Source organism: Cricetulus griseus, assembly GCF_003668045.3.
Source record: "Cricetulus griseus strain 17A/GY chromosome 1 unlocalized genomic scaffold, alternate assembly CriGri-PICRH-1.0 chr1_1, whole genome shotgun sequence".
Classification (NCBI taxonomy): domain Eukaryota; kingdom Metazoa; phylum Chordata; class Mammalia; order Rodentia; family Cricetidae; genus Cricetulus; species Cricetulus griseus.
The window spans coordinates 150085939-150158027 of record NW_023276807.1 but is presented as its reverse complement, the minus strand read 5'-3'; positions in this window follow the sequence as shown (position 1 = coordinate 150158027).

Genomic DNA, 72089 nt, shown 5'->3' with positions numbered 1-72089 from the left:
AGGGGGAGCTCATGGCTCCCAGACTGATAGATGGGAAAGAAGTAGAGGACTGATCCAGACCCCCTGAATGTGTGTGTCAGGTAGGAGGCCCCGGCAATCTTTGGGGCCTCTGGTAGTAGATCAGTATTTATCCCTAGCATGTGAATGGACTTTGGGAGCCCAGTCCATATAGAGGTATATTCTCTCAGCCTAGACACCTGGGGTAAGTCCTAGGCCCTGACCCAAAGGGTATGACAGATTTTGAAGATCCCCCAAAGAAGGCCTCACCCTCCCTGGGGAGCAAAAAGGGGATGTGATGGAAGTTAGCTGTGGGGGGTCAGGGGAGAAGGGGAGGGATAGGGAACTGGGATTGGTGTGTAAAACAAGCTTGTTTCTAATTTAAATAAAAACCAGGTGTTTGTAGGTGTGAGTTAATATCAGGGTTTTCAATTCTATTCCATTGGTCTACCTGTCTACTTTTGTGCCATACCATGCTGTTTTCAGGACTATGGCTCTATAATAGAGCTTGAAGTCAGAGATGGTGATGCCTCTGGAAGTTCATTTATTATATAGTTTTGTTTTGGCTATCCTGGGCTTTTTGTTTTTCCATATGAAGTTGAGTAGTGTTCTTTTAAGGTCTGTGAAGAATTGTGTTGGAATTTTGATGGGGATTGCATTGAAGCTGTAGATTGCTTTTGGCAAGATTGCCTTGTTTACTTTGTTGATCTGACCTATCCAAGAGCATAGGAGAGTGTTCCATTTTCTGGTATCTTCTTTAATTTCTTTCTAGAAAAATAAAAAATAAAAATAAAAGCTGAACGGCCAACAATGACGGAATAGTTATAGGCAGAACTTCCAGGCAGGGAGGGTAAGTAGAAGGAATTTAGGTTTAAGGAAGAAAAAAAAAAAGCCAGACGTGACAAAGACAATAGGGTCATATAGCCAGACACTGAGTAAGCAGAATGAAAGAAATTGATCCAGTCTAAAAAAGAAACAGAGCTCACACAATGGTGATCCCAGCACTAAGGAAGTAGAGATAGGAAGGTTTTTGGCTGTACGGAGAGATGACTATAAGGTGAGAGGAGATAGTAGTTCATTGTGGCCTGAGTAGCAGTGCAGTCAGAGGCAGTCAGTCTAAAGCAGTCTTAGGAAGCAATAAATCTGATGATGCAGTCTAAGGATATAATCTGAAGACAGAATCACCCCTTTGGTTTGAGCATTTGTAGAGGCAAGAACTCTCTAGTGGCTGGCAACTCTGCTTCTCTGATTCTCAGCATCAATCCCTGATAGCTGATTCTGAATTTTTATTATTAAGACCACTTAAAATTCGTTCTACAGTAGATGAGTAGAAATAGGTTAAATTACGTTAAAAGAGTTAGTGGGACAATCCTAAGCTGAGGCCAATCATTCATAATTAATAGTAAGTCTATGTGTCTTTAATTGGGAAGCCAGTTGGTGGCCCAAAGAAAATTCCATCTAAACTGTCTCTCAACAAATGTTTCACTAGGGATTTAATACTTCATGCAGTTTAGGTTAAACTCTACAGGCTACAGTCATTACATCATTAATTAATTAAGTCCTCAGGTTCACTATCAAAAACTGAGATTGGTATATCCAGTGTTTTATTGTTTTTGCTAGAAGCCATGGTTGATGGTGCAGCCCCATTCACCTCCACAGAATTTTGCACCCTGTACCACTTGACTATTAGAGAAAAGAGTGACTACTTGTGAGGAAAAACAAACAAACAAAACAAAAACAAAAACAGAAAACAACTATAGATAACTGCTGCTGCTTTGGTGAAGAAACAATTACCAGATGGACACAGGTCAAGTTTTTAGAGCAACCTTATTTTTTATTTCCATTTTATTTATTTATTTTATTTCATTTTACATTAAAACCACAGTTCTCCCTCCTCCCTCCTCCCACCCCCCTCATCCCTCCAGCCCAACCCTAGTCCACTCCTACTCAAGGGTAAAGGCTCCCATAAGGAGTCAACATAGTCAGGCACAATAGATGGGAGCAGGGTCAGGCCCCTCTTCTATGCTTTGAGACTGAGCAGGTCATTCCACCATAGGGAATGGACTCCAACATGCCCTTTCAGTTTTATTAACTGCCTTCTTTATCTTTTGCATAGATAGCTTGACTTGTTGGTTCTCTGTATCTACTACTTTATATCCATTGACTAGATTTCATTAAGTGTATAATATATTGCCTGCCCTTAACAAGCAGTAATTAATAAAAACATAAGATGTGTTGCTTTAAATAAAGTGACATATGAATGGCCTTTGGTATTAAAGCCTGCCTAACTTGAAGAAAGCTGGTCCTCCCGTTTTGATGTAGTCTGTAGGTAGAAGCAAAGTAGCCAAGAAGCCTATAAGCTTTGTTTCCTATTTAAAAACAAACCACAATAGAAAACAAACAAGGGAAAAAAAAAGAAGCAGTCTGATTTGCTGACTCTGTGGATTTGTCTTAGCATATGAGTGGTATGCTGTGTTTTGGAGAACAAACGCAACCTGGAACAAAGGTAGTCTCCTGCTTTATTATTGCATGACAAATGGAGATTTATTTGACAGATTGTAATCAGGGTGGTCACCTCCTCCTGGCACTGATGCTGAGGCTGGAGGATGACATTTCATTAAATCGGTATGCAGGTGAATTGTCAGCACTTATTTTGCTTGTATGTTCTGCAGCTTTCAGCACTATTGATCATGAAATTTTAATATAATGCTTGGAACAAACGCCTGCATTTCAAGAGCACCTTAGAGTGATTGAGGTCTCAGCTGCCCCCAAGAGCACAGTCTGTGGAATTTTGTGCATAATTTTTCCTTCCTTCCTTCCCTTCATTTATGTCACTCCTATTATTTTTCTTACCTAATTTTTTTTTCCTTTTTCCTCCTAAGGTTGAGGGGTGGTGCAGCCCAGAATGCCAGTGACTAAGAGGAAGACTCAATTCATCTAGATAAACAGTATTTTCAAAACTCATTTGCAAAGTTGCTGAAATGACATAATTTCTATCTAATCAACAGCATTTCATATATAAGAATATTAGTACACCAAGCTACTTTTTCTTGGTTACTTATAACTTTGTAACACTGTTAATAATCAAATTTCTTATAATTTAGCACAAAAATGACTACAATGCTATATATCGCCTATGTGACTTTATAATTAGTACTTAATTTCCATCAAACAGAAAAGGATTTTAATCCATCTTAATTTGGGATAGTTCAAAGATTTATTTCAACATTGGCCAAAAAGTGACACCTTGTTCTTTAACAGCCTGAGACTTCTTTTCTTTTTTATCCCTCCTCCTTTCACACAGATGTAGCAGAGAACCATTGTTTGTCTTTGCTTGCATTGGTCTTGCAATGAGATTGAAATCTGTTCAGTACATTGATTTTTTTCTGAACAACTTGATTACTTCAGTTTCCTTTTAGCTGGCTGCTTTTCAGTTGCTATATCAAACTGTAATATGTACCCCCTAAAGGCTGGTGGTCTGCAACCACGCACTGGGGAAAGAAAACCATCTTACGTCCTTTTATGCAGTGTTACAGAAGGAGTTTATTAGGTCCCATGACTTCTTTTTTTTTTTTTTTTTCCCTTTTCACAGCCTCTTTCCCTTTAAGAAAAGTTAAGGAAAATAATGTTATAGAAAAGCATTTTTAAAACTTTTTCAAAATAGTTCTGAAGCACTTTACAAAAAAACCTCATTTTCACCCATACCCCAACCCACAGAAATAGGATGGGGAGGGAAAGATGTCATTTCATTTCATGAGTTAGTTAACTTGGTTATAGAGATTAACCTATAACCAATCTGTAACTGTCATGGATATATAAAATGATTCAAGGTTGCACAGTGACTACTCATAAAATGAATTGCTCCAAAGTAGCAGAATTTGTCAGAAGCCATGGAGTATTCAAATCTTTATTTAACATGCATAAGTAAGAGGATGAAAAAAAGGGAAATAATTTGCATATCTTAGACAAAATTGATATGTACTGTTTCTTTAAAATAATACATTTAATTATGTGATTATAAAAGTTAAAATAAATGGCAATGAAATTAAAAATAAATATTATAAAATATTTTAATTTTATGTAAAGAGTGACTAATACCCCATACTTTCTACAGATTGCTCTTGAAGAAAAACATTGACCTATGTTTCAATAACCCAAAGTCCAAAATTATACATTAAATACAAGAAAATAAACATGCTTCAAATATAAAAATTAACAATATTTAGATCACAGAAATTTATTTGCTTACTATTTATTTATTTATTTATTTATTTATTTATTTATTTATTTATTTTCATGACAGGGTTTTTCTGTGTAACAGCTCTGGCTGTCCTGGAATTATCTTGGTAGACCAGTCTGGCCTTGAATTCACATAGATCCACCTGTCTCTGCCTCCCAAGTTCTGGGATTAAAGGTATGTGCCACCACTGTCCTTCTTGATCACAGAAGTTTTTTTAAAAGGCAATATATTTAATTTATAAAGTTTGGAAAGTAGAAAAGTACAAAATTCTGATGTACAGAAGTTTGGATTTAGAAATATACATTAAAGAAAAAAGGAGTTTCTGTTATTTATTTATTTATTTAAATTATCAATTTTATAACTAATTTGAAGTCAAATTGTTCTAACCTAAACTAACTCAACATCAAACTGTGACTTTAAATGAATATGGTGGTTTATAGACATTCATTTATGCCCATTTGGCTCATTTATAGTTAGCAGAAATATTCAAGTTACACAACAAAAACTAATAATTAAATGTCATCATTATTGTCAAAGACATTGCAGGATGACAATAAAATCTATGCTGTTAACATGATAGTATGTTTCTAAGCGTATTGCCTTCCTAAACAATAAACAGTGCTATGTTGTAAATATATTGTATTAATGGTTTACATGAAGAAATATGTATTTTTTTCAGTAATACCAGTGGAATCATTCATAGACATTTGCAGGTCTTTTTCACGTATATATTCGCCAAATAAAAATTGAATACTCTGTTATAAGAATGATTTTAAATACTATACAAATACTTCTTTTTTGATCTAAAATATCATTAGGAGTCCTTTTATTGATATAAATGTTTTTTTTTATCATTTATTTTTATTTAAATTAAAATAAGCTTGCTTCACATGTAAATCCCAGCTCCCTCACTCTCCCGTCATCCCCCACCCACACCAGCCCCCGCAAACCCCTACCGATCCCCTCTCCTCTCCCCAGGGAGGGTGAGGCCCCCCATGGGGGATCTCTATAGTCTATCATATCATCCAAAGTAGTGCCTAGGCCCTCCCCCATGTGTCCAGACTGAGAGAGCATCCCTCTATGTGGAATGGGCTCCCAAAGTCCATTCGTGTGCCAGAGATATATACTGATCCATTATCAGAGGCCCCATATATTGCCAACGCCTCCTCACTGACACCCGCAGTCAAGGGGTCTGGATCAGTCCCATGCTGGCCTCTCAGGCATCAGTCTGGGGTCCCTGAGCTCCCCCTGGTTTAGGTCAGGTCAAACAAATACTTCTTAAATAGCCCACAGTTAAAAGAAAAATAGATAAGAAAGACATAATTAATTTATCCTTTATTTCCTACAGTATTTTTGCTTTCTGAAAGTGCCTATTTTCAAGTATTTACTAATAAAATAGTATGCTTAATAAAATAAATGACATGTGACAGTGATAATAAATGCACTGTATCATATGTTCTTGTACTGGCTAGTTTTTAGGTTAGTCTGACGTAGATTAGAGTCATTTTAAAAGAGCAAATCTCAATTGAGAAAATATTCTCATCTGATTGGCCTGTAGAAAAACCTGTGCATCATCTTGATTGATGATTGACATAGGTGGACCCATCACACACGGGAAGCTTCCAGCCATAGGTGGGTGGTCCTGGATAATATAAGATATATAAGCACAGGCCAAGCAAACACTGGAGAACAAGCCAGTAGCAACAATGTTCTATGGTTTCTGTTTCAGCTGCTGCCTCCAGGTTCCTGCCTTACTTGAATTCCTGGCCTGATTTCCATAATGTTGGATGGCTACTTAGAAGTGTGAGAAAAAAAAAAAAAAGAAACTCTTCACTTCGAAAAATGTGTTAGTAGAAGTGTTTTATCATAGCAACAGAAACCCTAAGTAAGACAAACCCTTAAAATGGTTATCACACATTTTTAACAGCAGGCATTTTTATAGGACAGGATGTGAAGTTTAGTGAGTGAGCCCTGAAGATACATATACAAGTAACATTATACAGGCTGAGAAGTTTGCATTTAGAAATATACATTAAAGAAAAAAGGAGAAAAAAGAGGCCATGAATAAAAAGAGACAAAGGAGGGGTTTGTGGGAGAGTTTTGAAGGAGGAAGGGGAAGAACAGAATGGTATAATTATTTTACAGTCTCACAAAAATAAAAAAGTACTAATAAAACCCAGATATAATATATTTTAAATATCTACTGGAGTAAAAGAGCCGAAATTTCAGGAATGAGATCAAGAAAGTCATTATTTTACTACTGAGAAACATGTTAGGGTGTAAATTTATCTTTTTGTGTATAGTTAAATGTTTTGACACATTACATATTATAAAAATATCTAATTGAAACATTTTGTGACAAATCCAAAACATGTTGTCAGTTCTCATAGTCTAATACTTATTAATGCTTGAAATGCATTGTATGAAAATAATCATCAAGTTTAAATTATAACATAAAAGAATATGATTCTTTTTCATTTGCTGACAAGGTGTAAGAACATGATAAAACTCAGTTACTGAGAAGGTCATACTTAGAAAATTTTAATTTCATTCATCTGTATGTATTATATATTTCAGGCATATTACACATTTCATGAACATTATATATTTTCTGCATATATAAAATACATTTTGATAATACAAATCCCCTCAAACTTCGAACAAAATCCTCTACATCTCCCTCCAAATTTTATATATAATTGTTTCCCTTTATAAACCAATTTGTGTTTCCTATAAGTGCACAGATAAATTGACATTCACTATAACATTCACAATCTATGAGAGGCCGCATCTCTGCAGTTTTTCTTACAGAGAAGACTTCAATTTACAATATCCCTCAACTAAGGATAAAGCCAGAAAGTATTTTTAACATTCCACAATGTTTATAATTAATCTCATACTAGATTTACACAAATAATTACTTTGATCTATTATTGCATTCAAGTTCAATCCTCAGGTAGTTTAGTCTATATTGGTTCTCTCTTTTCATGTGTATTAACTATTATGTACAGACAAAAACTTTGCCAACTTTTTGGAGCGACTAGTATAAGCCAAATACTGATTTCATAAATTCTAGTCTAAATTACCTACAGTCAGCTCAAATGGCAAAATTTCTTTTGAATGCCTTCTTTGTGATTTCTTCCTTACTTCCATTTCAATATATATGTCCTGGTCACCTTAGTTCATTTTTGTGTATCAAAAATTTATAGACACAAACATACTACCAAATATAGCAAATATAATCTTTAAAAAAGAAATTTAAAAATCACCTAAGATTGCAGAAAAATGAAAGCACTGCATCAAAATGAAACTTAATTAAGGCATCCCTAGGAAGAAAGTTGTTGGAACTAAGTCCCTACTTCAAATATTTGAGAGATTTGAATTGAGTAACTTAATTCTACAGATGAAAGCATAGAAAAATGAGAACAAACAACACCAAAACCCAACAAATTTTAAGCTATACCAAAATTAGGAGGAAAATTTATGCAAGAGAAATGAAAAATAAAAAAATAATGAATCAATTAAACATGTAGTTGGATTTTTGAAAAGATTAACAAGATTGACTAGCCTATAGTCAAATAAACCAAGAGAGAGAAAACCTAATTTAATAAAACTAAATATGAAAAAGAATGCGTTGTACCATATACTGAAGAAATTCATAGAAGCATAATGGCATAATTAGAAATTTTATTTTCTACTAATCTAGAAGAAATGGATGGATTTCTAGTTGGATATTACTTACTGAAGTTCAATAATGATGAAATAAAAATTGAAACAGATCCACTAACATTAACAAGATATTACAAGTAATTTAAATTCTTCTGACCAAAAAAAAAAAAAAAGTACCAAGGCCAGAATTCTACCAGACTTTCAAGGAACTACCACCATTACTCCTCCTCATATTTTATAGATCTTTTCATGGATCTCTTACAAATTAATATTCAAAGCAGATGAAGCTCCAATAACAAAAATTTCAGTTATAGGTCATTTCTATAACATGGAAGATCCTAATAACAGAGGAAAATTATGAAATATTTGGTAATTTATTTAAAGTAGAAAACCATAAAAATCATCTACCGTGATGAAGTAGGATTCAATCCATTGAAATAGATATGGATGAATTGTTCACTATACTTAAGTCAATACATTCAATCCACCAAATAAATAGAAACAATGGCAGAAACTAGATGGTCATCTCTTTAAATGCATAAAATGCACATCTGTTTGTGTATATCCTTTCATGATAAAGGTCTTAGGAACACATATTAATATAACAAAGGCAATACAACAAGCCCACAGTCAAGATAATCTACAATGTAAAAACTAGAAGCATCTGAGCTAAATTCAGAAACAAGAGAAGGGTGTATATTCTCTATAGTCCTGTTCAATATTGTACTGATGCCTTGGGTAGATCAATAAGAAAGAGAAAAATGGCATGCTAACAGGAAAGAAACATGTCAAAATACCCGTATTTGCAGATTATTTCATTCTTTTATAAAAGATCATACAGACTCTAATGGAAAAATCTTGCAGCTTTCATCAAACTGTTCGCATACAAACAACACCAAAAAATCAGTAGCCTTTCTACTTGCCAAGGAAAAACCTAGAATTGAAGAAACCACAGGAAATAATCCATTTACAATACTCTCAAAGGAATATCATGGAATATATCTGAACAAGGAAGTGAAGGACTTGTTTAATGAAAACTTTAAAATGGTGAAGAAAGAAGTTGAAGAAAATGTGGGAACCAGGCCTTGTAGGGCTTGAGTTGAATCCAGCCTAGTTGTCTGGTTTATACCTTAGAGGGGAGTGTGGATTTAGAAAGGGCAGGTAAAGACTCTAAGAAAGAGACAGAGACACATGATAGAGTCAGAAGGGCAATCCAGTGAACACTGAATGCCCCAAGTTTATTCTTCAACATTTGTATGTACCCAAACCAAATGGGGGACAAGCCAGAAGACTTCTATTATTACATATAAGGAGGAAACATACTTTCTCCCCTTAATCATCAAAGCATTTGGTAACCACACCTGTTATAAGGCCTTGAGGGTCAAGAGTAAACACACCTGAGCCCAAGTCTGTTGTTATTTAGATAACACATCCTACAGTTGCCAAGCCTTAGACCTTTAGATCTTTTGACTTACTGAGGACAGTTTTGAGCTCTGTAACCTTGAGGCAAGATAAAGCAGAGTCATCTTTATGGACCCCAACAAGAAGATATCAGAAGATGGACAATCCTTCTATCATCAGAATTAGTTATATTAAATAATGTCAAAATGGTCATCCTTCCAAAAGCAATTTACAGGTTCAATATGAGCCACATCAAATTCCTTAAGTAATTCTTCAGAGATATTTTTTTAAAGTCAACCTGTAAAAGCACAGAAACACCAGAGACCCATAGTATGCCAAAAAAAAAAAATGCTGAACACTAAAACCACTGCTATAAGTATTACCAGCCACAATTTTAAGTTATACTGTAATGTTATAGCAATAAAGTCAGTCTGGTATTGACCATAAATAGATACACTGAGCAGTGGAATCAAATTGAGAGTACAAATAGCAGTGGCCTGATTTCCGACAAAGAAATTGATTATATACTTTGGAGAAAAAGCAACTTCTTCAACAAATGGTACTGTTGTGGGTGGAGTACTTTACACAAGAAAACTGAAACTAAATTCCTGTCTTTCGCACTGTTGGAACACACACACACACACACACACACACACACACACACACAGAGAGAGAGAGAGAGAGAGAGAGAGAGAGAGAGAGAGAGAGAGAGAGAGAACACAAACCAAAAAACTTGAATATGAATGGATCAGGGAACTAAACATAAGGTCTGATATGCTGCATGCAAAAGAGGAAGAAGTAGGCAGTGCACTTCAACTTACAAGAATGGGAAAGTACTTTCTGAACATGTATGCAGCATAGGCATGTCAAGACCAACAAGTGACTTTGTAAAACTGAAACGCTTCTCTGGATCAAAGGACACCATCATTCTATTGAAGAAGAAGCTTAGAGAATGTGAAAATATCTTTACCAATGAGATGAAAATAAAAGACATAAACACCAATAAATAAACAACCTAGTTGGCTCATTGAATAAAATTGAGTTTTCAGCATGGGGAATGGGTTCAGAGAACCAGCTTGAACACCAGGGACAGGTCCTGATTCAACTGTTAGGAGCACCACAAATAGACCAAGCTATACAAGTGTCACATTCATGCAGAGGGCCTAGGTTGGTCCCATGCAGGCTCCCTGGCTGTTGGTACAGAGTATGTGAGCTCCCAGCAGCTCAGTTTAGCTGTCTCTGTAAGATCCTCCTTCATGAACCTGACTATCCACCCCCCCCACACACCCACTTGTACAATCCTTCTCCCTCTCTTCAACAGTAATTCTGGAGCTTGGCCCAGGTTTGGCTGTGGATCACTGCATCTACTCTCATCAGTTATTGGATTAAGGTTCTCTGATGAGGAGTGGATGTGGAGTGGGGAGAAGGGAGACTAGAGGAAGTGAGAGAAGAGTAGGGAGGGGAAACTGTGATGTGTTTAATTAAAAATGAAAAAAGAATAAAATACCAAATGGTTGTATAATAGAAAAATATAAAAAGTTCTCAAAGGAACAAATAAAAATTGCTATAATAAAAATAATGTTTAAAACTGTTCAACATCCATATCTATCAAGGAAATACAAACTGTGACTGCTTTTGGATTCCAACTTCCCCAAACCAGAATATCTAAAATGAATAAGAAATAAGATGGTGGTATGGCTTTGGGGGAAAGAGAACACTTACTCAACTGTAGTTGTGTATGCAATCTAATGTGGTCATTATACAACTCAGTGGGGAGAATTCTGTAATCCATATATAACATTACTAGGCATACAGCAGGACTAAATCCTAAAACAGAAATATTGCTTTTCTATATTCATTGCTCTTTTATTCACTGTAGCCAAAAAGGAAATAGTCTAGATATCTATCATCTGATGAATTAAGAAAATAAATGTGGTTCATTTATACAATAGGATATTATTTGGCTCAAAAAATGAATTTATGAAGCTTTCCAGTAAATAGATATATTTGGACATAATCATCTATGTGAGGTAACTAAGACCCAGAACAAACAAACACAACATATTTTAGCATAACAGTCTTGCCAGTAAACCTGTAATGGTGGCCACACTCCTTTGGGCATGGCTTCAGGGAGACCAAAAAGGAAAGAGGGAAGCTTGAGGCATGGCTTCTTTTTGTGCATTTTTTTCTCTTGGGTCAGCCAATCCTCTGTTAGGAAGGGCAGAGAAGTGCTCCCACAGTTCTTTATATTTTTCTGTGTAAGTGTTCACCAATAAACACTCACTTATCATTAATTTTGGGTCTAGTGAAATTATTACACCCACACCTTCATTCTGACTTATAGGTGGATATTAACTTTGATTTTTCATATATGTGTGTTTATACTGGAGTACTCATAGAGTTCACATTAGGTTGATTTAGATTACCTCTTTGGGGCCCCATTTACATCAATCAAGTTTTTTCACTCTGTTCTTAAAAATTCAGGTGTGTTGCATAACACATGATATTAACTGCCTTTTTAGACCCACAAAATAGAGACAAGAGAGAGTCATCTCTGTTTCTCCATGGTATCTACTTGGTTTCTGACAATCTGGATTTTCAATTTTTATCATGTTTGAAAGTCTATAAAGAACAAATTCCATTAAAAAAAAAGATCAGGCTGGTGATAATATGATAGAACAGGAAGGGCTAAGGAAAGTGGGACATAGAAGAATAAGAAGTGAATATGGGCAGAGATAACTAACACTACCAAACTCCGAAAAGGCCATAGGGAAACCTAAGACTGTAGAATCTTCCTAAAGCAGGCACACACACACACACACACACAGTGTGTGTGTGTGTGTGTGTGTGTGTGTGTGTGTGTGTGTGTAAATAGTTTAAAAGGAGTTAACCTAATAAAGGAAAATGCCTCTTTCAGACAGTATATGTTATATGAACCAAGTCATCTGAAAATAATAGCTAAAAGCACAAGGTACACTCTTGCCTGACCTGGGTTAGTGTTACTTTCACAAGTTCCACAAAATGCCTTTAAACCTCAAGTATGAAAGGTCAGTGACCCAAAGAATGTCATGGGAATAACTTTGGTTGTCTTTAAAGAGAGACTAAGCTCTGAGGTTCTCTTCAGACTAGTAACAAGTCACAAGACTAACCTGACATGATACTCACAAGTTTTAAAACCTAAAAATATTCTTTTCAATACACCATCAACTGATAAGAACAAACCCATAAACAACACTGGCCAGTATTCAAATGATTATTTTGGTGATTTTTTAAAGTTTTATTGATATAGAATTAATTTTTCTTAATCAACAAGTGACAAGAAAATATCTGTAGGAAGACAGTTTACCACCTATTCAGGATTGGCAAGAATGTCACGAAAATAATCAATCACTTATTGAATTTAAGGCCTGCTCCTCCAGATGAAACCTCTACCTGACACCATTATCTTGATCAATATCCTATGGCTAGATATATCATAGTCCCTAAGGGAGAATCTGCTACTATTATTCTGCTAAATAGACATAGTATTAAGTCAGCTCCTAATGACTTAACATTTTATCCAGAGAGAGCACAACTCTTATGCCATCATAAAGATCCACCTCTAACCTCAGAAATTTATGGGGCACCTTGTAGTAGATCAGTACTTATCCCTAGCCTATGAGTGGACTTTGAGAGCCCATTCCACATAGAGGGATACTCCCTGAGGTGAGACACACGGGATGGGCCTAGGCACTATCCCAAAGGATATGACAGACTTGGAAGACACCCTATGGAAGGCCTCCCTGGAGAGCAGAAAGGATATGGGATAGGTAGGTTGTTAGTTGTGGGGGCAGAGGAGGAGGGGAGGGAGAGGGAATTGGAATTGACAAGTAAAACAATCTTGTTTCTAATTCAAATTAAAAGCTCAGAAAAGACCCCCCCTCTATAGTATATTCCAATTAACACAGAGTGCCACAACTAGTCAAAATAGAGAATAAGAGACTAAGACTGAAGAGTGTTTATCCCTAAATAGGACATCTATATCACATCCTCCCCATCAAATCTCAGCATCCATAGTGGAGTTGGAAATATTGGAAGAGACAAAGTAATGGATGTCTACAAAGAAACATCGTTTTACAGACACAAAATAGTGGTTGTGCATACGAACTGACAGTTGCTATAACTGCACAAAATTTGCTCAAGTTTAAGTCAGATAAAATTCCCAGCATGGAGAGGGTCAAAAACAAATGAAATCTCACTTCTGAAGAGCTACTGGAAAATCATAGGTGCCAGAATACCGAGTATATTTTCTTTAAGGATATGAACTCTGAAAAGTGAACACATGTTCATGGATAGATGTGCCAGTGTGTGCCCCCACACCCAAGAGGGCATGAGTAGCATTATTGGACTGATTAGGTTTAAAATATGAAGAATCAGATTGGGGAAGAGAAAGGGATGAAAGGAGAGAGTGCAGGGGAGAGGGAACTGGAATTGGAGAGCATTGAGAGGGTGGTATTGAAACCTAGTGCAGTGGAAACTTCATTTATTCTGAGGTCAAACCTAGTGAGGACTGCTAGTGATAGGGGATAAAAAAAAAATCAGAACTGGCCATCTGTTGTAGGCAGGCAAGGCTTCCAGTGGGTGAACTGAATTGTATTTGGTTGAAATGTTGGCCAAGAGGTTCCATTGAAGGTTCCTAAACAGGCTGATGCTAGAGAGAGGGTCATGCTCTGAAAACTGACATCAGGGCCCCAATTGAGAACAACAGCTACACAGCTCATTGAACACAGACATGTCGAATTGGTGCCTGCATGGAGCATTCATCTTATGTTCTAGTCTCCTTGCTTCAAGAAGGAACTCAGTAAGCTATAGAAAGAGAAACCTGGACACCACCCAAATCACAAAACCTTCTACCTACAATCTATCTTGTCGCAATATGCGCTGGGTCAATGGTGGCACAGAACTTATTCGAGTGGCCAACCAATGTTTGTTAACCTGAGGCCCATGCTGTGAGAAGTAGGCAGCCCATAACCTACACTGCCTCCATGACCAGGAACCCAAGACTGGAAAGCCCTGAGACCTAGGAAAGAACCACACATGACTGGCAAACAAACAAAAAAAAAATAAATAAGCAAAAACAATGAAATAATCCCTAAAGATATTCTGCTATAATCATCGGTGTGTGCCATGTCCAGATATCTGAGTTCAAGGTCAGTCTGGTCTACAGATTGAGTCCCAAGACAGCTAAGACTAAAATAATCAATCAAGTAAACAAACAAACATATAAATAATTATTTTAATAATATCTTCTTTAGATAACTCATGCATGTATCTGGTAGTATTAGACATATTTCAATGAACATATCTTCTGGATGTTATCCAAAACCAAAAATTTTCTTCTTTTTGGAGGCTGAATTTTCTTCACCATTCACCTGTCAGTGAGCCTTTCAATTGTACACATATATTGAATATTATAATCAATGTAAAATGAACCTGGGCCTGTAGGAGTTATGTATGGTAACTATTTTATTAGCTTTGTATACATACTGAGTACTTAAATTGCTGCATCTTGTAGATTTTTATAATGAAATTCAATAATTCCTTAAATTACCAGAACCTATTTAAAAATGATTATTGTTCTGTTCTGTTTTCATAGGTAATGCTAATATGCTGTGTGATGCTTTTAAATCATAAGCCATTCCATTTTTATTTTATTTTATTTTTCCAAGACAGGGTTTCGCTGTGGCTTTGGAGCCTATCCTGGCACTCACTCCTTGAACTCACAGAGATCCACCTGCCTCTGCCTCCTGAGTGCTGGGATTAAAGGTGTGCACCACCAACTCCCAGCAAGCTTTTCCATTTTTAAATGTTTGAGCTAAAACATCAAGTCATTGTTGTTCCCACTACATTGTCTGCAGGTTAGTAGCAGAAAATAGAAGAGGAATGATCAGGCAACTATGCAAATGTTCATGAAAAATATCAACTCTTATTTTTTTTTAGTCTCAAAAAAGCTAATTTCAAGAGGAAATTTGAACCTCTCATAAATTTTGCATCAAATGTCTTTCTAACTGCATTAAATAAAAAATACATTTTAGAATAACGTGCACACAAATTATAGTTATAATGCATTTATCATATCATTAGAAGTCAACTGGAAGAAGGGGAGTGTCCCTGGTACATTTATTCAATGGATGCATGAATAATAATTGCTCATCATGTGATTAATAATTCTACTTCAATTGTTTTCATCAAGAAATCCTTTGTTCTCTGATATACTGCCTCTCTAAATAAACCTGGTGATGAGTTGGTTCATAAGAGGAAAAAAACTTCCTGGGAATAGGCAGGAAAAGCTCAGACATTTTCTTAATTTGGACTAATACTTTGGAGAAAAGGGATTTAATGTTCCTCAGAGTGTGTTTTCCTATAACTCTTAAATCTTTCAATTGACATACTTAGAAAGCACCTCTTGTATTGCCTTTATTCACTGCCATCTATCAACCATGAGTTAATACCTGCTCTTATCTGCTGGGTAAGGAATCTGTGTAAAGTAAATACATATTTTGGACAAGTACAGCATTTTTCACTTAATTTTAGTAAAAGGATACATATGACACTTTTAAAATTATTGAAAACATTTACTGTTATTGAAGGATCTTTATGTTTTTCTAAAGCTTATACTCTGAAGGTTGACTTCAACAATGTGAGTTTGTTTTAATTAAAATTATGTTTTAGAGAAAAAATGTCTTGGAGAATATAAATAATCATAAGCAGATGGTGATTTGGATTCAGTGTTGCTTCAGGAGTGTACATGGCTAACTATTATAACTCTATACTTTCAATATTACTGGGGTCCTGTAGAGGGCCTGAACCCTAAGAGAATCCTGTCACTTATCATTGATAGTTAAGGATAAGCATTTAGCAATTTCTGCTTATCATAGTATTGAATCATATGATATATGTGGTTCTATGGTAAGAGAAGAAGGTACAAAGCCTAAGAATAAAGAATATATCAGCCAGTATATTTTCTGTTTGGGCTTCCTATGTTTTTTAGTAGGTGATAAGAAAAGAGTCATTTTTATAGAAATGGGAAGGGATCATCATTAATTAATAGGATGTAAGAAGGCTTTTTCACAATGAAGGACATGTATACAGATTTTATTTTATGAACTCTGATGCTTGATCCTAATTGGTCTTATTAATAAAAACCCTTTGCAAACAGGAGACAGGAAGTGATAAGGTGGGGCATAGATAGGATCTCAGCCCTTTTTTAGTTTGAAGATTCAGTAGAGGTAAAAAGGCTCTCTGGTGGATTCTTCTTTACTTCTCTGATCTTTCAGCATTTGCCCCAATATCTGACTCTGGATTTTTATTGTTAAGACTAATTAAAATTGGTGCTACAGACCTGGGCTACTGTTGGCTATGTCTGTCCAAACTAAATACAGAGCAGCAATTTTACATATAACTTCAACAGTGTTAGGATATCAAATCTCTCATGAATGAAGGTCTGTTTCACAACACTAGGTAAACTAATAGGAATGGAGCCTGAGGTTGAAGGAAATCTGTCCTGGTATAATTAGGAGTTCTATTCAATAGCTTAAAACTAACATAAAGCAGTTGTGTTAGTTCCTCTGGATTTTCACATTAGGATTTAGAATGAAAGTAAATACCACTACCTTTTGAGCATGTCTATGAGAAGGTTTGCTCAATTGGATTAATTGAGGTGCCCCTTGATGTTGGAGTGACAATTCCATGTGTTGCAGTTCCAGACTGAATTTTTTTAAAAAAAGGAAATCAAGGTGAACACCAGAATCAGCATTAACATTTATCTGTGTCCTGACTGCTTATGATATTTCAGAAGTCTGGTGGTCCTGCCGTCATGCTGGCCCCATTAAGATCATGGATGTCGCCAGGTGTTGTTGGCACATGCCTTTAACCCAGCACTTGGGAAGCAGAGGCAGGCAGATCTCTGTGAGTTCTAGGCCAGCTTGGTCTCCAGAGCAAGTGCCAGGATAGACTCCAAAGCTAGACAGAGAAACCCTGTCTCTAATAAAAGAAAAATAGAAAATAACAGATCATAGGATGTCACTGCTGAGACAAAATATTTGACAGGAGCACATTAAAGAAGGAAAGGTTTGTTGTGTTTCATAATTTGTGTGTATACTTCATCACAGTGGGGCACTTAAACGATGGCCCAGTGCGAAGATGGTAGGGTGATGCAGACATCCTACTGACATCACTATTCTCTGTGGAGAGGTGCTGTGTTTTCATGCTTTCATCTTAGTCCCTTGGTACCCTTTGGCAGTTTTCCTCACATTCATAAGTTTACTTTTCAACAAACATTTGCCCTCAGAATTTTGTCTCATCAGCAACTAATCCTAACATCAAATAATTGATAGTAAGCCCCATTATTTCTAGTGCAGATTAAGAGCTTTATCACATATAAACTTATTTACTCATTCTTCATACCAGTATCTACCTATGTAGATTTTTATTCATAACACAAGCAATATGCATAATATGTTGAAAGTCATGTATTGGGTGAACTGGCTGTTCCCATAAGGATTATTCCTCATCCTTAAAGGTAGCAATAGAGTAATACAAGTGCTGATGCATATTCACAAATACATTTGTGAATGATAATAAGCATTCATTAATGACATATTCTGAGCATTCCAATTGGCAAGTCATTTTTTATTTTGTGGGGTAGAGTACCTGCTATGGGCTGTAATGAAGCAAAGGATTTGATGTGAAGAAATTTATCTCAAGGTATTATGGGGAGAGGAACGAAAATCAAGGCTTCTATTTTTTGCATACCTCAAAAGAGAAAACTAAATTAATGTGTGTGCTTCTCCTCAATTTATAAACAAACTATATACAAAATGTACATCTATTTTTTGTTCAGAATAAAAATTAAAAACAAATATGTAGATGAGCCAATACAAATATTTGAATGTGTTAGGCCCATGAACCTGAAAAAATCCATTTATTTGTTCTCCTTGACTATAGTATCTGATTCTTCCAGACTTTCTGCCTTAACTCTGTGAGAACTCATGCCTGCAATCTTTTAAACAGTGCAAACTATCACCCAAGACCCACTCTGCCACTGGGTGCAAGCATGATGGAGAATCTACTGTGTATGTTTATCTTATTGATTGTTAAATAAAATACTGTTTGGCCAATGTAATGGCAAGTTAGGCAGGACTAGGAGTCAAAGAGGATTATGGGAAATGTAGTAGAGAAGTGCTGATCCAGGCAGAAAGTGACATAGCAAGGAGACTCATATTTAAGCGAAGGAGAAACAGGAAGGGCCCTCTTTTCCCCTCTGCTCCTGCTCCAGCGGCACAATGTGATCCACAGACAAGGAGGGACGCCAAAAAGCATCCAATAAGGTAAGTCTTATAAAATATATAGGTTTATGATATTTAAGACTGAGCTAACAGAAGACAAGTCCTAGCCATTGGCCAAGCAGCTTTGAACCTAATACAAGACTCTGTGTATTTATTTGGGCCTAACTCTGGCAGGTGGCTAGCATAAAGTACACACGTGGCAGTGAGGCTCAGGCGTTGGTAGAAAGATTTATTGTAACACAAGCATTCTTTTTTTTTTTTTTTTCCGAGATAGGGTTTCTCTGTGTCTTTGGAGGCTGTCCTGAAACTAGCTCTTGTAGACCAGGCTGGTTTCGAACTCACAGAGATCCACCTGCCTCTGACTCCCTAGTGCTGGGATTAAAGGTGTGTGCCACCCTTGCCAGTCTTAGCTAAGCCTTCTTATCATTCTAAATTTAAATTAGTGCCATCTTCTTCTTCAAATTAGAAGACTCCCCCATGAACTGGAAATAAAATTTTGGTTGTGCATTTGTATACTCTTTCTGAAACGCATAAATATCAGGATTATTTATCGGAGAACCTCATTTTTTGTTTTATATGCTTCCTATTGTCCCAATTGTAAATAATTTTGTCTTCTTCTATGTATATTTGATAGTTTCTAAAAAGTAGAACCTCAACAAATTGAAGGATAAGGGATAGAATGAAGATTTGTAAACCAGTAATTTCTAGTTTTCCAGGAACAATGTCACAATGGGTGTTACCTAACTGTTGTCATTTTAGGCATTTCCTAATGCATATGTTTCAGGAAACAATTTCAAGAAGGAAAGCAATACAGTTTAAAATTTATTTCCTGAACACAAATTGCACTCAATTACTATAAGTAATTTGGAAGTTTGCATTCTAAATTATCTGAAATATTATCCATCACTGGACAAAGTTTTCCATATTTAAAAGGAAAAATAAACAGAAAGACAGGAAGGCTTGATGGCTGTTAGATTCACACTTGGGAGGCTGACTAGGGAAAATAGTTGTAAGCTGAGTGCTATCCTACACATTGAGTTTTAGACCTGACTAGGATATAGAAAAAGTAAGACTCATTATTTTATTTTGGGAAGGGGGGTAGGTACATATTGAAAGGAAGCACCTCTGAGTTGAGGTCTCATAAATCAAAGACCATGTGCATAGTCCTCTAATGTTCCTTAAAGTAATGGGATTCACAGAAGGCAAAGATTCATTTCCATTTCATATTTCGTGCTAACAATTACAAAAAAAAATAAAGCTGTGAATCTGGTCAAGCGTGGCATAGAGATGCACAACAGCAGCTAACATACCTATCACTTTTCCATAAGCAGGCTGGAAGTCAAAACTGCCTTACAGGGCATGGTCTGCATCACAGTAGATGCTGCTGGTCTTCTGATGTACCATTGGCAATTAATAGTTATTGGAGGAAAGTGTACCATTTTCATGAGTTGTTTAGCAATTATAACTTCTCTTGCTACAGTGAATTATCTGGTACATATAAGCAAGCCAGAGGTTCTAATTAAACTCAGTAGGATGCATACAAAAAAAGACATTAAAGAAGTATGGAGAAACTTTGAGAAGACCGATTCTAGGGGACAGGAAGGGTGATGAGAGACAGGTGTTGAAGGAATAAAAATGACCAAATATCCATTTTAAAATGAATTTATTAATATAAATATAAATGTATGAAACCGTCAAACTAAATTTTAAAAAATCTCTGAGTTCTTAGCATATGAATACTTACTATAACACATGAGTTACAGTGTGTATTTTTTGTTTACTAGGAAATAAAATCACATAAAGATAAGGCACAATGTGCTGAAAGATTATATTGGGATCAGTGGGTTTTAGTCACCAGTATAAACAAAAAATTATACCCAGAAAAAGATATATGAGAGGTCACTGAGGAGTTAAAATATGGTTGAAAGTTGTAGATTCAATCTTTCAATAGTAAAACAGAAAAACATTCTATGGCCATCAAAATTATGTGAAATAGGAAGCAGAAGAAAGTAGATCTTATGTATCATATGACACTTAGAGAGAACTACTATACAAAATCTAACAATTGATATGATACTATTATAGCAAAATATTTTAATGTAAGCAATAAAAATATTTCAATGAGTTGAAACATGGATCAGTGTAAATACAGAAATATGATTTTGCAATGAAATGAAACATAGCACTATCGTTTATGTTGGCTTTCTCCTGTGTTAAAATATTACCTTGTGAATCTTGAAATTTGCAGGAAAATGGATGGAACTATAAGAAACCATTCTGAGAGAGGTAAGCCAATCACAAAAAGACAAACATGGTATGTACTCACTCATATGTGGATTTTTATACATAGAGAAAAGAATACCTGCCTACAATCCACACTGCCAGAGAAGCTAATAAACAAGGAGGACCCTAAGAGAGACATAAACGATCCCCTAGGGAAGGGGAAAGGGGCAAGATTTCCTGAGCAAATTGGGAACAATGGAGGTGGGGGGAGGGAGCTAGGAGAATGAGAAGGGGAGAAGAGGAGTGGTGAGGAGGATATAAGGGAGCAGAAAGTTTGAGTCAGGGAAGAATAGAAGAAAACAAGAAAGGAGATACTATAATAGAGGGAGACATTTTAGGTTTACAGAGAAATCAGGCACTAGGGAATGGTCTGGAGATCTACAAAGATGATACCAACTAACGATCTAAGCAACAGAGGAGAGGCTACCTTAAATGCCTTCCCATAATAATGAGGTTGATGACTGTCTTATATGCCATCCTACAGCCTTCATCCAGCAACTGGTGGAAGTAGAGGTAGACACCCACAACAAATCACTGAACTAAACTGGAATCCAGTTGCAGAGAAGAACGAGTGATGGGCAAAGCGGTCCAGACCAAGCTGGTGAAACCCACAGAAATAGCTGACCTGAATAACAGGGAGTTCTTGGTCCCCAGACTGATAGTTGGGGTACCAGGATGGGACTTATCCAGAACCCAGAAATGTGGGTTTCAGTGAGGAGAACTCGGAAATCTATGGGATCTCCTGTAATAGTTCAGTACTTATCCCTAGCATAGGTGTGGACTTTGGGAGCCCAGTCTACATAGAGGGATACTTCCTGAGCCAAGACACACGGGGTGGGCCTAGGCCCTATCCCAAAGGATATGATAGACTCTGATGACCCCCTATGGAAGGCCTCACCCTCCCTGGGGAGCAGAAAGGATATGTGATACTTAGAGTATTAGTTGGGGGGGTTGGTAGGGGAGGAGGGGAAGGGAGTGGGAACTGGGATTGACATGTAAAACAATCTTGTTTCTAATTCAAATAAAAAATGACAAAAATATTTGCCTTGCTCTATATGTAGGATTTTAATATTATCTTTTAATTTTATATATAATATTCATAACTTCTTGACTTTATACAGTTCATATATGGATGTAATATTGATCAAATAAAGGTAACCAGGACATTTTCCAATGTTGTCTAAGTTATATAACTTAAGCTAGCCATTTCTAAGGCAAAATTGATCATTAATGACTTTAAATTCACTTTTCAAGTAAATTAATAATTTCAGTCTCTGATTGTTGTTGTTATATCATTAACTCTCTCATCTCCAAATGATTAAATAAGTCCAAATGCAAGTAAAATGATTAATTACCTATGCAAGCTCTACATGAAACACTGGTTGACTAGATAGAGTAGTGAGGAATACAAAATGGCCTGGTGAGAAGCCATCTGTATTTCTGTCCAATTCTTTGAAAGCATTTCCTTGCTTTCATATTCACAGTTTTCAATAACAACATAACAGAAGCTTCATCACTAGGACATCATGATGTTTTCTATGCCCCAGTGACCAGGTTTTATCTTGCTGAAATATTTGAGTGTTAATTTAACATTAAATTATTTCTAGTTTTATCACTCTTAGAATATATAAAATGAATTTAATACATTCTGAAAATACACTTGCATGTCAGTGTAAAACCAGATCATTTGTCAAAAATACAGAAATTAAAAATAGTGAAATGAATATCATTATTAACATCAAATCAGCAATTAATCTGATTGTGATAATATGTCCTCCTTTTTGAGACAGTGGAATAATTTTCTATATTTTATTAATATTTTAAAATATTATAGGGTTAGGGTGAGGGTTAGGGTTTATATGATAAAGGAGTTTGGTAATAATCTCTAAATTTACTAACAATTTCTCTTTCAATTTTGTTTTTACTCTATTTTTTTAGATTATTAAAATGGTCAAGTACATCTTCTATGGGCAACTCATTGTCTAATACATGAGTACAATTTGAAAACTCTGCACTCAAGTTCACTGCTATTTGTATTTCCTAAGTTATTTCTACTCTATTTCGGCTATACTGCTTTGAACCAGCTTTGTAAATGTTATGCCTCTTGTAAGGAGTTTAATTATTTAACTATGAACAATATTAAGTATTAAATGGAGACCTTCAATAGCATTATTGATCAATATGTGATATTAAGTATTAAATGTAGATTTTAATAGCATTATTTATAAATATGTGTTTTCTTCAGTATATTTAAATAATATTTTCATGTTATGTTTTGATGATGTTCTTTCCTTGTCTAACTCCTCTCAGATCCTCCATACCTACATACCCATACAATACTGAGTTCTTTCTCCTGAGTTCTTTCTTCTCTAGTCCCCCATCTCTCTTATAAAATAACAGAAAGGAAAAGAAAGAGAAACAAATAAAATCAAACCAAAATCCCATAGGAATGATAATCTAAACAAATAAACACAAGAATTAGACAAAAGACACCAAAACAGGGAAAAATGAAAGGAAAAGTCCACAAAATATCACTGAATTCATTTTGTGTTATCTAACTACTCTTGGTCTTGGGTCCTGCCCTGCAATATGATTAATATAACAAATGACACTCCATTAGAGAAAACTGATGTTTCCATTTGCCAGTGCACATGAATTGAAAATAGCTTCTTGGCTAAAAGTAGGACCCATTTGAGTGTTGAGACACCAATTGACTTAAATATCTGAAGGTCTTGTGCATATTGCCACATTCTCTGTGAGTTCATATGTGTATCAATCACACTGTGTCTAGAAGACACTGTAACTGTAGAGTTAGCCACCTTCTTTGGCTGTTACAGTCTTTCCACATCTTGGAGAAATGCCTGATCCTTTAGGAAGGGGTTTGATGAAAACATCTCACTTAGAACTTAGTGTTACTTTCTGCACATTGTATAGTTATGGGTCTCATTGTTTGTTCTGATCCATTCCAAGATTTTTCTCTGATTTGAATTGAGGAATGTACTAATATATGGATGTTACAATCTGTCATTAGGAGTGCCTTTGTCATCATTTTCCTTTAATCAAATAATGTTAGTAGGTTTTCCCTGAGGCACATGAACTACCTAGTCTCAGATACTTGATCCTTTTAGCCATGTCAGATATGGGTTCTATCTCAAAGACAGAGCTTTAAATCTAACAAAAAGTGCTTTGTTACTCTTATAACATTTTTTGCCACCATTGCAAGAGTATATATTATAGGAAGGTAAACTACTGTTGAAAGTTTCAGAATTTGTAGCTTTTTTTTATTCACTACCTTCAGTAACATACAAGGTACTGTTAGTTAGTCAGTAAAGGTGAAATTTCAAATTACATACCAGTTCACCTTCTCTGCATTCAGTGACATAAGTGAGGGGAATACTCACATATAGGGCCTACCCATAAATTTGTAGAGAACAACCAACAGTCTTTGCAATAGCCTGTGATGTTTGGGGGTTTCCGTGGAATACCTTTGCCAAAGACTCAATGAGATTTTAATCTATTTCTGGAAATGGACCTTTTATTTTATGGCATAAGATGTCTAGTTGGGGCATTGTCTCTTACTCTTTGGTGACTCCATTCAGAATTCTCTTATGCATGTATACATTTCAATGGCTTTTACTATACTATGTTTCCACATAGTTTTTCAAATATCCTTCAAAGTTAGGTGTCCTTTCCCATATGCCCTTATTTACCATTTATTATATTTTCCTATCCTACTTCCACATTATCTCTATATGGCACTATATTCTATTTTCCTTTCCTTAACAGACCTGCTCCTTTACCCTGTCAATTATTAGATAGCTAACTTCTGGGTATATTCAGGTTATAATATACATACCAAAAGCATAAAAGCTCATCTTCATATATAAGCAAAGAATGGAATATTTGTCTTTCTTGTTCTGTGTTACCACACTTAGTATGATTTTTTCAAGTCCAGAGGATTTCAAGTTTCATTTTTCTTTTCATATTATTATTATTATTATTATTATTATTATTATTATTATTACTATCTTTTTTGAAACAGGGTATCTCCGTAGCTATAAAGGTAGTCCTGGAACTCACTCAGTAGACCAGGATGACCTAGAACTCAAAGATCCACCTGCCTCTCCTCAAGTGCTGGGATTAAAGGTGTGTACTACCACTGCCCAGCTACTTTGATTTTTTTTTTAGAAGCTAAGCAATATTTCATTTTATAAATCTACCACATTTTCATTATCTCTTCAGCATTTGATGGACAGCTGAGCTGTTTCCAATGTCTGGATATTATGAACAGAGTGACAGTGAACATGGATGTGCAAGTTTCTCTATAGGAGGATGCAGAGTCCTTGCATATACGCCCACCTGTCAGGTAGATCGACTTCTGTCTTTCTGAGAAATTTATACACTGTTTTCCATCAGTTCGTACTTTCACCCGCAAAGAGTAAGTGTATTCTGTTGCATGAACCAATATTTGTTTTATAGAACATGGCTAGTCTGACTGGAGTAAATGAAATCTCAAAGTATTTTAAATATGCATTTTGTGATTGCTGAGAATATTGAACCTTTTATGTATTTCTTAGCCACTAGTATTTCACTTTTTCTGAGAACACTGTACAATTTTTTGTAGCCAATTTTTCATTTATTTTTTCTTGATGGTCATTTCCTTCAGTACTTCATATATTTTAGAAAATAATTATTTTATATCAGATGTATAATTGGTAAAGATGATTTCCCTTTCTCTAGCCTGCTACTTTGTTCAAATAATAGCATCATATGCCATACAGAATCTTTTCAATTTCATGAGGTCCGATTTATTATTTGTTGGTCTTAGGACCTGAGCTATCAATGTCCTGTTTGGAAAGGCCTTTGCAGAGCCAATGAGATCAAAGATGTTGCCCATTTTCTTTTCTGGTCAATTCACAGTATCTGGTCTTATGTTGAGATCCTTAATTTACTTTGAGGTGAGCTTTGTGTAGGGTGATAGATATGGATCTATTGTCATACAGCAATATATTTGAACAGCACCATTTTGTTGAAGATAATATATTTTCTCCAGTGTATATTTTCTGTTTCTTTTTCAAATACTAGGTTTCTGCAGGTTTGCAGACTTATATCTGGGTCTTTATCAATAAGTCTATTTTTGTGCCAATACAATGCAGTTCATTTACTATAATAATTGTACATCTTGAAATAAGGGATGATGATTTCTACAGCAGTTCTTTTAATACTCATGAATATTTTACCTGTCCTCGCTTATTTCTCCATAAGCAGCTGAAAATTAATTTTTCAATTACTGTGAAGAATTGTTTGGGAATTTGGTAGTAGTTGTATTTAATTGGTAGATTGATTTTTGTAGTGTCCTCTTCACCAAATTAATCATGCTGCAAGGGAGATCTTTATATTGTCTATTAGTGTCTCATTCAATATCTTTATTAATATTTTAAAGTTTTTATTATGCTAGTTAACCTTTCTTGGTTAACATTATCCAAAAATATATTTTATTGATGCTAATATGTAATAATCCCATAATCACTAATTCACTTGGATCCCCTTAAATTGTTTTATCACTAAGACAAAGAATGATATGGAATAGGCATGCCTTCATCTTGTTTTTAATAGAAATTCTTGAGTGTTCTCTGTTTAATGTGACATTCACTGGATTGGTCATATAAAATGAAGGAAGAAGGTTAGTATAAGTGTACCTTCTGGCTCAATTTCAAAGTTAAAAAAATAAACTATTTTAAGTAATTTAATATAGACATTTTGGCTTATTAACTAATTGTAATTTGTTCATCTATGTTAAATTTGGAAAATATGACATTGGATTTTCTGTTTATTTTTTCACTCAGTGAATACATTATCATATTTCTGAGACAGAACTGCATGAATCCATTCATCAGCATTGACTTTGTTCACTCTACACCTTTTATTCTAGTGTTCACTGGTAATACTCGTCCATATAATTAGCACTTTTCCATATCATTTTAATTAGAACCCGTGGCTTATATAGTTTGATTTTTGTTCAGTATTAATCTACAAAACTTATAACTCATTGGAATCTGGGTTTCTCTGGTTCTAATTCCTTTGCTAAATCAATATTCTTGGTTTGTTTTATAGCATTCAAAACCTTGTTCTTGTATTCAACAAATTGTATACTGAATTCTCAATTTATTTATTATATGCCACCATGAGTTCAAATGATAACTTTCATTTATGGGCAGCAGAATAATTTTTTCACTTTTTAAAAATTTTTTTTATTAGTTCAAGTTGGAAACAAGCTTGTTTCAGGGCAGCAGAATATTTAAATATTTGTTTTCCATAATTAGAGCAAAATGATATATTATGATGAACTATAATATTTGGACAAGAGTTGTAATACTCTAATAAGCCAGGCTAAAATTTCATGTATACAGGAGATAAAGTCATACTTAAGGCAATAGTATAGTTTGCAAGGATTTTCAAATTAAAAATATGATGTCACTTTGTAAAACGTAATGTCATAATTTGTCATCACTATGAACAGACTCTGAAAACTAGCATAAGAAGATAAAGACAATGTAATGTTGGAGTATTTAGAGACTTGTGCTAAATTTGTTACAACAGAAATTAAAGCAAGAAAAAATTTGTTTAAAGTGAGGATATTCTGGTCTGTGGTTTTTTATTTACTTCGAGATTAAAGAGGTGTTAATGATTAAGTACAACCAAAATATCCCTTTTTTCTGTTTTTTTCATTTAATTTTTACAAAATTATAATTTCACATGTCAATCCCTTCTCCCTCTCCCCCCTGCGCCGAACCACCCACCCATCCACTCCTACCTCCCCACCTCCGCTCCCCATGAAGGGTAGGGCCCTGCACAGGTGCTCCCTAAATTCCACAATATCATCCTGGGCCGGGCCTAGGCCCTTACCCATGTGTCCAGACTGAGAGGGCATCCATTTAAGCGGGATGGGCTCTCAAAGTCCTTACACCAGGGAATAATACTGATTCACTACCAGAGGCCCCATAGGGTGCTGATGCCTCCTCATTGACATCCACTTTCAGGGGTCTGGATCAGTTCCTTGCAGGCCTCCCAGACAGCAGTTTGGGGTCCATGTGCTCCCCCTTGTTCAGGTCAGCAGTTTCTGTGGGATTCCCCAGCCTGGCCCCAACCCCCTTGATCTTCATTTCTCCCTTTTTGCAACTGGGTTCCAGAGTTCAGTTCATTGTAAAACTGTGGGTATCTGCCTCTGCTTCCATCAGCCACAGGATGAGGGCTCTAAGATGGCATACAAAATAGTCATTAGTCTCATTATAGGGGAAGGGCATTTAGCCTCTCCACCATTGCCTAGATTGTCAGTTGGTATCATCCTTATAGATCTCTGGAAATCTCCCTAGTGCCAGATCTCTCCTGGGAACTATAATGGCTCCCTCTGTTATGATATCTGCATCCTGCTCTCCTGTATTCTTCCCTCAACTCAACCTTTCTGCTTCTCCATTTCCTCGTGTCCCTTTCTCTTCTCCTCATTACATTCTGCCAGCTCCCTCTCCCCTACCCTCATGCTCCCAATTAGCTGAGGAGATCCTGGCCCTTTCCATTCCACAGGGACCATGCAGTTTTCTCTTAGAGTGCTTCTTGTTTCCTAGTTGCTTTGGTGAAGAGGAACAAAGGATTACCAGCCTATGATCCTCTTCACCAAAGGAACTAGGAAACAAGAAGGACACTAAGACAAAATTTCCTTTTATAACCAACCAAATTTGCTTATATTTGGCATACTATGTCGAAAGGAATGATTTGAGGAGTAGAAAATAATTTTCATGTTGGATTGTCATATTGGAAGTTATCAAAATATTATGCATGTGGAAAAGTCATATAAGAAATTTAAATTGAGTAGAAATATCAGTGTTAAGTCAACATTGCAGATTTAATTTTATAAATTCAGCTCTGGGATCCTCCAATATCCATGAAGTTTTGAGAGAGACCAATTAGATAAGAACTTGTAAACTGTAAAATGTGTTTATATCTAGGTTGCAAAAGCCTGAAGGGCAGACTGATGGGAAAGCCTACCATGGAAAATTGTCATTAGCACTATCCCTTATTTCCAGGTAAATCTCTTGAAGATATATATATATATATATATCTTCTTTATCTTAAATATACATATTTAAGAATATGTGATAAATTTAATAACAAAATTTATATTTAAGAATATATATAATATATTTAATAGTATGTATATATGTAAGAAAATATATTATTTTTTAAATTAAATGTACATCAATATGAAAATAATATATAATTTTTATATATTTTATATAGTTATTTTATGTACTTAAGATCTTTAGCTAAAGAGAAAATTCAAGAGGCGGTAGAACTAGCAACAAGATAATGTTTATCAGTCAGAAGAAAATTTACATAAGTGGAAGTTTACATTGTAAACTTTGGCTGGACTGAACAGAAAATTTACACAGCAGAAAATATTCCATTTGATGATTTGGTTATCATCAATAAAACTCAAGAGCATAGCATGAATGTCTTCATAAAGCCATGAAATAGTAGGTAAAGGTGGTTGAGTCTATGCTTTTGTTCTAAAATTTTATTTTTCTTACTGGATCATTCTTTAGGTTTTGAATGGAATGCAAAGTGTCACTGACTGTTGGGCCTCATTTAAATAAGCAAAAGAAGTCAGTAACTCAGAGGAAAAGTTAATCCACACCCCAGTAAAGGGGAGGATTTTAGATTTAGCACAATGTTTTTTTTTTCTTTATCTCCTTTGCAGCAATTGCTTTTTATTTTTTATGATGTGATCAGCTCATGCATGTAGTTAAATGGTATATAAACAACAATCAATTCAAATTAAGTCATTCCATTTTTAGATGTGAAGCTCACTAAGCCATCTCGTAATTGTATAATTCACTGTAATTACATAATGCTCATATGGTGCAAAAGTAATTGATAGAATGACATTAAAGTAAAATGACTTAAGCCTATCTTGATTTGAAATGCAATGATCATATTATTAATAATAAGATTAGTCCCAAATTTTGGAATAGCATCCTGCAGAAAATTAATAGTCTCCCTTGAATCAACTTTAGGGCATTTAGAGGAAAGCCTAGGAGAAAATGCATTAACAAAATGTCTATTTATTTGTTACATATTTTAGCAATTAATGATTAAAACTTCTTTATATCCCTCTGCAGAGAATACAAATGTATTTGGCCATAAGGACTAGCAATCTCTTTTATAATTAGCCTTGTCTAAAGTGATTTACTCAATAATAAAATAAGCCAGATTCAAGGACTTTGATCACTTCTAAGTGAGAGAAATCAGGCATTACCGAAAGCTAATGATGAAATTTGAAAAGAAAAGAAATCCACTTTCTTCAACTTGTACAAACTGTAGGTCAGAAGAACACTTAATATAGTCATGACCCTGAGATTTCAAGCCAAATTACTCTCTACCATACTAACTTCTGAAAAAATTTTGTAGCTAGAGTTTCAGTAGCAAACATAAGGGATTCATTAAAATAAAATTTGATCACAAAGATCAAACATAATGCCAAATACATGTCATACAGTAGCAGAAAACAAGACAGATGTATCAAGAGTTCCAGGGAAAGTTGGTCTACAGAATGCAACTCTATATCAAGCAAGCAAACAAGAATAGATTTTTTTTTCCGTAAGATCTGTATCTGTATACTATATGTCAGACAACATCATTGTGAAAGAAGCTGTGGTTCTGGCCAGTTCAGGGAGGGTAGTTAATAACCAGCCTGGTGAGTATGAAGTGACATCAAGGCATTGTGGGGTCTAGGCATACTTTCAGAAGTTTATCTTAGCCCTATATTGCACTTTCTACCAAAACATTTTCAAAATTTTAATCACATTTGTTAGGGTTTAGCAATGAAAGAGTACCTTGGCAAAGTGGGGCCTAGGGAATGCCACAGAAATCACCATAAACAGATCTCACACAAGAGATTAATTTAGGGGGAGGAGAGAGAGGAGAGAGGAGAGAGAGAGTGACAGAGACAGAATATAGAGCGAATTCTAATTGGTTTTAGTAATAAAAACCTGGAGTCAGATATAGGGGTAAATGCTGAAAGATCAGGGAGTCAAAGGAGCAAGCCATAGCAATTTTTACATAGAAAACTCCTCTGCCTGAAAATGGGGAGAGGTGAGCTTCTGTCTCAGCAGGCCTTATATTCCTCTCTTCACCCAGCCATATCACTTCCTGATTCCTCCTCCCTACTACTGGGATTAAAGGCTTGTGCCTCCCAAGTACTGGGATCAAAGGCATGAGTTCCCAAATTCTGGGATTAGAGGTGTGTGCCAATACTGCCTGGCCTCTACGGTTCACTAGTGGCTCGCTCGTCATTCTGATCTCTAGACAAGCTTTATTTGTTAGGGCACAAACAAAATATCACCACAACAGAGAGAGACAGAGAGACGGAGTCAGAGAGACAAAGCAGGGCTTATGGCCTAGATATTGTAAAAGGTAAACACGTTGCATTTGGTGGTGGGTCATGTCATGACTGATGAAGTTGAGTTGCTGAGAGTACATACCTGTTTCCTAATAACAGTAAATAATAAAATATAATCTATGAAAAATGTTAAAGGTGATCACATTAATGAAGAACTGCCTTACTTAACTTTCTTTATAGTACTACTAAACTTACATACAAGTTCTTTGAACTGACATTTATATCTCTGGTCTTCAAATTTTTACTTTCTTGCATATTCTTTTTTTTCACTTTCCACTATTTATTGAAATTAGATTATTTACTCATAGAATATATCCTGATTACAGCTTTCCCTCCCTCTACTACTCCCAGTATTCCTCCTCCTTCCTTCCCCTCAGTATCATTTCCTTTTTCTCTCAATAGAAAAGCCTTCTAAGAGATAACAACCAAACATGACAAAAAAAAAAAAAAAAAAAAAAAAAAAAAAAAAAACACAATAAGATAAAACAAAGACTATCACAAGGCAACCTTTAGCAGGAAAAAGATTCCCAGGAGCAGGCACAAGAATCAGAGAACCACTTGTTCACACATTCAAGGAGATCCCATAACAAAAAGAGGCTGAAAGCTATATTATATATGCAGTGGACCTGGTACAGACTTGTGTATATTCTTGTTCTTGCTGCTTCAGTCTCTGACTTCATATGATATCTGCTTGTTTGTTTCAGAGGAGCTTGTTCTCTTGGTCTCCTCAATCTCCTCTGGGTCTTACAATTTTTTTCTCCCCTCTTCTTCAGGATTTTGTGAACTAAGATGTAAGGGATTTTATGGGGATATAACATTTGGACCTAAGTGTTCCAAGTTGTCCCTCTCTCTAAGGAATATCTGATTAGTTGTCTCTGCATCTTTTCCCATCTGCTGCAGAAGCAGTCTTTTTATGGTGACTAAATAAGGCTCTTATCTGTTTCCCTGGTCTCCTTATCTAGTGTTTATCCAGTGAATTCTTGCAAGTGCTGGAGGCTGAGTTAATGGGATGAGTTTGGGGAAGAACTGTTGAAGGAAAAGATCTGTATGATCCATTGGCGAGGATATAAGAGAGGAAATGAAGACTATAGGTTTTCCACTACAGAGCTTGGGATAAGACTTGGGGTAGAGTGGGTTGGAACTGAAGGATCAGAGAGGGAGGTCTGAGTCAATTATCAGCCTATGTATTGGCCTGGCAGGTTAGCAGGGTGCCTGCTAGGATTAGGTGCTGAGACAAAGCAATGAGCGGGGGTGGGGGGTGGGTGGTGGGGGTGGGGTGGTGGTGGTGGTGGTGGTGGTGGATCTGTGAGATCCACAGGCAAAGAGAGATGAGGATCAGGGAATGGTGCAACAGGCATTTTACTTCAGAGCTGGGATGAGACTATAACATTTTGTTCAGGATAACAGAGGGAGAAGAGATCTGCTGCTTTCTTGCACATTTTTGGAATTCTGTCTATATCTCTAAAGTTTATTTTAATTTTAAAAATTTCATTATGGAAGGTTTGCATAGATAACAAAGTGCAAATGTTATTATGATGAATCCTGATAAATCACCTTAAGCTTGTATTATTTTTTAACTATTTCTCAACACCCTCACAGATTTCTAAAATAATTTCAGAGTAGTTTTCTAAGTATGAGTTCCAATATAAGCATTTTAGGTCTATGCTTCTAAAAGATGACATAATTATAAAATGATTACAATCATATACATATTACAAATAAATAAATGCAACCAACTGAATATATTTTTGATGCTTGGGTCTACACAGATTCATGATTGTCCACTTTGTATTGGATAATCAGTTAAGGAGCAGACCTCTGAGAGAGGCTAATTCTCCCTACCAAGCCTTTGTTAGTTGTTTTTAGTTCCTTGTCTATGGGTAGGACACTATGAAATTGTCTTTGACTGCATTAAAATGTCTATTCCTATTGCATTGCTCTGATCTTGTTTATCCAGCCATTTCTACAACAAACTGTTTCACAACTTCTGATATTCTGATTTCTACAGTCTTTCCTCCATCTCTTCTGCAGTGGTCCATGACCTGTAATAGATGCATAAACTATAATGTAGTTATTTCCTTTGTGTCTGTATTCCTCACAATCTGTTATCTCTGCATTGTGTCTAACTGTGCTTTTAAGTGATGATCTCCATTTGCTATAAACACAGTATCTCTCATTTCAGTCTTTTACTATACTTATCTTTGGTACAAAGTAAGTTTTAGAATTGAGTCAGGAAGGTATGCTGGCCTAGCAAAATGATAGTAGTAGATTCTTCTCTAAGGTCCAGGGCCACTTCAGACCTGCAAAGTTGGCTAGGTGTCTAGTACCAGGCATGATTTGCCTTCTGTTGAGTGCATTTTAAGTCCAATTAAAAAGCTGTACCAAGCTGGGCATTGGTGATGCACACCTTTAATTTCAGCATTCGGGAGATAGAGACAGGCTGATCTCTGTGAGTTCAAGGCCAGCCTGGTCTCCAGAGCAAGTGCCAGGATAGGCTCCAAAAGCTACACAGAGAAACCCTGTCTGTAAAAACCAAAAAAAAAAAAGGAAGAACGAAAGAAAGAAAGAAAGAAAGAAAGAAAGAAAGAAAGAAAGGAAGAAAACAAAGAAAAAAGAAGCTGTACCAAGGAATACGAACCCTCCCTTTGTAGCCTTTGTAGGTCAGTCTGGTAGTCGAAGTGACTCACAAAACAATATAGACAAGTAGCCTCTGTTCGTGGTTGTTTCTCAGAGGTTGAAGGTAACCTCTATTACCAGAGAAATTGCACACTTAGGACTGAGTACTAGGATAAGCCAACCTGAAAGATGTAGAAGGAGACTTTTCTCCATGTAGTTGGGTCCACTTGTCCTGGTTTCTCTCCACCTACTGTGACCCTGCAGATGCTTAAGATAATTTCTCAGAGACTTAATATACATTTTTAATGGTTTGACCAATGGCTTAAGCTTATTGTTTTCTAGCTCTATGTATGAATTAACACATTTTTAATTTTCTATATTTTACCATGAGGCTCATGGCTTGTTATCTCACATCTTACTTCCCTGAAGGCTACATGACATCTCTTCTGACCCTGCCTTCCTTCTCTCTGTATCTTTGTTTGGCTTGCCTGCCTAGCTAAAATTTGCCAGCCCATTGACCGAAACAACTTTATTTATCAACCAATAAAAGCAACACCTATTGGTAGCCTGCAGAAGGACATCCCACATCAGAAAGCCTCTTTTCTGTGGTCTTTCTGTGTTAGCTTCCAAAGATAACTTTAGACACATTAGAATGTATTAAATTATGCTACTTATGATTCTATATCTACATATATTATTATATACTATGGGATAATGTAATGTGGCTAAAACTAAAATATAGATTTAGTTTAATAGAAAAATAGAAGCATCATTTTAGACTATATCTTAAGTTACATGGCAATAACTAAAAAGCCATATATACTATGGTCTATACTTACCTAGAAAGAATTTTGTGTAACAGGAAACAATTCTCTGAATCACATATTTCCTCTTTCCAAAATTTTCTGTATGGTGAAAGGATCACTCAAAACCACAAGGAGTATCATTAGGTAAATATAGATCATACATAACTGTATAAGCAACATTTTTATTTAATTATTTCTTATGGAAATCAGTAAAATAGTAACTATAGAAAGCATATACAGACTGCCCAGGCCTCCTAACTGACACCGATGTTCACGGTGCCTGGTTTGGTCCTATGCTGGTTCCCCAGGTATTAGACTGGGGTCCATGAGCTCCCACTTTCTCAGGTCAGCTGTTTCTGTGGGTTTCCCCAGCATGGACTTGACCCCTTTGCTCATCACTCCTTACTCTCTACAACTGGGTTCTAAGAGTTCTGCTAAGTGTTTAGCTGTGAGTGTCTGCTTTTGCTTCCATCAGCTACTGAATGACAGCTTTAGGATGACATTTAAGGTAGTCATCAATCTTAGTATAGGGGAAGGACATTTAAGGTAGCCTCTTCATTATTGCTTAGATAGTTGGGTTCAGCCTTATGGATCTCTGAACTTTTCCCTAGTGCCAGATTTCTCTTTATATCTATACTGGTTCCCTCTTCTAAGGTATCTCTTTTCTTGCTTTCCTCTATTCCTCAGTCTATGTGAACTCTGGCGGTGGACTTATGGAGCCCATTCCCCATGGAGAGATACTCTTTCAGCCTAGATACACAGGGGAGGGCCTAGCCCTGCCCCAAATGATGTGACAGACTTTGATGATCCCTTGTGGAATGCCTTAGCTTCCTAGGGAGTGGATAGGTGTGTGAAATGGTAGGGTCAGTGGGGGGCATAAGAGGATGGGAGCAAACTGAAATTTAGATGTAAAATAAGTTATTCCTAAATTATATAAAAATTTATATAAAAAAGAAAGCATCTACAGACTGGTAATCACTCTGAGCTTATGTGAATCATTTCAGGAGAATATATGAATGCCAGGGACTACATTTTCTAAATAAAACATTTAATTCTTCTATGACTCAAAATATAAATAAAAACACTCATGTAAAATAACTGCTTATTGATTGTCTGCTGGGTCCTGTACAAGGGCAGGTCTAACCAGTCTTTTCCTGAGGCTAGTTACCAGAGAGAACCACACTGAGTTGGGAGACTTGTCGAAGCAGGATTGGTCCTTATTACATCAGGCAGGTACTTATATAGGGTTGAGGAAGTAGGTGGGGACCTCAGGATGGGGAGAGGTGTAAAAACCAATATTTCACCACATTAGAAGTAGCTGGGCAGAGGCAGTTTTGCTGAGTCATTCCTATGCAGAAGTAGGAGTAGGTCAATGACAGGTCACCAAACTCTAGCCAGGCTCAGGAAGTTCACTAGGCCTTATGTCCGACCTTATCTGCAATTATTTTTGTAGTTTGCAATTCATTAATAATACTAATTTGCAATTCATAAATATTTTCTCAAATATGCAAAAAATAAATATAGCCGGATCTCTCTATAAATTACATGCTTTAGCCCTTTGCAAATGTCCCTCTACCCAATTCTATTCTAGCCTGAATTATATCATGATCAACAACAAGTAATAATACCATAATTTCAGTGTAGCATTGTGACAGAAGTATATCATTGAGTATGTAAACACTAATAATATTTTATATAATTAAATTAAATATGACTATGAATTAGAGATCACACTTAATACTGGTAAAAAATATCTCTGTTCAGAATTTAATGCCTGTGACTTTTGTTTATAAAAAGTGATATCTCTGGGTTAGTGGTAGTTGGAGTCAATTAAAGTGAAGCAAAGTCCGTGTTTTATCACCCATATATCACAATGTGCCGCAGACTGCTTGGGGCAGTTGAGCAAAGTACTTTGAGTTCTGGTGATCTTACAGGCTATTTTCTTTGCATTATTCACATTACATAAGGACAGAAAGACAATTGAGTCTTGCACATAGCTATAGAAGCCCAAGTTACTCTATATGCAGAAAATAGTTATTGGTCCTATGTTTTCTCAAAGAGCTGCTTTGCGTGTTAATGAGATCATGACTACTGCTGCCTTTGAGTCCTTTGAACTAAAGGACTTTATAAATAAAAGGCCCTATTGTTTCAACCTCCTGTTACTCACCAAAGAATTGGTGCCTGAAAATACAGCCTTTCACTTGCTCTGTGTGTCAAGTCTCCATTGCCTGCAATAGAAGGTTTGTTCAGCTTAATTACAGGAATCTGCCTCTTCTGCTGGTATTGTACAGTAGTATTCCAAAGCACTTTTAAAGAATAGAGATGCTGATATCCACCCACATTTCCCCTAACACTGCAGATAGAAAACAGTGGCTCCAGATGTCCACAGTTTGCTTCCAAAACAACCTCCTCTCAGGGTATTTGAAGTTTAAATGTTAAGAAATTGCCACTTGAGAGTGAGATTTAGGATTTTTATTAATAGCTCCATGAGTACTTTGAGGATTCCTGATGACATTCTCATCTGAATTTTGTTTTAGGAACTCTCTCTTTGTGCTCTTTTGAACATGGACAGAGATTAACAATCCTGGCAGCACATTTATCTTGACAGGCCTAAGAGCTTTCTCCCTCTCTCTACTTTTCTTCACTTTATAAAGAGCTAAATTGGTGATGAATAGAAACAATACACTAGTATTAATTCATGCCGCTTTCTTTATCTCTGATACTATTATATTACATCATGAATATGCTTTATTAAAGAGATTTAAGTAAAATACCAGAGTACAATGTAGCAATGGGCAAATGTATAAAAAGTGTTAAGTAGTTTAATAGCAAGTATGTGTGCTACACATAAGGAACTAGGGTTTGAAATACTTTATTGTAGGTTCTATGTTAAGATGCATTCATAATTTCCTTTTAATTTTCTGTAAACAACTGTAACTAAAACACCAACTAATATTAGTAATAAACATTTATTTGTATTATTTTGCATTCTGAAACTTACATCCAGAATATACTTTGATAGACTCACTTTACATTTAGTGGCTTATATGAGCCAAGAAGGCTGTCATTTATCTTTATTATTTTAATAGTTCCTTCCTTTATCCCTAATGGCTTGAATGAATAATGCCATAGTATTTAGTATTGTGATATGTAATCTATAATGAGTAGTAACTAGTTCATCAGAGTTCATTTATATTTAGGCATATTGAGAAATGTACAGAGCAACAAAGTTTGTAAAAATCTCATCTTCAAATCAGGAAAATCAGTGGTCTATGGTCTGTCAACCTGATACTTTTTCTCTAAACTACAAACATATTTCAATGTACACAAATAATGAATATGAATTTAGGAAGTAACAGAAACAAATAATCTTATCCATTTTTATAGATGCATGTCTAACATAATTTACTGTTCAATAAATTTTAAGATGTAAAATCTGTCTCTGTGTATCCGCTTTCTTTATTGGCTTATTTGTACCTTTATTTAGGTTGAGTTGAATATTTCAAAATTATAAAAGTTACATAGTAGGAAAATAAAATTAAAGTTATATTTTTGTTAGGAACATCAGAGCTACAAAAAACTATCTGAATATTCTTAGTTAACACAGAATTTTTCAAAGCAATAATGATTAAAATCCACTGAGGTGCTTGAGTGTTAGAACACAAAATAGGACTCAGTTTCCCAAACACCCATGCATAGAATCTTACCACAACACAGGATAACTTAGAATATCAGCCACAATGGTCAGAAGATGCTATTCCAACCTAGAAAGCCAATTGGTGACTTTATCAAAGTATAGACAGTTTATGTAGCAGTTCAAATTTTAAGATTTTTCTTAAAAAGTAAATACCCCAAAACATATAGACACACTATTTCTGCCCTGTTAACAATAATGGGTAAATTTTAATCAGTGTCCTTTATGTTAGTTTGTAAGGGCTTGCAATCAAATCAAACAACAAATAGTCATAAAATCACTATAAATAAGGAGAATTACTGTAATTTCCTTTTTATTAGAAGGCAACTGTGATAGAGGGGTTCAGTGACTTTCCAGATGCTATGGTCCTCATGAGTGGAGGTTTATCATCAAAAGGCTGAATTCATACCTTCATCTTCACACTAGATTACTTCTTCATAATGATAGTAAACTAAAGCTACATCTCCAAAACTTCTTTTATCCATCCATCCATAGGTTTTGTAGCTGGACAATGTCTACCACAACTCATTTCATCTCATTGTAGTCAAAAGGAGTGACAATCAACATCAGGCTTGCATATACTCATTTTATATGTACGTGATCTTCCTGACATATAATAAAAATGATGTTTTCAATCTAACATTTTAACATTTTCATTATTTTGTCTTGCATTCTTGTTTCCTATCTTTGATAGTTCAGTGTGTATATGCACTTTCCATCACATATATCATGTGTGTATGCTATACTACACATATGTAATTGTATATCCATATATAATATGGAGAATATACATTAATATAGCATGGTTACACACAAAATTGAACAGTGAAATATATATATATATATATATATATATTATATATATATATATAATATGCTACTGCAATATGCAGACATAGGTAGATGATTGATAGGTAAGTAAACATAAGACTGTACTAAAATGAATCTTAAATTTTAATTAATTAAACAAATATTCAAATGCAATGTTTTGCTGATACTCATGGAATGTTCAACACAAAGAACTCTCAATAAGAGAGTTAAAATCTTGATGTGAAAAATTTGCACCTTAATCAAGTGGAACATTTATTCATTTCCCTTTTCTTTAGTGAAATGTGAAATTCATTGGCAAATATGCTAAATAGGCAAATCATACATCTATGGAAGTAGCCTTTTTTATTTTATTAAGAAAGTTTGACTGGCCCAAAATTTTTGACTGTCTCCTTAGCTTAGATGAAGTTAATATAATTTCACTTATACATTCAAGCAATATTAAAAACAAAGCAATCTTAAAAATAAAATCAAAGGAATATAGCAGAATTTTGGGTCTTGTAAGGAATATAATTAAGAAAAGAGAAATAGAGGGAGAGAGTAGTTATAAGCAAAACACAAATAACAAACACATAAGAAAATTTAAACCAACAAATATTTAAAGCACAAAAATTCTAAATCAACTTAATGAACTTAATCAAAGATCTTAAGTAAACATAATCACTTATGTTCAAGGTAATAAAATAACGCTTGCATTTTGTATTTGGGTGAAAATCTGAAAATTTTATTGCATTTCATAACTACTCTGAGAAAATGACACTGTTTATCTGGAAACTATTTAATATTTTCTCGGTTTATGTTTTTATGAGAACCTGGAAAGAGGATTAGTGAACTAGAAGAGGTGCCAAGAGCCATTGTCCAGAATGAAACAGAGTACAAATTTCTGGAAAATAAGGAAGGACAGGAGTGTACAAGAAAGTTTATTGAACAAGTGACTAAAATCCCAGAAGGAGAGCAGAGACAGTAGGATGGGGTTGAACAAAGAGCATAATGACTGAAAATTGTCAAAGTGTTTTGAAACAAGAACAAGGAAAACTCATTAGTTGGAACAGGTCATAAGCTAGGAATTTAAAATTATAGTTCAGCAGTTACCACATTGTGCTGAAACTTCATAAATGTATACATCAAAAGAAAATTCTTAAAGTTACAGGATTTCAAAAGTTGTGTGATAAAGGGAGAGTTGATTTTGTCACATCGATGTTGGAAGATGTATACAAACAGAGCAAGATATCCAATGTGCTTTAAAAAAAAAAAGCTGATAGCCTAGGGTTGTCTACTAACTAAACTGTAGGGGAAATGTTAGCCACACCTTCTTGGTGGCTTGCACAGGTGACACAGACCATGCACACTTAGGCGTGGTCAGAGTGACATAGCAAGACCTTAAATATGAGGGTCTCACACATGTGGTACAAGACTGACTCTGTTGTGTGAGTACTTTTCTAACAAATGTCTGCTCATCAAACTTGCTCTGACCGCCATCTTGATTGGCATTTATTGTGTTTCACTTTGTTTGGTGTCAATTGGTGATTTTTATTCTGAACCCGTGGGTGGGTCATGGCTTTTGCCTGGATTTATTCCCCTGTCGCATGGGCACCCAGGTAACTTTTCATCTTCATCTGTGTCACTAACCACCACAGAGTGTTTCTGTCGCTGTTTGTGCTGAGAGGAGCCCACACAGCCATCCACCTGCTCCTCTGTGCATCTCAGGTGTCTGCCAGGCCACAGCTGTCTCAAGGTTTTATTCTTCCTTGCAGTCTCTGAGCCAATTCCAGCTGGGCCTAACAACCTGCTCCTTCACCGGACTGTGTTTTCTACCCCATGGCTACTGTGACTTGGGACTGAGACAAGCCGGACCACGTGTGCCTTCAGCGGGCCTCCTTCATTTTGGAAACCTAAGACTCCTCCCCTTCCATATTAGCCTTCACAGCCACCATAGGCATGGCCTGCAGTGCAGCCCCTTGGCACCTGATAACACTTGGCCATGCCTGGAGAGTTTCTTTTTCTCGGTAGGCCTGCGCTCAAGCGCCAAGTGCTGCCATCATTCACAAAAGAGACCTAGTTTCCACCTGGCTGAGATGCATGGTCATGAGTCATCCACTGGTACGCAGAACCCCACAAAAGCCCTGCAGGTTACCCAGAACATTTCTGCTATCAATAGTCAATTCCTTCTGTCCATTCTAACTCACTTCAGAAAGGGTTTAGGTATTTTTCAGGTAGTCTTGAGATGGACTTCACCTCCAGTTCCCACAGCTGAATGCTGTGACTTGCTCACACTCGGCTCCCATGCACCGCCCAGCTGCTGCTCCACCACAGCCTGCAGCCGCCTGCAGCAACTTATGCATCCTTGGAAGGGACTGCTCACCACCACCCTCCAACTAGACTCAGCCCATGTCCAGCCACTGCACCATCACAACCTGCCACCTGCACCACCTGCTGGTCAAACATAGTTACTGCAGCTGCAACTGCAGTACAGGTACATGTGCAGACTATCTGAACATGCAGAAAATTGGGAATATTCTCACTACTTATATGAATTCAATGTTAGAGGAGGCTTATGAATTGCCAGTGATGTACCTATATGCTGTGTTAACAATCAACTTTATAGTTCATATAACATCTCTTACCAGAGAATTGAGACATAGGAAAACAGACAGTTTAGCAAATTGGATGCAGGATATAAAAGCCAGTCAGTAAAATTTGATTTCTAAAATAGAAGACATGGGACATTTATGAATGGATGTTGAGAATAGCCTTAATACATTACTAACACAAGTAGAAAAGACAAATACCCAAATACAAACCAAACTTTGTTCAATGTCTGATTATTTGAATGCAAAAATAGCTAGGAATCGAGACAGGATTGGTGACCTAGCACAGGCCATTAGCTCCATGTCTGAGGAATCTACCACCACAGATGACAATCTGGAGGACAGGATTGGGTATTTGGAAGGCAGTTTACATGACATTCTGATATTTTCTAAGGATGAGAACATTTAAAAAATTAGAAGCACAGGTGGGTGTAAAAATACAGAAACTTACTAATTCTGTAAAACTTTTAGAATCTAACATGTCTCATGAGATTCAATCTCTACATGAAACTTTGGTTGCCAGGTTATGAGCTATGGATGACACAGAATCAAATTACTCCCAATATGATGCACCTACTCCATTCAAATGTCAGGAAAACTTTCCTAAGGTTGTTATGCATACACCAATCGTGTTCCCAGCAATTATGACAGAAAACTGCCACCTAAGAAGCATCATCATGGTCAGATGGCATATCAGTGGGGGCCCACACAATTGAAAGAAGTTCAGTAAACTAAGGAGTCGGTTGTTTTGTATGGTGTGTAGTCCTTATGTGAAAGAATTATTGAATTCACGGGCAACTTTTAATAGGGTGATGCCCACAGATTGAGAATACCTAATATCAGCTGTGCTTGAACAGTAGAGGGCTCTCTGGAGGCAGGAAGGTAAGGCCCTAGAGCTTCAAGTCATACAAATGGTTATGAAGCTCCCCTGGCTAGGATCCTAGATTTATGCTAATCCACAGGTTCAGGCTGAATATGATGACCATCTATTGTCCTTATGCAGGACAGCAGCCTTGAATGTCTAGGACAAGTTTTGTGAGCCAGAAGAAAGGGTAGAAACTTATACCAGGATAGAACAGGGCCCAACAGAACAGTTCCATGACTTTTTACAAAGGTTAAGTAGGGCAATAGAAATACAGGTAACAGATCCAGAAACAAGAATATCAATCATATACACAATAGCTTATGAAAATGCAAACCCAATATGCAAAAGAATACTTTTCCTTTAAAGATCAGATTAGCTCTGATGATTTGGGTTTTGTATACAGATAACCTCGACTATAATCTACAACATACAGGAGCTTGGGTAGGAGAGGCAATCTCAAAATGTTTAAAGAGATCCCAAGAGGTTAAATGTTCTCAAGATAACGATGCTGGATCTTGGGAAGAAGCACCTTACAGAAGTCAACATAGGTACCAAGAGGACAGAGGTTATCAGTAATATGAACCAGGAGCTTGGGTTGGAAGAGCCATCTCCAGGTGGTCAAGAAGGCACCAAGAACCTAGATGTTTCAGCTGTGGCAGAATGGCACATATTATGAGAAATTGTAGGAAAAGGAATTATAACAATGCCTCACACAGAAGGCCATCACCTACTGGATTATGTAGAAGATGTGGCAAGGCTGCCACTGGAGCAATGAATGTAGATCAGCCAGAGACATGTAAGGAAACCTGTTACAATTGGGAAACGCTTTGAGTGGCCTCTCAAAGGTCCCCCCATCGAGAAAGGTCCTGTCATTCCCAGTCACTGTGGAGGACAATCTTTCATAGGACAAATAGATAGTACATTACCTACTAAAAAAAGTGATACTATTCTGGATGGTGGTTTGGCTAGCAACGAGGAATCAAACACGACTGGAAGAGACGAAAAACACATATTTTGGCAAACATCTATTAATAATATGAGGCCTCAGTTGAAAGAATAATAAAGTTATTATTGGTCTGGTGGACACTGGGGCAGACATAACTATTATTATTACTACTATTATTACCAATATTATTACCCAATAGTCCTGGCATCAGAGATGGGCTCTTAGAGAAATGAATGTACAATTTTAAGAATTGGAACTTTATCTAGAGTTCAACAGAGTGTTGATTGTGTGGTCTGCATTGGACCAGAAGGACAAAAAGAAAGGCTAAAACCATATGTCACAGACATAGCAATAAATTTCTGGGGTCGTGATCTGTTACAGCAATGGTATACTCAGATTAATATTAGAATTATGTACAATCTTTAGATGGTAGAAAAATTTGGTAAGACACTATGGCAGTTACCAACCATCCAGGCTGTACATAAACTAAGTACAAATAATAGACCCTCTGAAGAGCCTAAGGCCCTACCCTAAAATGGCTCACAGATGAACCTGTTTGGGTTGGGCCTATGACCTCTGAGAAGCTAGAGGCTTTATAAAAGTTAGTACAGGAACAACTACAGGCTTGGCATATAGAAGAATATACCACCCCTTAGAATTCTCTTGAATTTGTTATCAAAAATAAGTCAGATAAGTGGAGAATGCTGACAGACTTGAGAGCCATCAATAAGGTAATTCAGACAATGGGCTCTCTGAAGCCTGGAATGCCGCTGCCTTCCTTGATTCATAAAGGATGGTTGATCATAGTCATTGATTTGAAAGATTGTTTTTTCACAATACCATTACAAGAAAATGATAGAGAAATAATTGCATTTACCATACCAAACTCTTAATAATTCACAGTTACGAGATTTCAGTGGAAGGTTATGCCTCAAGGAATGCTAAATAGTCCTATCTTGTGCCAGCACTTTGTCCAGCAACATTTGCAAATAATTTGTAAGAAATTTCCACAATCCCTTCTTTACCATTACATGGATGACATTCTTTTATCAGATTCTAATAAGGAAACATTGGAACATATGTTTGAAATGGTGAAGGAAGTTCTGGCTCATTGGGGGTTACAGATTGCCCCAGAAAAGATACAAAGAGGAGATTCTATTAATTATTTAGGTTACAAGATAGACTTACAAAGAATCAGACCTCAAAAGTTACAAATTAGAAGGGATCATTATCAAACTCTTAATAGTCTTCAAAAGCTGCTAGGGGAAATTTCTCAACTACAGACGATTCGATTATTAGTGTGGAAGGACATGACTTAATGCATTTAAAAAATGGCCCTTAAAGGGGACAAGGACTTAAACAGTCCATGAATATTATCAGATGAAGCGGAAAAAGAATGGCAATGGGTGGAAAGCAGAAAACTGAATGCACATGTAGATCATGTAGACCCTAATCTAGACTGTATTATGGTCATATTACCACCCAGAGAATAACCTTCTGGGATTCTGATGCAGAAAGAAGATATTATATTGGAGTGGATATTTCTGCAACATAAGCAGAATAAAAAAAAACAACTAAAGACACATATAAAAAAGATCTCTGATTTGATTCTAAAGGGCAAATTAAGACTTTGTTAAATGACTGGAAAATATCCTTTAACTAATGAGGAAATTTCTGCCTTATGGAAGGATAGTGATTACTGGCAGGTAGCTCTTACTGACTTTTTGGGAACAATTAGCAACAATTATCCCAAAACTGACCAAATTGAATTCATAAAAAAGAAAATCTGGATCCTTCTGCATATTGTAAGACAAACTTCTATTTCTGGAGTTCTTACCTGCTACACTGATGCCAACAAATCAGTTAAGGCAGGTTATAAATCAGGAGAGGTAAGTAAAGTATTCAAAGTCCAGATACCTCTGTACAGAAGGAAGAATTACATGCAATTCTCATGGTACTTAAGGATTTTACAGAACCTCTCAATATAGTTACAGATTCTCAATATGCAGAGAGAGTCATGTTACACATTGAAACTTTGGATACCATCAAAGACAAATGACAGAATCTTATCTTTCTCCTATTCTGTGTTACATCAACTGGATTCTTGATATAATAAAGAAACTCTGAAGTTTATTTTAACAACATGCTTGGATTTAGAGGAGGAAAGCCAAATCCAACTCTAAAACCAGCATTGGTTTAATTGAATAGGAAGTAGGAAATAAAGAGAAATAGAGTTCTCTGAGAGGCAGCTGTAAAATTTACCATATGGCACATTCCTTTAGTTTGATGGTTATAGCTATTTTCTCTTCTTAAGTATCTACCCATGCAGTAGATACCTGGAGATGAGTTTTTCTATGAAGATAAAAGCAAAACACTTCCCTTTCCTTTGGGAGGTTTCTATGCACTTTATGAGATATACCTGGGTATGTTACTTGTCATTCTTCCTCATGGAGAGGTTTTTCTCTTTTGACTTGAATCTTGATTAACTTTGATGGTATCCAAAGTTTTTCTTCTCCTGTGGAAACAAAGGGAAAACCCCTTCCCCAATGTAACACATGTCCTGGTTTCCATATAGAAGTCAGTAAATTTTTGAAGTACACCAGCTGATTCAGTTCCCCAGTTTTTTTCAGTAGTTGATGTAACACAGAATAGGAGAAAGATTAGGTTCTGTCATTTGTCTTTTCTTGGCTTTTTCTCTCACGGTGTACATTATGCTCCCATGGTTGCCTTTCCTGGTATGCATACTTACACAAGCAAACATTTCTCTGCTAACTTTTATGTTTGCATTCCACGCAGCCAATGAAGACCTGTCTGACAGCAATCCCTGAATGCTCCAGAAAGAAAATGAGCCATACCTACTTGAGCACACTGGATCCACCTTGCCTCGTTTCAACTAACACTCCAGACAGAACTTCGGGTACTGACTTAAGTCAACACAAGTACTTCAATCAAGATAAGGACTTCAACCTGGATCTTCAATCATGCATCTCTCACCAGACAGGGACTGGATATAATCCATTCAGGACTTTCATTAATCTAACATTTCTTCCCACAGGACCCCACAATGCTATCGTCTTCCCGATTCAGCAGGAATTAGCATGGAGAATACTATTCCCCCTTTCCCCACTGTTGACACCTAGTTAGGGCTAATTTCCTATTGTTTAAGGTTGGGTTTGGAAGGAGGTGGTCAAGCTTGGACATCTATTTTGGATGACTTTAAGGTTTAGTTGGAATAGTTATAGTTAATTTGTGACATTAGTAGATTATTATAACTTCGTGTAATTCACACTTATGATACATAATTGTTAATGATAAATAATTTACACAGTTAAGTTTTAATCCTCTTTTAGACTAAAAGGGGAATTGTAGGGGAAGTGTTAGCGATGACCACTTGGGGGCTGGCACAGGTGATACAGACCATACACACTTAGGCGTGGTCAGAATGATGTAGCAAGACCTTAAACATGAGAGTCGAATGCATGCAGCTCCCTCTTGGTTCCCTGATCTGCCTAGTGGTACAAGTCTGACTCTGTTGCCTGAGTATTTTTCTAATAAACATCTGCTCATCAAACTTGCTCTGACTCTAACACGATCAGCATTTATTGCATTTAACTTTACTAAACTATGCTTCTATGAAGTAAACTGGTAAAAATTAACAAAGAATTATCCATCATGTGAATTATTCTCATGCATTACATGCTTATTGATTGTAATTTTAATTATATTCATTTATAACCTAATTCCCATAATATCAGATCATTTTTGAATGTTTTTAATATTTAATTTAGTTTGTCCCATTTTTTTCTGAAATCCATGACTTTAGCCATGACTATTCATAGCTAAGTGATAGGTATTTAATGTCTAGTATGTGACTCTGAGAATTTCTTTTAGGAACAGTCTCTAATTCAGGGCTGTTTCCCTCTGCATCTGCTTCCTATTCTCTCCTAGAATTTCTAGTGGAGTATGTTAGCTTTATATTACTATTACACCTTAGATAGTTAACACATTTTTGGAAACCTATTTGTCTCGGGTTACAATTTTGGAGGATCTAGACATGGATCATTTAACTTCTTCAAATATTTAGTTTAAAAGTAATACCAATCATTGAAGTTTTTTATATTAATATCATTTATTCTAAATTCACATTTAATGACAACTCATTATTAAAGATATATCAGTATGTGTGTATAGATATATGGAAGAGTTGGATCAATAGATTTAGAGTTTAGTAATATTAAAGGTAGTTAGAATGACAATTTTTTTCTCTTAAAATATCAGAGAAAGAGATGGGAAAGAGAGGAAGGGAAAGTGAGAGGGACTAGAGAAGTTGCCTTAAAAGGTTTTGGTAATAAACTCAATTGATAAATACTAAATGTTAGTCTTGCAATGTAATTTTTGGCTTGTGTGTCAGGCAGAGTAAAGTGGGGTCAAGAATAAAGTCTTAAAAAGGTGTTAAAACTGGAATATTGTGCATCACTGTCAAGGTGTTTCTTCTTTTTGACTAAGTTGAGAACATGACAAGAAAGAACAAATTCTCAAGTGCAAAATGCAGTTAATCACCCAAATGTCAGTCCTGAATAAGGCCATTATTCAGATGCTTGACACAACATGGAGGGAGCCTTGTTTTGTCAGCACCTAATGGTTCCCAGGAGACATTCCCAGGCAGTTACCAAAACCCACTACTGCTGTTGGCCTTGAATTTTCCCTAATGGATGCCATTCAGTTACTGTTCTCTGATCATCCTGACAGAAAATTGATGTCTGAAGAGACCTTGTTTGTTTGTCCTTTAATATCTGGGGGAACAGCATGCTTTGTGTTCCATCTGTGAATCATCCTTATTTTAATCAGGATCTCTTACATAAGCTAAAATTGAAATTGATTGAAGGTGTTACTGTGCTGGCAAAGAGAAAATTTTCATTTGATAAGACTCAAGAAAAAAATATATGTTTTCTGTGCAGGCATAAACAGAGTAGTCTCTCTCTCTCTCTCTCTCTCTCTCTCTCTCTCTCTCTCAGTCAGTCAGTCATCTATATATCTCTTATGCCTGGCATTCAATGACACTCTTTCTAGCTGATAAGGTAACACTAAATGTCTTTCCAAACCTGTTTGTTCCCTCCAGCAACAGTAACAACAACAACAACAACCCTAAGTGTTAAGGATTCTGGAATCCTGAATAATATGCACCTTTTTGGACAATAGAATTATTATGGGTTTTAGATGGTAGCTGAACAAGGAATCAACTATTTACCAGTTTTTCAATTTTTAAAATTATTTGTGTGTACATTGTTGGCATGTGTGTATATATACCCATATATGTGTATAGGTGTATATGCCTCTGAGTATATATTTGGGACCAAAGAGGGAGATCCCAAATGTCTTCTACTACATTCTTCCTATTCCTTTAAGGCAGGGCATCTCCTTTAATACATACCTCTGTTTTGATGGCTAAGTTTTAGCACAGAAAACTATAGATATACTCCTAATATCACTCACTCAGAACTTGAGGAACAGCAAATAGCAGAACACTGGGCATCTTGTAGAGATGCTTGTATGTGGACTCCAGTGCTCATTGTTGTACTTCAAACATTATTAAACACCGAGTCAATTCTCCAGCCTGAATTAACTATTTTCTAACAGAAAATAAAATCAAAATCTGTTGTTGTTTAGAGTTTTAAATTTGGTGTTGATTTATTGATTTGCATTTTGACAAATGAACAACCAGATCTCTGTTCTAAAATTTATAAAAGGTATCAAAGCAGTAAAAAAAATGCAAAAGTCAACAGGTGACTTCATAAACATTGGACATCAAAAAACAGATTGGTCTATATAATGAAAGGATGTGGCTATGCAAGCTTCAGTTGAAAATGAATGTGGCAAATGAAAACTATTCAGAACTTAGAGCATGAAGACAATGATTAGTTTTTTTTTAAATAAAAATTACATTTTGTAAAGATAGTGATGTAGTATATCAAGAGTTCTACAGTTAGTCATGGTATGAAATATGCCAGCTACTATAATAAATCAGCAGGTGAAGAAACAATAAAAGAAGCAAAATTATGCCCAATAAAGATGCAGTATATAGAATTTGAAATTAATTAATTTTACTTATCTTTTAAAATGCTGTTATTGTAGCTATTAGTGTTTCTAAAAAAATCTCCTTTTTAGGAATACTCGAGGGAAAGAATACTATATTAATCATAGAACATGCATTCTTCTTAAGTACTAAAATTATTATAAAATATGTCCTTGTCACTTAGATTGATGTTGCTCCCTCATTTCAAGGAAAATGGTAGAATAAAATCTGGCACACAATTTCTCCTACCATTTTATTTTTCAGTCTAAGGTGTTTCACATTGTTCTTCTTTTATACTTGAACTGTTTTTTCCTAATTGAGAGAATCCATTTTTAATTCCCAATTAAGAAACATTTTAATAGTGGCCATTTACCATACTAAACTTTTCAATATAAAAATGAGTAAATAGAAAGAATTTAAAGACTTTCTAGAATTCAACGCCATGAATACATACTATGCCCAAACTTATAGGGCACAAGGAAAGCAGTACTAAGAGGAAAGTTCCTGGCTACTAAGTGAATACATAATATAGTTGGACAGATCTCATCGTAGCAACTTAACAGCAAACCTCAAACAAAAATAATTAAGCACACCAAAGAGGATTAGATCACAAGGATTAATCAAACTTAGAGCTAAAATCAATAAAATAGAAACAAAGAGAACAATACAAAGAATCAATGACACAAAAGAGTTGGTTTTTTGAGGAAGTCAACAAGATAGACAAACTCTTATCCAAACTAGTTAAAAGACACAGAGATAAGATCGAAATTAATGATATCAGAAATAAAAGGGGACATAACACACACTGAAAGAATCCAGAGAATCATATGTATATACTTAAAAACATGTACTCAGCCAAATTAGAAATAAAAAGAATGATTTTCTAGATAGGTACCACTTACCAAAGTTAAATCAAGATGAAACAAGAAATTTAAATAGATCTAAAACATTCAGTAAAGTAGAAGCAGTCACTAAAATTCTTCCCACCACAGAAAGAAGAGAGACAGTTTTAGCACAGAACCATACTACATTTTCAAAGAAGAGTTAATACCAATATTCCTCAAGTTATTCCAGAAAATAGAAACAGAAGGAACATTGCCAAATTTATTTTATGAGGCCACATTTATCCTTGTCTAGCTTAGATATAAGGGTTTTCCCTTTTCTTACTATATCTTGTTTTGCCTTGTTTGGCTATCTCCTTGGAGGCCTGCTCTTTTCTAAAGAGGAAACTGAAGGGGAGTAGATCTGAGGGAAGGTAATGTAGGGGGTCAAGGAGGAGTGGAGTGGGGAAAACTACAGATGTATTGTATGAGATAAAGATCTAGTTTCAATTAATAAAAAATGAATAAGCGATGACACAATGGGGTGAATGGTAAAGGCTGGTACAAAGGCTACTGCTGTAGACATTATTTGAGTGATTTTCACATTTTCTGCCCATGCAGAAATTTGGAAGGAAATGAGTTTTCTTATCAGTTCATTGAATCTTGAGGTGATTTCATCCTAGCAGCCTTAAAGTGATAGAGTTGAAACTGCCACATAAGAAGTTATCAATGAAAGCCTAGATCTATTCATGGAATGTGAAAGAATGAAAGTCAGAATTTTGGAATCCTCTGACACTTCCCACACATCCCTACGAAATCAAGTAAGGAGTTTTGTATTTGACATATCTGTCTTCTTGAAAAGTGTGTGTGACTACTTGTAATTTTTATCACCTATGAAAGGAAAGTTCAATTATCTTAACCTCTTATGTCATTTAAAATACATTTACTATTTATATGATTGAGAACAGGAATTTTCAGTTCAGATTAAGTGATAATAAGATGTCTATTCCCTTTCCATAGATACTTAGGAAATTTTTGATGCTGCATTAAACTCTGGTTAGTCAGAGGCTCCAAGCTCTGGATGTAGTGCCGAAGGAAAAAGCTCACAGGAGACTCTGTCATGGGGAAGCCAATGCATTAATATCTGGCTAGAGGCTAGAGGCTTCACTAAAATGTATCTGCTCTTCTTGCATTGCTGATACCTACTTGTTTCTTAAAATCAAAACCACAACAAAACGAGACTAAGATTGACTGAAGACTAAATTAAGACTACACTATAGATCATCTCCTTTCCTTTCTTAATTTTATTATACTTCAAGTATGTTCTGAGAAAATTCTACAATAAATTTTGCACATGAATTTCTTTTTTGTTATGTTTCCTCACAAAATAGTGATAATTAAATGTTGACAAGCATACAATTTATATCATACTTCATACACATTTTAGTTTTACATTTCTCTCATTAACAAGTTCATTAAAACTATACTAATAGTCATAACTTTTAAATGGTATTTTCAAATATTTCCTTTATTTGGTGATCATAACATTATTTACCCCTTCCCTGTCCTCTCTCCAAATTCTCCCACATATAATCTCCTTGATTTCTTTAAAATCAATGGTTCCCTTTTTCATTAATTGTTGTTCCATACCTGTGTGGGTGTACATGTATGCACAGATACATATTTCTAAATGTAACTGGTTATAAGAATCTATATAGTGTTAGTTGTATGTATGCATCCAGCGCTAATCATTTATTATTGGACAGACACTTGATGAGCTCATCTCTATGGAAGGCTATTTCTGCTGCTCTGAGCATTCCTTATTTGCTTGCAGTACTTTTTGAAGGGTGGAGGCCCCATGGATTTGCACCATCCATTTGGCATGTCTTTTGTTGTTCTTGTTCAGCCACTTCTTGTCTTGCAGGGCACAAGATGGAAATGCAAGAAGGGATAATTTTATTCCTACCTGTTGGATTAAGTTTTATAGCTCCAATCTAGAAAATTCATCCAGAAATTTTTCATTTTACCACCTTGTTTTCCCCCTTTCAAAAAGCAGAGGAAAAACACACCTGTGACAGTAATTTTCTGTTTTACATCAAGAATCATCCACAGACTTGAATAATTCAAACTATAGAAAAATAAGTGAACAAGGTATAGAAGAAGCTCCAAAGTTGCATCTAGGAGCATTTACTGCTCTTACAGAGGACCTGGGTTCAGTTCCCAGCATCCACATGACTGCACACAGCCCCTTTTCAATCAATTCTAGGAAATCAATATCCTCTTGGGATATCCTCAGGAGACCTACATGCTACACATACATGCATGAAGACAAAACATTCATATGTGCAAAAAATATACAATCAAAAATCACAAATATATCATTAAAATATAATTGTTTAGCATTTTCTAAAGTATGCTTATTTTTGTCTAAATACTCCATGGTAGTATCTCTTATTTTCTTACTAAGAAAACTTGACTGCATTATGATAGTGTCATCTTATGCATTTTAAAACCCTATAGAACTAGCTGGAATTTGATAGCACAATATCACCATTGTGTCTCTAAAAATGCTTACCCTGGGAAAATAGTATGTGTAAAAGTAGATGAATAAGTCAATACAACAACAAACACAAAAAATTAAGCAGTGAACAGTAAGTCTATGAAGAAAAGTCTGGAAAATAAGAACATATGCTAAATCCATCAGCACATTGTGAGGGGAAAACCATGTGGAAGTTATTCTAGGATTCCTGGACAGTTTTTCTTCTCTGAAAGCATGGGGGAGCTCAAAAAGTTAACCAGATGCATTGGACAAAAAAGGTTATAATGGTGAAATAATTCTTTATAAATGTTATTCAAATGATTATCTCTCAAACATGCTATTATATTTGGTCCTATAAAATCTATAAACATATTAAGAGAACAATAGAATTTTAAGCATTAAGCAGCATGAGGTTTATTAAGAACAGACATGCCACAGAAGCTAATAGCTTCTTTTGATTCATTGTTAATTACCAAATTAGAGCATGCTGTGAATAGGGGCTATTTGCAATATTTGGACTCTTCTAAGATCTTGGATAACTGTTTTAAAGCACTAAATTTTAAATTTTATTACGTTGTTAGTATGGGATATGTTTTAGGCTAGATATGGTAATATTATAATTAACTTACTATATTGAATAAGGATCAAGATGAAGGAGATAATACTGGGCAGCAATTTAGATAGGACAGTAGTAATCATTCCTAAAGTCCATTTATGGATCCTTATCAATTAGATTACTGCATATCTATTGTATATCTATTAACATAAGTTGCTTTAAATTATAATTATATGTTTGAAATTTAACAAGGAGAGAATACGAAAAGTGAGCAGAAAATGCTGATTTCTGAGTATAGGTACAAATACATATACATGTATATGTATTTGTACCTATACTCAGAAATCAGTATTTTTACTGTGTGTTTGCTTATATAATGGAAACTAATGAGTAAAATGAGAATCAAGATATGATAATCAGACATTAATATCTGTTTTAGAAATCAGTTATTAGAATAGATAAAAGTCAACTGTAAATCAAGCTAAAGATACAGTGATGTCACAAGGAATATAGATTCCTTAGAATTGGAGTGGTGTTTTCTTGTGTCCTTAATGGCACTGTGGTGTACTTAATTACAAAATTGTTCTGAAGCATTAACATTTTTCTCATCATAACAAAATTTTGAAAAATTGTTTAAAATATATACAAAATATGACATGGAATATTACTAACTCTGATTAGGTCACAAGTAAATGATAAACTCAATAAAATTAAGGTCTTATCTTGAATTCGCCAGAGGTTTACTCTTACCAGCTTCATCATTTGTTTTTGCCCGTAGAAGAAGCTTGTGAATTTTTGTTTGATCACATGTGTAAGCTTCAGTTTTTCATCTATAGAATGAATGTCCCAAGAAGTGATTCCTACCACTTCTGTTATTTTCATTTTATCATAAAATCAAAGAAATTATCTTCTATCTTTTGCATACTTTTTCATGTTGAATGCAACAAATTCATAAACATTTTTATTTTATACGAGTAAGCTAAAGATTAATGATGAGAAGAATGAAGTTGTAAATGACAGTAATAGCAAAATAAAATGAATTTTAAATTCAGCTATCTACCTGTCAAGCTAAAAAGCATTAGATTCTGAGAGTTTGACCAATGGCATGTTTCAGAAAATACTTATTAGAAAATTGAGGTATGAAAGGTGCTCTAGTGAGATAGAGGAGCTACCCCTGCAGGAAGTGAGATATGGAGTGATATTGCAGTAAGTTATTTCCTCTCTCCAGAAGAAGCATCTTGGGGTACACTTTAAAGATGTATGCAGGATTTCACACAGGTCCTTGAACATTAAATAGAAAATGTAAAAGACTACTTCCTGTAGGCTCTACCAAGCTTAGACAGTTTAAACATTACTGTTATATTTTTCATTTATATATATTTTTGACTTGGTAAAGAGATGGTCTGTCCTTCATGTAATTGTGATGTAATAAATAACACAGCTAGTTTTTGAAACAATAACATTTTAGAAATATAATAAAAATTTGAACACTATTTAAGATGTGACATGGACCAGTACAGCACTTCTTAATTAAATAATAATTAAATTATAAACTTCATAAAATTAGCATATTAGTTTGAATTCCAAGGAGGTTTCCTTTTACTCTTACTAGCTTCATTATTGATCATAGCTTATGTCTCTAACTCCCCCATATATATATATATATATATATATATATATATATATATATTAGAGAGAGGGAGAGAGAGAGAGTTGGGAGAGCACCTGTGAATTTATTAATCAATATACTAAAGTATTTGATTGGGTTGTAAGGTAAAGACTACTATTTTTAAATTATTATATTTAGTCTATTTAATTCCAATCAATATATAGTAATTTTCTTAAATATAATTGAACAGTGCTGAAATAGTATGCAAGATAAGATAGTTTATGCTATTTAATTGGAGGGAAAATGACAAGGTGGAATCATCTTAGACGTTGTCTAGTAACAAAGTGAAATAATGAAAATGGTGTAAACATACACAATGGGAATTTATTTAGTTGTAATGGAAAATAAAATTGTTAAACTTGAAGGAGAATGGACAGAACTAAAAAGTATTATGTTGAGCAAGGTATAGCAGTCTCAGATAGAAAATACCACATATTCATTCTCTATGGAGTTTCTTAAATATACTTATTGTTCATGTTTATTTGTTGGGAAGCAATTATGATAATTGTCATGAGATTGGAAAAAGCCACATGAAAAGGAAAGAAGACTTGAATGGAAAAAATAATAAAAAATAGAGCATAAATGAAGAGAAAGAGGAAAAAAGAATACTGTGGTTAAAATGGAACAATTGAGGTAAGGGTAAAAGGAAGATGAATGAGGGCCTACTAATTCCATAAGGTGGTTTGTTACTTCATATATCAATTAAAAAATAAATCAGCAATAAACACATTAACATGGATGGAGAAAGCCAAGAATGCCTCTATCACATGCAAAAGAAGTACTAGAAACTAAGGATTGTTGAGTATTGAAGAATTAGTCTGCTTTAGGGAATCCCTGTTAACATGAATACAATTAACATTAAACAGACTGAGCAGGTTCAATTTTATATATGTAGAAATATATATATATATATATATATATATATATGAAAAAGAGTCAATTTTTTCCTTCTTTTATTAGAAAGAAAATTATTTTACATGTCAATCCCAGGTCCCTCTCCCACCCCTCCTCCCCTGTCCCCCCCCAACTAAAGCCCTACCTGTTCCATACCCTTTCTGCTCCCTAGGGAGGGTGAGGCCTTCCATAGAGGGGTCTTTAAAGTCTGTCATATTCTTTGGGACAGGGCCTAGGTCATCCCACTTGTGTCTATGCTTAGGGAGTATCCCTCCATGTGGGATGGGTTTCTAAATTCCATTCCTATGTAACGATAAGTACTGATCAACTACAATGGCCCCATAGTATTCCAAGGTCTTCTAACTGACACTCAACATTCAGGGGGTCTGAATCAGTCCCATGCTGGATTCCCAGCTATCAGTCTGGGGAACAAGAGCTCTCCCTTGTTCAGGTCAGCTGTTTCTGTGGGTTTCACCAGCCTGGTCTGGACCTCTTTGCTCATCAGTCCTCCTTCTCTGCAACTGGATTTCAGTTCAGTTCAAGGTTTAGCTGTGGGTTTCTGCTTCTACTTCCACCAGCTGGTGGATGAAGGCATATTAATTAGTCATCAATCTCATTATCAGGAGAGGGCATTTAAGGTAGCCTCTTCTCTTTGGCTTACATTGTTAATTGGTGTCATATTTGTAGCTCTTTAGACATTTCCCTAGTGCCCGCTTTCTCTTTGAACATATAATGTCTCCCTCTATTATATTATCTCTTATCTTTCTCTCTTCTGTTCTTACCCCAGCTTAAACTCCCTGTCCCATCTTGTCTTCCTTACGCCACCTCTTCTCATCTTCTCATTCTCCTACTTCCCTCTCCCCTCCTTCCCTTCCCAGTTTGCTCAGGAGATCTTGTCCTTTTCCCCTTCTCCAGGGGACCATGTATGTCTCTCTTAGGATCCTCCGTGTTTACTAGCCTCTCCTGCAGCCTGGGCTGCAGGCTGGCAATCCTTTACTCTATGTCTAAAATCCACATGTGTGAGTACATATAATGCCTGTCCTTTTGTGACTGGGTTACCTTGCTCAGAATGGTTTCTTCTAGTTCCATCCATTTCAAGATTCCATTTTTTTTCTGCTGATTAGTACTCCATTATGTAAATGTACAACAATTTCTCTATCCATTCTTAGGTTGAGGGGTATCTAGGCTGCTTCCAGTTTCTGGCTATTACAATTAGTGCTGCTATGAACATCGTTGAACAGCTATCCTTGTTTTAGGAATGTGATTCTTTTGGGTTTATGCCTAAGAGTGGAATTGCTGGATCTTGTGGTAGACTGATTCCCCATTTTCCTGAGGAATCACCATACATATTTCCAAAGTGGCTGTACAAGTTGGCACTCCCACCAGCAGTGGAGGTGTGTTCCCCTTTCTCCACATCCTCTCCAGCATAAACTGTCATTGGTGTTTTTTGATTTTAGCCATTCTGACAGGTGTAAGATGGTATCTCAGTGTTGTTTTGATTTGCATTTCCCTGATGGCTAAGGATGTTGAAAACTTTCTGATGTGTCTTTCAGCCATTTTAGATTCCTCTATTGAGAATTGTCTATTTAGTTCTGTACCCCACTTTTCAATTGGATTATTTAGTGTTTTGGAGACTAGCTTCTTGAGTTCTTTGTAAATTTTCGAGAGCAGCCCCTCTGTCATATGAGGGGTTGGTGAATATCTTTTCCCATACTGTGGGTTGTTGTCTTGTCTTGCTGACTGTGTCCTTTGCCTTACAGAAGCTTCTCAGTTTCAGGGGTTCCATTTAGTAATTGTGGATCTCAGTGTCTGTCCTACTGCTGTTATGTTCAGGAAGCAGTCTCCTGTACCAATTCTTTCAAGGGTATTTCCTACTTTCTCTTCTAATATGTTCACCCTGGCTGGATTTATGTTGAAGTCTTTGATCCATTTGGGCTTAAGTTTTGTACATGGTGATAGACATGGATCTATCTGCAGTAAGAGTACAAAATTCTGAAAAAAGCACAAATAGAGTTATGAGGAAGGATTGAAAGGAGGAAGGGAAATGGGGAAATGATAAAATTCCAACCTCAATTTTTCAAGAAATAATTCTTAAAGATAAAAACATAGGATTGTATTCTTATATTAGCAATTATTAAATGGTAGCATCGAGATTACACCCATTGGAATTCAAATAGATAACGAATCAGTGGGACAGAAAACAAAGCCTATAATCAGGTCTAAATGCACTTAAAGAATTGATGTATGATAGGGCTATCTGCAGCAAAGCAGTGATTTACTTAGTAGATGAGAGCAGGTGATAGAATATAAGATAATTGTAATCTTATCTGATCACATAATTCATTTAGATAGTATTTATATATAGAAAAATCTGAATTTAAATAAGGAAACAGTAGTTTTGAGAATGAATAGGATAATTTCTTGATGATTCTGCTCTAGAAATAATTTCTTAAAACAGGAACAAATATAACAAAATTAGTGTATTAATAATGTATGCCTATCAAATGGGGAATCTTCCACCAAATACGTTCACATTTAAAAATAAAGGCATTCAAATAGAAATGGCAAAGAAATGGGAATCTGAACATCAGTGTACTGCTCTAACACTGTCAAGAATTTACTTAAGAACTCAAAAGTAAAGATTACACAAGTATCCAATTGTATTTAAAATTACAAATAGGAAATTACTTCAGAAAAACATTAATTAAAACAGTTTGCCTACAGCCAATAGCATTTAAATGTTAAAATGATAATTGTTTTTTATCAGTAATTGGAAGAAGGTTATTCAAATTAATTTTCTAATCTTGTAAAACCAAGAAAGCAGAAACAAATGATATGAACTTCATAATTTTGTAGTTTTCTGACCTGTAGCCCAGTTCTTTTTTTACGTCCCTCATCTTCATGTTTGTAATGAGATGCTGAACTGGGCACTTTGGTCTTTCCTAGTTAAGGGGATATAAATAAAAATTTACTTAAAAAAGAAGTGGTAAGTTTAAGTTGCGAAGGATGATATTGCATATGTGTGCAAAAATATGCATAATTGTTCATTTGTTCATTCGTGTGGTAAAGATATATACTTAGAAAAAAGGAAACAATAAACTGGAAAATTCCAATCATCACTAAGTAGTAGGAAACTACTTATTATTAATGAGACTAATAATTAATTAGAGTAGAAAATTTCCCAGGATATTTCAGATGTTCATTGAAGAACTCATGGCACATTCACTAGAAGGGGAATTAAACAAAACTGTAAAATAAGAGTGGCTGAAAGATGTTTCTAACTAAGCTTAAAACTATTCAAATACACTAATTAAAATGCAGAAAGAGTAGCTAGGGCCAAATCAAATCTAACACTCTACAAACCTTATACCCAACTATCAAAAATGTAATTAACAATGTCTAACACCCAGTATAAATTCACTGTGTAAGCATAGAATAAGTACAAATGTGCAGGCCAAATTTATTTTCTTTCTCAAAGAAAAATTAATGACCAGATAAAGAGATCTGTACCATACCTAAGCTTAAATGTCTGTAAGGTATTTAATAAGGATATGATAAATAATATGAAGAATCTGTGGGTTTTAAATACATATATGAATACTATCCCTCCATAGATACTATAGATGAGTTGATGGAAACAAGTCTAATACCACCTGTGGGATACCCTTGTTGAGTTATTGGTCAAAGGGACCTCTAAATCAAAACAGGCCTTTGTTCTTGCTTTTGGTTACTCCCCTGGAACTAGATGACAAGGCTACCTTGATGAAGACAACATACACTATTATCACAGAGAACAAGGGAAAAAAAATCAACCTAGTACTAGTTTTGAAGTTTCCTATGTGGTAAGTAACTTACATAGTGCTGGAAGGAGCTATTCAGAAGACTGGGAGCCATTAATAATCTTACACAGATGTATGTACTGCAAATTGCAATGGTGATAGGCCTGACAATATATGCTGACTGGTACAAGGCATGAATATCATACAGATAACCAACAGTTTTCTAATTGGACCTAAGACTTGTTCTGCAAGAGAGAAATCATATTTGGAATAGTAAACAAGGCCAAAAGGAAAACAAACAAACAACTTAGCTCATGAAGTTCATGAACCTGACAAACACTATTTTGTTAAGTTATCATAGTATTAAATTTTAAGACACTAATCCACATACCTGTATTTTAGTGCAACTTTCACTCCTCATTATTAGTATTCAGATATCTGTACTGGCCTGTCCTTGGGATTCTGACAATATATGCTGTTAGCTGCAGCCACAAAGAGCACCACCTGTGCAATTTCACTATGTTTTCTTTTAAAAGGGCCCTGCCTAACCCCTAGCCTCCCCTCTCTCTTTCTTTTTCTCCCTCTCCCTCTCTCTGCCTCTCTTTCCTCTCTCCTCCTGTTCCTGTCCATGGAGACTTGTCTCTTTAATCCCCTTTCAACTTTTTATGATCCCTTTCGCTAATTAAAAAAAAAAAGAAACAAACAAAAAACCTCTGCTTGAACAATGTTGCATGGAGTCCTTCTCTTGTGTGCTGCTTTTCTTTTTTTATATTTATGTATTTTTATATTTATTTTTATTACTTAAAATTAGGAACAAGCTACCTCCCCACTCTTCCCGTGCTCCCAATTTGCTCAGCAGCTCTTGACCCTTTCCCCTTCTCCAGGGGACAATGACTGTCTCTTTTAGTGTATTCACTAAACAAGCTAGGATCTTGTTTCCTAGCTTCTCTGGCAGTGTGGATTGTTGGCTGGTAATCCTTTACTCTATGTCTAAAATCCACATATGAGTGAGTACATACCATGTTTGTCTTCTTGTGATTGGGTTACCTCGCTCAGAATGGTTTCTTCTAGTTCCATCCATTTCAAGATTCCATTTTTTTTTCTGCTGATTAGTACTCCATTATGTAAATGCACCACATTTTCTCTATCCATTCTTAAGTTAAGGGGAATCTAGGTTGCTTCCAGGTTCTGGCTATTACAATTAGTGCTGCTATGAACATTGTTGAACAGCTGTCCTTGTTGTCGGAATGTGATTCTTTTGGGTATATGCCTAAGAGTGGAATTGCTGGATCTTGTGGTAGACTGATTCCCCATTTTCCTGAGGAATCACCATACATATTTCCAAAGTGGCTGTATAAGTTGGCACTTCCACCAGCAGTGGAGGTGTGTTCCCCTTTCTCCACATCCTCTCCAGCATAAACTGTCATTGGTGTTTTTGATTTTGGCCATTCTGACGGGAGTAAGATGGTATCTCAGAGTTGTTTTGATTTGCATTTCCCTGATGGCTAAGGATATTGAGCACTTTCTGATGTGTCTTTCAGTCATTTTAGATTTCTCTATTGAGAATTGTCTATTTAGTTCTGTACCCCACTTTTCAATTGGATTGTTTGGTGTTTTGGAGACTAGCTTCTTGAGTTCTTTGTACATTTTGGACATCAGCCCTCTGTCAGATGTGGAGTTGGTGAATATCTTTTCCCAGTCTATGGGCTGCCGTTTTGTCTTGCTGACTGTCTCCTTTGCCTTACAGAAGCTTCTGAGTTTCAGGAGGGAGCTAGGAAAATGAGAAGGGGAGAAGATGAGGGATGCAGAGGACATGAGGGAGCAGAAAATTTGAGTCAGGGGAAGAATAGAAGATAACAAGAATGGAGATACCATAATAGAGGGAGACATTTTAGGTTTACAGAGAAATCAGGCACTAAGGAATTGTCTGGAGATCTACAAAGATGACACCAGCTAACAATCTAAGCAACAGAGGAGAGGTTACCTTAATTGTCCTACCCTGATAATGAGAGTGATTACTAACTTATAGGCCATCCTATAGCCTTCATTCAGCAGCTGGTGGAAATAGAAGCAGACACCCACAACTAATCACTGAACTGAACTGGAACCCAGATGTAGAGAAGGATGAGTGAAGAGCACAGGGGTCCATACCAGGCTGGTGAAACCTACAGAAACAGTTGACTTGAACATCGGGGAACTCTTGCTCCCCAGACTGATAGCTGGAATACCAGCATGGGACTGATCCAGACACCAGGAACATGGGTTTCTGTGAGAAAACCTCAGAAATCTACAGGACCTCCAGTAGAATTTCAGTATTTATCCCTAGCATAGATGTGGACTTTGGGAGCCTATTCCATATAGAGGAATACTCCCTGAGCCCAAGACACACAGGGGTGGGCATAGGCCCTATTCCAAAGATACAATTGACTCTGATGACCTCACCATCCAGGGGAAACAGAAAGGATATGTGATAGATAGGGTTTTAGTTGGGGGTGTGGTAGGGGATGACAGGTGGGAGAAGGGAAGTGGGATTGTCATATAAAACAATCCTGTTTCTTATTCAAATAAAATATAAAAAATTAGGAACAAGCTTGCTTCACATAGGACATCAAACATTTAAAATGTAGTTGAAATGGAGCTCAAATACATAGTTTGTATTAGTTTATTTTTATCAATGCATCATGTTTCTTCTCCATTTTTTAATTTAAATTAGAAACAAGATTGTTTTACATGTCAGTCCCAGTTCCCTCTCCCTCCACTCCTCCTCTGCACACCCCACCCACTAATACCCTACCTATCCCATACCAAATCTGCTCCCCAGTGAGAGTGAGACTTTAGAAATTAATGGGGCCCTTTGTATTGGATCAGTACTTTTCCCTAGCATAGGAATGGACTTTGGGAGCCCATTCCATATAGAGGTATGCTCCCTGAGCCTAGACACATGGGGGAGGGCCTAGGACCTATACCAAATATATGACAGAATCTGAAGTCCTCCTATGGAAGGCCTAACCCTCTCTGGGGAGCAGAAAGCATATGGGATAGGTAGGGTGTTAGATGGGGGTTCAGGGGAGGATGGAAGGGATATGGAAATGGGAGTGACATGGAAAATAATCTTGTTTGTAAGTTAATAAAAATATGGAAAAAAAAATCTCTTCCTCCTAGCTGAGAAATCTTTGGGAATTGATGGTCTGTGTCAGATGGACAGTCAGTTTTCTTCAGTTGTGTGATCCATGATATGCTGCCAGTCTCTATTGGATATTACCTTATACTACTTGGGAAGCACAGATTAGAATAAATGAGTTATAAAAGGAAAAATTAATAAGGCATGAAATTTGGAAGTGAGATAGAAGGAAGGAGGCGGAGTATAAAATCAATGGTGGAATTATATTATCTAGATACATCTTAGCCATATGTGACATTATCAAATAAATTACAGTTTTGAAAAAACTCACAAATATGAAAAAGAGTTGAAAGTAGTAATATAATTTCTATAAATGAAAAGCTACAGTTAATATTTGAAAACATCCTTTAATGTACTTAACAGTTATTTAAATATTGGTAAAGAAGGTATCATTAAACTTTCAAATAAGCAATAAAAATGAAAGAAGAAAAAAAATCAATGAAAAATTGTAGTGGCTTGGAGACACAAGTTGTTATGTATACTTAATATGACTCAAGATAAAAAAGAAAAACAAACAATGTATAATTTATACAAATTACATAAAATTTTAAATTTATGAAAAATATGAATTCATTGATCCCAAAACAGAATCAAACCAAGGCAATACATAACACTTTACTGAAAATCAATGACATTGAGATTATCTCTAACATAGCCAGGGGTAGGAAAGAAGCAACATCGCTATGGCCTGTTTGCCTTATAAATCAGATTAGTTTTTCCTTGTATGCAAGAGGATCCCAAATTAGCTCCCAGTTCAATTCAACATGCAGAGAAAAATGCAGGCTTCTTTTAATGTTGATTCATCTAAGTGGCAGGGAAAAGAAAAACAACCACTGTGAACACACTGAAGCAAGGTATTCAAGCACAGATAAAAAATCAGGTGGAAACTTGAGACACAAAGAAAGCTGGAATAAAATAGAAAGTGTGAGTGAACAAAACAACCTTTAACAATTCCTTCGAAGGATGCTTTTCTTTCTCAGGACAAAGTTAGTGTCAAAATATACTGCAATGATTATTCATGGTAGTTAAATGCATGGGAAAACAGGAGGGGAAGGAAATCAACTTCTTCATTCTGCATAATTTGGTAAGATTATTAATTTGTATGTGGAGTTAAGATAACTTGACAGAAGCCGTATGTTTAAAATGCATTTTTATTGGTCAGCATTAAAGTGTTCTAAAAATTAAAACTATGTAAAAACAATATAGAAGTGCTGTGAAAATGCTCACCAGAAAATGTGTTAAATCATTCTTACTACAAAAGAGTTTCTAATTGAAAATAATGTGTCACATATGAAGCATGCTATTTTATATAAAGTAATATCAGATTCTTCACCTTAATAATCAACACTCAGAGCCAGGGTGGTGGTGGTGCCCACCTTTAATCCCAGCACTTGGGAGTCTGAGGCAGGTGGGTCTCTGTGACTTTGAGATCAAGCTGGTTTATGAGAACTAGTTCAAGGACAGGCTCCAAAGCTACACAGAGAAACCCTACCTAGTAAAAACAAATTAACACTCAGAAATATACACATCTAGAAATAGAATTACAAACACAAATTGAAATACCTGCACACAACAATAAGATAATTTATGTTGCTATTTTAATAGCCTGTATTTTAACCTTAGAAAAGTGTAGAGAAATTGAGAGATATAGGTCAGTTATCGTTCAACATGATTTCTTTACCACTTGCTAGCCCAATGTATTCTGTTCAAGAACAATTCAGCCAATCCACAACACTGTTTGTATATTAACTTCAGCAAACATCTTGGCATATTTTAAATGTCTTAAATAATTCCAACTATATTCTCTGGACATAATGGAATTTGTAATAGACAAATTCATTAAAAATTAAATAAATTTAATTCATATATTAGTTAAAAGTTTAGAAGAAAAATTATGAAAGTGATTTTCTACTGAGTGCAAGCAAAACATAACACATCCAAATTTCTATAATTTATTAAACAGAGATTGGACTTAAAACTATGGCTAAAATACTTGGCTTTGGGGGGGTGATGTAATAGCTACCAGTATAGATCAAGTAAATGGTAAATACCAAATTTGGCTAGGTTATTTTGTTATCAGACATCTCATGCTTTCCTAATGCCAAGGTAAATTAGAAAACAAAGATTAAAAAATAAATCCAATAGTTTACCATTGAAAGTACAGTTCCTTTGAACAAATGTGTTTAAGCTAGTATAAATGTGTATTAAAAATAAAGACATAAAGCTGGACCAGATTTTTTCTAATTTCAGTTATACCTATAGCAGAAAAGATTATCAATGGAAATAATTCAACTGCTGTAATATAAGATAAGTCTGAGGGGATATGACTGAAATCTAAATAAGAATATGCAGAAATATGAATTAAAATGACTTACACTTAGATAACATGGACAAAACTTTAACTGCATTTTAAGAATAGAGTTAGCAACATTCCCAAATCACAAAGATATTCTTGGGAACATTCATCCCTAAATGAGTCTATCCCCCCAGAATTCAACGAATAAAGCTGATAAGAAGGCAGAAAAAGTGTAAGTGCCAAAGTGCATGGATGACACCAAAAAGCTAAGGCCTTCTACATCAACAGCTCAAATTTGCATAAGCTCACAGAAACTGCAGCAGCATGTGTAGGAACTGAAAAGGTCTGCATAAGATCCTCTGCATATGTATTATTGCTACCAGTTCAGTATTTTATGGGACTCCTGAGTGTGTGAACCGGTGGATCTCAGATTATTGTATCTTCTCTTGGGGCCATTTCCTTATGTTGTTTTGATCTCTCCAAATTTCTGTGTGATGGTTACTATTTCATTTCATTATTTTATTTTCAGGTATAGTCAACATAAAAAGTAAGAAAGGAGGGGGAGTGGGTGAGGGAAGGGAGGAAGGAGTGAGTGAGAGAGGGAGAAAGGAACATAGGAAGAAAGGAAGGAAGAAAGGAAGGAAGGAAGGAAGGAAGGAAGGAAGGAAGGAAGGAAGGAAGGAAGGAAGGAAAGATGACATGACATGGCAAAGTCCTTTTTCCTCACTCTTCTGACCAGAGGCCAAAACCAAGACCTTGAATTTCCAGACTAATGTCTGGTAAATATTTACTTCCGCAAGTGGTGTGGGATAAGTACAAGCTCAAGACCAGACTAGGACTTGAGTACCAAAAGTTGAGGACTTAAGAGGTTTTCTTAGTTTTTTTTTTTTTTTTTTTTTTTTTTTTTAAGGGATCACTTGTTAGGGCAAGAAAGCCCTATTCCAGCACACCAAAGACCCTTAGAACTCCAGCCCTCCAACAGTAGAGACTCCTGTTGCCTGAGACCCCTCTGCTTTGTAGAGTTCATTCTCTGTGTGCCTTGCTGTCAGTGAGCTTTCTCTCCTTCATTAAGACTACTTTACATCTATTCATCCCACCTAGTGTGTCCACAATTTTTTTCTTGTGTTCAAGACTCTTTCCTGCTTTTTAATTCTTTTACTGGTATCCTGACAGCCAGATAGTAAGATGAGGAAACACCATTGATAAGCTTGGCAAGGGAAGCTTTACTAAAAGAACCAGCTCAAATCAGAACACAGGTTTTGAAGAGTGACAGTTAATGATATCTAATGGAGAGGTTATGTGCCCTGCCTCTGGAGACAACTTATGAAAATGAAGGGAGATATTTGTTTACAGCAAGTTTTCTGAGATTCTGACGAAATGCAACACTGTGGTAAAAGGTAATTCCCAAATAAATATTGGAAGTGAATAAATATTAAGAAAGTAATATATAATTATGATTCTAATCATTGAATTGAATCAATTTCTTTAATATTTTAATGCTTAATCACACAAAATAAAAGTTGTCATGTCAATTCTTTTAATCCAAAAATTTGCTTTATAATATATATGTGTAAGGAGGTGTATTATCATTGAAATATATGCACAATACATGCATGTGCATTCTAAATAACAACAAACAGTATGAAATTTTAGGGAAAACACTCAGCAGTGCATATCTCTTCCTTGAGATTGCTGCTTAAAGTAGTGTGTATTTGTCTCCTTCTCTTTAATGAGCATTAATTTAGTCACAGATGAACTAAGAAATTTTGAAAAAAAAATCATTAAGTGAATGAAGAAAATGTCACGACTCATCTGTCTCTGGCATGCAGTTTTAACTTGTCAACAGTGAGACTGGCATGCATAGTAGTTACTTGTTTCTGCTAAGGCATTGATCTGAATACCGATGGCGGATTTTTGACTGCAGATGTTAGAAGCAACCATTTCTAATAGATGCATAATCTGATTAAATATGCAATGCAATGATATTGTCAAAACGTATTAATCACTCTTTCAAGACACATTAGTGTGGGCTTTACTGACAGCTGTGAGGATTAGATCGTCTCAGCAGCTACAGGTACGGTTGCTTATTCAGAGCACCCAAAAGATCTTAAAGGGAAATATAGGCAAGTAGTCTATGGTTTAAGAACATGGAATGTAGATTTTCTTATTGTTAAAGAGAAGTACACTTTTGTCCATTTATTTTTCTCTCTAATAATGTGTATTTACATACAGTTACTTTCTAGCTACATCTGAATTGCAGGACTGCTTTGTGTCACTCTGGGACTAATTCAAAAATGCAAATGTGGAGCTGAACCTCTAGTATGCATACATTAGGAAGGTGTCCCATGACTGATCATTGTACAATACATGTTTACAGATGACAGTAGCTGAGCCTTGTTTTCCACTGAGAATGCTAACACGTATTGATTTCCCAGCCATTGATAAATACAAGGACTACACTTTAATTTGGCAAGTGTAGCATCTTAACTTTATCACAGTCAGGCCACTCATCTTATATTCTGTCCTTGGTTCACCCTTACTGTTTGAGATTCTTACAATATTAATGATCTTTAGTAAAACTACACTAAGCAACTGTTTGCCAATATGTGATCCAAATGTTCTCACACTGAATTATTCTGAGTCCCAGAATTTTTACACCATAGATGCAAAGAGATAAGCCAATTATAATTAGAATTCACTCCTGTTCCAATTCCACATATTCATATGAAAAATAGAATATGCAATAAATGACCAAAAATTTTCAAAGACTGAGCTAGTCAGATAACAGGATATGAAGAATTCCTAAGGCCTCTGAACTAACTGGTAAAACTAAAGAAAAAACCCAAATGTACGGAAGTTCTCACACTACTCATAAATGCTTTGTTTGACTAGTTGGTAACTTAAAAGAATAGGAAGAGTAGTAAGACCAACCATCCTTTCCAAGTCACTTAAAGGGAGTAGCTCTCCCTTTCCATGTGTTTTCCCGAGGACAAGTTACTTTTGTATGTGCTGTACAACAATTTCAAAAAACACAGTTTGGCTATGTTTGTGATCATAAAGATTTTTCCAGAGGAAAATTTCACAGCATTCAACCAGGAATGTAAATGTCCTCCTTTCTCAAAGATTAAATATTATAGCAACAATAGTCAGAAGACCAAGATTCAGTAACTCAGTTATTTTTAAAATAACTTCAACCAGTAGAAGAGAAAAGTTCAGATTCATGCTCTTAAAGATTGTTATGTAGAAACATTTGTGTGTGTGTGTGTGTGTGTGTGTTTATGGTTACCTTTATTATTAGAAATGAAGTTATATTTCCTATGGGTTTTACTTTATATCTGAATATTTACTATGTCAAATAATTTATCTTGCCTAAAGCATTTATTAAAAAATATATAATTTGTTCTGGTGGTCGACTCTGGAAGAATGTGGAAACTGTGGCTATTTCAAAGAATTCCCAATTGAGAACAACCTATCGCTTATCTTTTCTATTGAATCAAAGAATAAATATTGTGAATGGGCTTTTACTATAATAGTTTACCACTAATGAATTCTGGTAGTCCAACATTGGCTGTGGGCATGCTGCAGAGGCTAAAAACTGGTGTAATACTCTTTCCACAAATCTGGATCCTTCAGCAGGTCCACTTTAGGTGGAAATATTTTGTGAGCTTCATTGGCTTTCAATCTACATTGGAATGCCAAGAAGCTAGAAATGATGCTAGTGAAGCATGCCGGTGACAGTCCAGTTACAGCAGTAATGGACTAGACACAAACATCACTGTGAATCTAAGTTCAGTGAGCATCACTGAGAGTTCACTAAACTTTACATCTGTATCATTCACAGGGAAGAAGCCCAACTCTGGGATAGGACCTCACCTCAGTTAATCTTCTGCAATTGCTCTCAAGGACAAACCCAGGCAAGGAGCATGCCTTAGTTGATTCCAGATCCTGACAAATTTGTCAACAAAGACTGACCACAGCATCCAACAACATTTTCATGATACTTCTTTGGGTTTGTAAAATCTAAATATTAGTAATGTTTGTCTTCAACTATACATGTTCATTTTGTCACAAGAAGATGTACTGAATAATGTAATGATTATTTGATGTCAGTTTATAGCCAATCAATGTAAACATACGGTAGTTACATATTTGTTAAGATATTTTCAGGAGTATATCTTCATATAATAGCAGGAGACCCCATGAAGTTAAATATGGTGTTTATTACAGAGTGGGTGAATGTATTCAGCAATGTCTTCATTTTTCTGCTACTTTAGATATTTATTTTCTAAAATATTAAAAATAAAAAAATATTAATATTAGATAATTTTTATTAGATATCAACATACTATTTCATGAGGATCAATTATCATATTGGTGCTTCTATATAAATCCTATCATAACATATATTTTTGTTTTGGAAATGAAGAAGTCAAACTCTCACTGTTTGGAGATGATATGATAGTCTACATAAGTGACCCAAAAAATTCTACCAGGGAACTCCTACAGCTGATAAACACCTTCAGCAAAGTGGCAGGATACAAGATTAACTCAAAAAAATCTGTAGCCGTACTATATACTGATGACACATTGGTGTAGAAAGAAACCAGAGAAACATCACCCTTTATAATTGCCACAAACAACCTAAAATACCTTGGGTTAACACTAACCAATAAAGTGAAGGACCTGTACAGTAAGAATTTTGAGTCTATAAAGAAAGAAATTAAAGAAGATACCAGAAAATGAAAAGATCTCCCGTGATCTTGGATAGGTAGGATCATAGTAAAAATGGCAATCTTGCCAAAAGCAATCTACAGCTTCAATGCAATCCCAACCAAAATCCCAACACAATACTTCCCAGACCTTGAAAGAACAATTCTCAACTTTATATTGAGAAACAAAAGACCCAGGATAGCCAAAACAACCCTGTACAATAGAGGAATTTCTGGAGGCATCACCATCCCTGATTTCAAGCTCTATTACAGAGCTATAGTCCTGAAAACACCTTGGTATTGGCACAAAAATAGACAGGTTGACCAATGGAATAGAGCTGAAAGCTCTGATATTAACCCACCCACCTACAAATACCTGATTTTTTGACAAGCAATCCAAATTCATATGATAGAAAAAAGAGAACATGTTCAACAAATGGTGCTGGTATAACTGGATGAAGACATGTAGAAGACTACAATAGACCCAAGCCTTTCGCCCTGCACAAAACTTAAGTGAAAATGGAACAAAGACCTCAACCTAAACCTAGCCACACTGAACCTTTTAGAAGATAAAGTGGGAAATTAATTGGTTCAGGAGACCGATTCCTGAACATAACATCAGCAGAACAGACACTGATATCAACAGTGAATAAATGGGACCTACTGAAACTGACAAGCTTCTGTAAGGCAAAAGACACAGTCAGCAAGACAAAATGGCAGCCCACAGACTGCCACAGACCCAACATCTGACAGAGGGCAAATCTCCAAAATATACAAAGAACTCAAGAATCTAGTCTTCAAAACACGAATCAATCCAGTTAAAAAGTGGGGTATATAACTAAATAGACAATTCTTAATATAGGAATCTAAAATGCCTGAAAGACACATAAGAAAGTTTTCAACATCCTTAGCCATCAGGGAAATGCAGATCAAAACTATCTTACTCCTGCTAGAATGGCTAAAATCAAAAACACAAATGACAGTTTATTCTGGAGAGGATATGGAGAAAGGGGAACACTTCTCCACTGCTGATGGGAAAGGCAACTTGTATAGCCACTTTGGAAATCAGTATGGCGACTCTTCACGAAATTGGGAATCAGTCTATCACAAAAACCAGCAATCCACTCCTAGGCATATACCCCAAAGAAGCGCATTCATACAACAAGGACATCTGTTAAATGATGTTCATAGCAGAACTATTTGTAATAGCCAGAAACTGGAAGCAGCCTAGATGCCCCTCAACCTAAGAATGGATAGAGAAAATGTGGTACATTTACACAATGGAGTACTACTCAGTGGAAAAATACAATGGAATCTTGAAATTTGCAGGAAAATGGATGGAACTAGAAGTAACCATTCTGAGTGAGGTAACCCAATCACAAAGAGACAAACATGATATGTAGTCACTCATATGTGGATTTTAGAGATAAAGGATTACCAGCCTACAATCCACACCTTTAGAGAAACTAGTAAAGAAGGAGGACCCTAAAACAGACAAACATTTTCCCCTGGAGAAGGGGAAAGTGTCAAGATCCCCTGAGCAAATTGATAGCACCGGAAGAAGGGGGAGGGAGCTAGGAGAATGAGAAGGGAAGAAGAGGAGGGATGCAGAGGACATGAAGGTGCAGAAAGTTTGAGTCAGATGAAGAATATAAGATAACAAGAATGGAGATACCATACCCTCATCCAGCAGCTGGTGAAAGTTGACCCACAACTAATCACTGAACTGAACTGGAATCCAGTTGCAGAGAAGAATGAGTGATGTGCAAAGTGGTCCAGACCAAGCTGGTGAAACACACAGAAATAGCTGACCAGAATAACAGGGAGCTCTTGGTCCCCAGACTGATAGCTGGGGTA